Genomic DNA, 68,962 nt, shown 5'->3' with positions numbered 1-68,962 from the left:
GCCCACAAGTCAGAAGCTCCAACGGTCAGAATCCAACGGCAGTGATGACGTGGCAGGGGGCACCGGACTGTCCGGTGTGCACCGGACTGTCCGGTGCGCCATCGAACAGACAGCCTTCCAACGGCCACTTTTGGTGGTTGGGGCTATAAATACCCCAACCACCCCACCATTCATTGATCCAAGTTTTCCACTTCTCAACCACTACAAGAGCTCTAGCATTCAATTCTAGACACACCAAAAGAGATCAAATCCTCTCCAATTCCACAAAAGGCTTTAGTGATTAGAGAGAGAGATTTGCCGTGTTTCTTTTGAGCTCTTGCGCTTGGATTGCTTCTTTTCTTTCTCACTTGTTCTTGTGATCAAAACTCCATTGTAATCAAGGCAAGAGGCACCAATTGTGTGGTGGTCCTTGCGGGGAAGTTTTGTTCCCGGCTTTGATTTGAGAAGAGAAGCTCACTCGGTCCGAGGGACCGTTTGAGAGAGGGAAGGGTTGAAAGAGACCCGGCCTTTGTGGCCTCCTCAACGGGGAGTAGGTTTGAGAGAACCGAACCTCGGTAAAACAAATCCGTGTGTCACACTTCATTATTTGCTCGCGATTTGTTTTGCGCCCTCTCTCGCGGACTTGTTTATATTTCTAACGCTAACCCGGCTTGAAGTTGTGTTTATATTTGTAAATTTCAGTTTCGCCCTATTCACCCCCCCTCTAGGCGACTATCACTTGCCATCTCTTAAAGTGCATACCATTAAACTTTTCTGGCTTCAACGCGTCGGCAAAAGCAGCCATAGAAAAACCAGGAAATTGTCTACAATAAGGTTTTTGGATTGTTGAACGATTAGACAAATTCCAGTTTAAATTCCGAATATAAATCATGACAAAATCACAAGCACTGAAATAACAAGCCAAATCAGATGATGCGTACTGATTAGACTTACTGATAGATGGCATGCGCCGGAATCAGCAGGGTCGACGATGTCAATCAGATCACGAGCAGTCGCGTGAAGACGCTTCCCAAAAACCTTATTCGGCCTCTCCTGGTGCAGGATCTAGAAGGCGAAGGGTTCCGGAGACCTGCTCTTCTAATCGCAGATGCACCTCTACGATCGGGATGAAGAGAACTGGAAGGCGGCTCAGCTGTGAAGAGAGGCGAAAGCGAATTGGAATGATTTGGAGGCTGGCTGCCGGGCTCCTTTTATAGGGCCGAGTCCGCGACCCCCCGTGCTTATCCGCCCACGAAAATCTCGCAATCAGTTGAGATTTTATAGCGATCGGTTAGGATAAGCGTAACAGCCAAGAAACCAATTAAGAAGTTAAGCTCGTTGCTTTTTTTTATTTTACCAGAATTAGAGCCAGGCTCTATCCATTTATTCACTAGACCCAGAAAATCAAAATTTTTTTATTAAAAAAAGAAATTGATTTTATTACGACATGCTATTTTTTCCATTCATTACCTTTGAGGATCAGTCGTGGTCTTCTAGACTCTACCAAGAGTCTGGACGAATTAGTTGCTTCCAACTATAGAACTATGACACAATCAAACCCGAATGAACAAAATGTTGAATTGAATCGTACCAGTCTATACTGGGGTTTATTACTCATTTTTGTACTTGCTGTTTTATTTTCCAATTACTTCTTCAATTGAGAGAAAGAAAGAGAGTAGTAAGAATTCTCTTATCCCATTTGGAAGGATACCATCTTTATAACTATCCATGACTGTTTTTGTCTCTAGCATGACCACTTGAGAAAATGTGGAGGAAAGTAGGGGAAATGGCCGACCCCGCAAGGCGAGGGCATTTTTGTACTTGCTGTTTTATTTTCCAATTACTTCTTCAATTGAGAGAAAGAAAGAGAGTAGTAAGAATTCTCTTATCCCATTTGGAAGGATACCATCTTTATAACTATCCATGACTGTTTTTGTCTCTAGCATGACCACTTGAGAAAATGTGGAGGAAAGTAGGGGAAATGGCCGACCCCGCAAGGCGAGGGGCCGGATTTCGGCGGACCATTCACGCGCATGTCGTGCGCCCGCGCCCTTCGCCCCGGCCCGGCCAGGCGAGCGAGCGCGCGCGCGTGTGGCTCTCCACACTCTCTCCTCTCATCCATGACTTGGTGAGTGAGTGTGACTTCCATATTTAAGCTAGCTCTACTCCACTAGAGCTAGCAATATGGTGCTAATGGTTCCACCTATCCTCTAGCCATCCTCTTGTATGGGCTTTTGAGATTTTCTAGGATTTATTTGAATATCTTAATTGGGCCAAGCCCATAAATCCTAACAGGATAATCCATTTCTCTTACTCACTTAAATCCAATAAACATTATTATTTAGATCACCTCTCAATCCTCGTCCTCTTCCTTCCCCGTGTCCCCGTCGTCCCTAGTCTCCCTCTCCCCGGACGCCTTGTCCACTCACTCGCGCCACCGCTGTTGACCCTGGCTGGGATAGTAACGTTAACACGGACTGTTAACACGGACTATATGCTAGTTATATTAAATAACACATGCACTCAGACGAGTTCATAGCTCCATCAGTTTGACACAGGCCTCATTGAGCGGTTGGGTAGGGAAAATGCATGGTTGATACTACTATAACACTATCCAATCCGACATCTGACGGTCTCCAAATTGCAATGTGAAAGGAACAGCTCACTGGCGGTGTAGCTAGTTTTGAGACGCCACAACTTGCGTCCAAGAAGACGATGCAGTACTATCTATGTCATCGTCTGGACTGGACATAAGATTCCAGTCACGCGCCTTGGATGCCGCGGAGATGAGGAATTTTACTGCGTTCGTGCCAATTTGTCACAGAAATGGCACTGCGAAATGACAGGATCCTGCACATGTTTGTCGTTGTCGCAGACAATACAAAGCGCGGAACTAAAAAAAACCAACTTTGGCGTGTGCTTAAGTACAAAACTAATTATCTTTTTAACAGCCACTCATCACAATTAAATATCGTGTGTACATAATAACCACCTATTCGGGCTGCTGTATCCTTGTTTGTCTTCAGAAACGACACTGCAAAATGACAGGATGTCAGGAATCTGCTATATGCTTGTCTTCAGTTTCTATGTGCATGCGCTGTGCTATCGATCTCCCGACTCCCAGTGATATCGCATCTGGAGAGCCTGTGCCTCAGCGGCTGCAAATCTGCAATGCAGGGACCAACAAAACCACGAGCAACAGTATCATGCACGGCTGCTCTGAAACATTTTTTTTCTTCTGAATCCCTGGTCTGCTTGTTCATTCCTCATTCCTCTACACGCATATTCCTACATGCCATGCCCACACGCAAATATGTCAGATGCTCAGCGCTCGACTTAGCCCTCGATCACGGGCGCACAACAACACAGCGACGCTATCTGACCGAGTGTTCAAATAAATACCCACACGGGCACGCCACGAGACGATGAGACCCCTCTGCTCCAATCCGCCGCTCCACTCCAAGTCACACGGAGGCAGCCATCGTAGCCTCGCCCGACTCCGCTTCCCCTGTTCTTTGGGTGAGTTCTCTGCTGATCCATCCTCCCCCTGAAAATCTTCGCCGTCGCATCTGAATGTTCAATCCGTATTCGTTCCCCCGTCCGGCTGGTCTTTGTAATCAATTCGTATTCGTATTCGGTTAGTTCTCTACTGATCCTCTTCCCTCCGAATCTTCTGCCGCGCGATTAATTCCGAGCAAGGATGGGGGTAATCGTTTCATCTCGGTAGCTGGAACGAACTGGATCGTTTCGCGCCTTTGTAGCGCTGGTGTATGCGATGCCGGATGCCCGCTACGCTATCAAAGAACGCCCCTAAAACTCTCTGAATCCGCGAGTCATTCTATCGCTGAGGTCTTGTTGCTTCGCCAAGCTTTGATTTTTTTAGACAAGAGGGGGAAAATATCTCCGCTTTTATTAAAAGCACCGCCCTTATTTTCATTTTTCTTCTTAATCTTCCTTGATTTCTCTGTGTTCAACTATACGGCAATCCCCACATGTTCTTTGTTATTCTTCACCATCAGTCTCTAGAGAACATTGTTACGTTGCTCTGAACTCTTATGACGGGAAGGTATTAGCAGATCAGAGGTAGTCTGAACTCTGAACTGCCGATGAACTGGGAACTGACTGCGAGGGCTGTTTGGCCACAGGCATGGAGCTGATCACAAATGTCACCGAGTACGAGAAGCTCGCGAAGGAGAGGCTGCCGAAGATGGTGTACGACTACTACGCCTCCGGCGCAGAAGATCAGTGGACGCTCAAGGAGAACCGGGAGGCCTTCTCCAGAATTCTGTAAGCCAAGCTAGCTAGCTACCTTCCAAAACATTAGGTTTTAGCCGTGTTCGCTTGGTTGCACACTGCTGATTCAACTCTTCTTGTTTTTATTCACGTCACCAGCCAATAATTCACTGGAAGTCACGAGCTTTATGCCTATATTTCGATATCCACAATCCCTGTGGAAAATGTATAGCTTCATGATAACAATCAGTTTTTTTTTAGATAATGGGATAGAGTGTTCCCAGCCTACATCACGAAGATGACGGCCTGGTTAATAAAATCAGTACGTGGTCACTTTGTTCAGTTGTTTAGTTTAAGCGGATAAAATCACCTCTGATTAATAAAAGTAAATGGTAGCAAAGTGGACCAATCACATGGGGTAGAGCAGAGGGCAAGAGATGAGATGTGTCTCGTGACTTGTGGCCTGGACGGTCAGAATAAGATGGCAAGTCCATTAGGAACTCTCAGACACGACACATGACATTAGAAATGCATGGACGTGTGCCGAATTATTGTCCTTACATGTTTCAGCTCTTCGGTCATGCATCTCGACTCTGAATTTTCATACAGATGATGTTGCGTATGGCATTTGGCAATGTTGGTAGTAGACCTTAAACATTATTATCTCCAAGACCTTTTGCTCATTAATAACTCTATAACCATCCCCATATCCATATCTCCATGTGTGACAAGAGTAAGCTAGAATTAATCCATCCACAACACAAACACTGACATCGACGACTCATGTTTGAGAAAATTAGAGGAGACGTTGCATGTGATAACCGGGGCACACGAAGTGTAGCAATCCCTCTTTGCCTCCTTTGCTAGATATCTGAAAACCACATTTTGTGCTTCCTTGTGGAAATGATTACAGGTTTAGGCCACGGGTACTGATCGACGTCTCCCGTATCGACATGGCCACAAACATTCTGGGCTTCAGCATTTCCATGCCTATCATGATCGCTCCTTCAGCCATGCAGAAAATGGCTCATCCTGATGGTTCGGACGAATGTTCAGTCATCAGAGTTTTCTACTCATTTTCCAAAGAGAAGTTCTCATGGAGAAATTTATCTGGAATGCAGGAGAGCTTGCCACGGCAAGAGCTGCAGCTTCCGCAGGAACAATAATGGTTTGAAAGATCACACTGCCTGTGGTACCTCAAGTCATGACCCAAACACTAATCCATTGTGCTGATCTTATGGTTTTTCCAGACATTGTCCTCATGGTCTACTTCCAGCGTTGAAGAGGTCAACTCAGTTGGGCCGGGCATACGTTTCTTCCAGCTCTATGTATGCATTATTATCTTCCTTCATGAACTCACAAGAAACGTTGCTTATCTTCTGTTCATCACACTCTGACCTTATACCGTGTATCGTCATCTCCATCAGGTCTACAAGGACAGGAATATCGTACGGCAACTCGTGAAAAGGGCTGAGATGGCTGGCTTCAAGGCCATTGCACTCACGGTAGACACTCCAATACTTGGCCGCAGGGAAGCTGACATTAAGAACAGGTGCTAATCTAAGAACTGAACCCAGAGTGCTGCACGGACGAACGTTTCATTTTTTTTTCACTATAAGGAGTCCTATACACACTGCATATGTACTCTGAAACCATGCAGGTTCGCCTTACCTCCACATCTGGTGTTGAAAAACTTCCAAGCGCTGGATCTTGGCACGATGGACAAGGTTATCTGGAAGCTGAGCTTGCTATAAAGATGCACCTATTTCTTCAGATTTTCTTACCAAACATCTCTTGACGTATCAGACAAATGATTCCGGCCTTGCTTCCTACGTTGCTGGTCAAGTTGACCGCACCCTTTCCTGGAAGGTATTATTCGTACACCCTTCCTTCCTAGCTTCATTATTTTTCTTCTTCTTCTTGCGAATACCTTCCTAGTTGCAGATAACAGCTAATCTGAAGTTTGAAATAAACAGAAGATGCACTCAAAAAAAAAAACAAATGCAATAGTGTCTCACTTCTGCTTGCATCCAAGTGTTCCATGTGGCAATAGAATGCTGACAAGTAGCAATGCAACAAACAGGACGTCAAGTGGCTGCAGACAATTACCTCGTTGCCGATCCTAGTCAAAGGGATCGTGACTGCAGAAGACAGTAAGTGCTCGGTTTCAGACTTTGAGGCGCAACCTTCAGTTTCGCGTCAGCTTTTGTTATGGCTGTAACATTTCACGCGAAACATACACCCGATGCAGCTAGGCTTGCGATCGAATATGGCGCTGCTGGGATCATCGTGTCCAACCACGGCGCGCGCCAGCTAGATTATGTTCCTGCGACTATCAGCTGCCTGGAAGAGGTACGCCGACCAAATCCTTCTGTGATTCAGAGCTTCAGAGTCTTCAGGGGGGTAAAGGCGAAAAGCTTGCTTGTGCTTCCTGGCTTTCCATGTTCCTGTCTGCTGAGGTTTTCACTATAAAGTGCGACGTGAATTCAGGTCGTCAGGGAAGCGAAAGGCCGGCTACCGGTGTTCCTCGACGGCGGCGTCCGCCGTGGCACGGACGTCTTCAAGGCCCTGGCGTTGGGAGCTTCAGGAGTGTTCGTAAGGACGACGACGACGACGCGCCCACTGCCTGCTAAAAACGCTGCTATTTCGTTCGAGCCCGGCACCTGACGCTGTTGCTTGGTGCGTGCTGCAGATCGGCCGGCCCGTGCTGTTCTCGCTGGCGGTGGACGGCGAGGCCGGCGTGCGGAAGGTGCTGCAGATGCTGAGGGACGAGCTGGAGCTCACCATGGCGCTCAGCGGCTGCACGTCGCTGAGGGAGATAACCCGCGCACACGTCATCACCGACAGCGACCGGATCGGCCGCTCGCGGCTGTAGAATCATTGTGCAGTTCACCTCAGGAATGATGTTGGTCTCGACTGAACTGTCCTGATTCGGGATCTATTTGTAGCTCTTGTGCTCTCATTTTACGTTAGGCAAATAAGGAAGCTGCGTGCGTATGTGTGACTGCTGCTGACGTTTGTTTGCGCCGCTGTCGTGGTTGCCTGGTTGGCACTTGGCAGTGTTGATTGGCGTTAGTGGTTGGTTTGGGTGAAAGGAGTTTATGAGATCTGGTGCCGGTTTCTAAGATACTAGCCCATCAACGTTTGTTCGTGTGTTGCCCGTGCTAATGCTTCGGGAAAATATAAAATAAAATAATATTTATTTTAAAAATAAAACGAAATAAAAGTTTCCTAGTGTTAGCATCCCTAGTATAAATTATATAAAAAAGATAGTGAAATTTAATATATCTTGCTGGTATTGGTACAATACTCGTGCGTTGCGACGACAGATAAATATTAGATAAAATATATTATCGCATAATAACGGCATAAAAATAAGTAATATATATTATTATTGATCTTAATATCTCATAAATTATTTGACAACAAGTGATACAAAACTAAGCTCGTGATCCGGCCTCGCCATGTGCGATCTCCACACCACCCGACATGGTCCCCTTCGCCCATCTACTGTTGTGGCCGATCCTCCTCTACCCTAGTTGTCCTCTTCCTCGGCTATTCTTGCTCTTGCCGAAGGTGAAGGCCTATGTGCTCTATGGTAGTACGGAAGAATCTAGATAGGGAGACAGACAAGAAAGAAATGGAAAGTTAGAAGTTAACATATGAAGACAACAACAGATAGGAGGAGGAAGCACTCTTACTAATTGCATGGTTGCTTTCGCATGCAAAAGATAAGTATTATCGGGTGTAGTTGTTAGGCAAGACGTGGAGGAGAAAACAGATATACATGTTTAGCGCGACGCACGAGGTCGTTTCCAACAGAGCAGTAGAGTGTATTAAAACGATGTTTTGTACTATAATCTACACTATTTAGAGTGAAGATTGAAATAAGCAATAAGATAGTGCTGGGATAGGAAAGCTGACTCCAAACTGTCGTGGCGCAGCGGTTCTCGAGAATGTGTTTGACATCAGCACTCAAATAACAAATGTTTTAAAAATTTTCAGTGCAAATTTCCTACTTTATAGGATCGCCCGTGGACAGCCTTCCGCATATCTTGATCGCCTTACTGACTACTACTGCGGGAGCCGCCGAGCCGGGAAGGGATGGCGAACTCGTCCCCGATGGGCGATAGTCTACAGCTACAGAGCGTCGAATTCCACAGCCGAACAGCAGGGCGAACAGTTTTGCTACAAATTTACTTCGAGCACAGGTGCTTTTGTCTGATACTAAGTCTGAACACGCATTATTGCAGGAGATATTTTAGAAAGCCTACTGCACTGTCACTGTAGGCCACTGCTGATAGATCAGATATTCAGATACCAATCACACTATCCTCGATTTTTCATATGCACGCAGAAGACGAAATTGGTTGAGTGGTTACAAAAAAACCAAACACTTTCCAGCATATGCATGCAAGGGACGAAATTAGTTACCAGTTACCAACACTTTCAGCATATGCACGCAAGGGACGAGATTGATTACCCATTACCAAACCAACAGTTTCCAGTTCAGCGGTAGGAACAGGCCGTCACGGCGTCATCCGCCAAAGGACAATCCATTTGCTCACACAGGCACAAACGCTGAGCGCCTGAGCCTGCTCTCGCGGTCTAGTAAGTCCCCTTGTTGATCCCTCCTGCAAAGAACTCGAAAACTGCTGTTTTGTTAGTGCTATTTCTCCTCTCCTCAGTTTGATGGGTCTGTGTCGATTTGTTGAAACGATGCGTGATGTTTAACTTCCATTTGAGTTCATCTTCATCACCATGTGGTCATGTGGAGCTCATAAGCTGTTTTGATTTGTTGCTTAGTACCGATATTTCGTATTTTATATATCGTTTGATCTTACATATTCCCTCAGTTCGCCTCAGTGCAGTTTATGAATTGCCTTCATCCATTGCTCGTGTTGTTTTTGCCCTTCTTACTAACAGATATATATCAACTATTAGACAATCTTTATTTTTCTGACCTTCTGAATTTCCCCCAAATTTGGGCAGGGAGATGGCGTTGATCACGAATGTCTCTGACTATGAGGAGCTTGCAAAGCAGAAGCTGCCTAAGATGGTTTATGACTTCTATGCCGGGGGTGCAGAAGACCAGTGGACACTCAAGGAGAATAAGGAGGCATTCTCCAAGATTCTGTAAGCTATCTTCCTTCCAGATTATTGTTAGGTCTTAGCTGTGTTTATAAGTTCAACTGGATGACCTACATCATTTCATCCGCTTGTGATATTTTTGGGTTTTGTTTTAGGTTTTCAAAAGACTTTTTTTGTAGCCATAATATATGAGTTCTGAACCACAGACAAAAAAGCAAAGAAACTGGCAATATTGTTGCCTAGTTTGAAGAACTAAAAGCATGCAAGTTTATCTTTAGTGACAAAAAAGCTTATGTTTACTTCTTCTACAGAAATATATGAATCGTGAAATGGCACTTAAATCTGTTTATCTTCTTTATTCAGTACAATCCAATGGAATTGTTCAAGTTTTGCTATTTTGCGTTCGATCCAAATTAGAAACAAGAAAAGAAAAGAGATACTGAGAACCTCACCGTGTCCATCTAATGAACGTTATTAGGTTTCGACCACGGGTGCTGATTGATGTGTCTCATATTGACATGTCTACAAGTATATTGGGTTACAAAATTTCCATGCCTATTATGGTGGCTCCCACTGCTTTGCACAAACTAGCCCACCAAGAAGGTTCTATCTTGTTGCTATAATTCATCCTTTTTTTCATCTTTTGGCAACATTAAAAGGAATGTTGTTTTACGGAGGTACATCTGAAATGCAGGAGAGGTTGCTTCTGCCCAGGCAGCAGCTGCTGCAGGAACTATAATGGTTTGCAAGATTGCACCTTTATATCGGCTAAGTGGTCGCTCGCATATGAATTCCTTTACTGGTTGCATTTTCAGACGTTGTCTTCATGGTCATCTTGCAGCATTGAGGAAGTTAGCTCAATTGCACCAGGACTCCGTTTCTTCCAACTTTCAGTATGAAGTCCATGCTCATCGTTACATTCTTACCTATTTCCCTGCTCGATTGTATCTCTCCCCTGCTTACTGTCATTGCCATATTTTAGGTATTCAAGGATAGGGATATCGTGCAACAGCTTGTCAGAAGGGCTGAAAATGCTGGCTATAAGGCAATCGCCGTCACTGTCGACGCTCCACGCCTTGGTCGCAGGGAAGCCGATGTCAGGAACAGGTTTGCGTCTTGAATATATGCAATGCAGTTTCAGCAGCAGTCCTGTATCTGAATTCTGAACAGGACATATAGTAGTACTTCAAAGCGGATTATTTGTTGTTCCGTGTGTCCCTAGATTCAGGCTGCCTGAAAATGTGGTGTTGAAGTGCTTTGAAGGACTGGATCTCAGCAAGATGGACAAGGTTTATCTGAAAACTGAGCTGTGGTCCAGCTACACGGCATCGAAACTGAGATGAATATATTTCATTTCATTTTTATTTTGTTCTGTTTTGTTTTTATTTTCACAGCAACTGTTTTGTGATATTTGATTTTCCAGACTAAGGGTTCAGGCCTTGCTGCTTACGCCACTAGCCAGATTGACAGCTCTCTTTCTTGGAAGGTAAGGATCTATGTTGTGCGACATGCTAGTGTTAGTTGCATGAATGATTTCAACCATTAGAGGACAGTGACATATCTCATGCATAAACCTCGGTGAAAATGAACTATCAACATGACATACAACAGGATATCAAGTGGCTACAGACGATTACCGGGCTGCCTATCTTAGTGAAAGGAGTCATAACAGCAGAAGATGGTCAGTATTTGGTTTCAGCTTTTTTTTTGTTCAATGCGACACCACTCAACCTGATTTATGATCCCATAAAACATTTGCAAATCCGCAGCTCGAATTGCTATCGAATGCGGTGTCGCCGGCATTATCGTGTCCAACCACGGGGGCCGCCAGCTAGACTATCTTCCTGCAACCATCAGCTGCCTGGAAGAGGTATGCAAATCAATCACAGCACAGCTGCCTAGGACACCTCTGGTCCATGGCCTGATGCTAACTTACCTTGGAAAGGGGAAACTTCAGGTTGTGAGAGAAGCGAAGGGCCGCCGTGTGCCTGTGTTCCTCGACGGCGGCATCCGCCGTGGCACTGACGTGTTCAAGGCCTTGGCGCTGGGAGCCTCAGGAGTGTTTGTAAGTCTGCAGGAGCATTTGTTTGTTGTACATGTGCTGCGTCATGCATATTCATGCTTGTCCTCTGTCAGATTGGAAGGCCCGTACTGTTCGCCCTCGCCGTGGACGGCAGGGCAGGGGTGAGGAATGCGCTGCGGATGCTGAGGGATGAGCTCGAGATCACCATGGCGCTGAGCGGCTGCGCGTCGCTGAAAGATATCACCCGCGATCGCGTTATCACTGAGCGCGACATGATCCGTCGCTCTCGGATATAGGCTTCGATTCGTTTGCTGTTGTGTTGTGCGGGGCTGAAAGTCTGTTGTTGCCCTGGCATGACTGTCATATTCGAAACTGACCGGACCATCAGATTGGTTTTGACTTTTGACCTATTGGCTAACGATGTGCTAGGTTTTCTCATTTGTCTGCGTCTCAGCCTAATTTTGCCCAGCTGTGATTGATAATATATGCTTCAATAAGTCATAAAATAGCATATCAAACAGGTCTTACTTGAGTGTTGACACCGGCCATGGTATAACCGGAATGACTGATATATAGCTATGCATTTAGATAAATAACTAAAACAATACGTTTAGAAAAAACAAACCATCTTACAATTATAAAATGGAGGGGGTATCAAAGTAGCCCATGTCGTCAATAAGAGATGTACCGGCCATTTCAGTTGATACTCGAAGAGTGGATAAACCTTGTTCACTGTCAACATAAATATTTGAAACATAAAAAGTCGTAGTTCCTGAACAACGCATCCAAAATGAAATTATGCTTGTACCATCATATTTCTTATAAAATCTTTAAAACAAGACCCCACTTGATACATTTGGACGCATTTCCTTTTTTTACCGAACCAAACAATGACCTTGCTTTACAGACATAGAAAAATTGATCCAGTATTTAGAAAAAGAAGTGTTTCAGGTTTAGATTCAAGATTTTTCAAGTTCCATTAGAAAAAAAGTTCCACCGTAATAAAATTAAGGTAAATTTAGATCTGTACCATTAAAAGATTATAACTTCAAATATATATCATTGCTATCTCACATGTAGAGTCCACATGAGTCCATGTGAAACAGTGGTATGTATATCTAAAATTGTAATCTTTTAATGGTATATATCCAATTATTTCTAAAATTAAAGATATTCACTTTGCTGAATTGTAATGTTCCAATCAATATTACTATGTATCACCAAGCTCCACTAATTTAAAACAAAAAATATTCACCCATTCATTGGTTCCATGAAAAGAGTAAATACAAATCATAGAAAGAATACAAACTAAAAAGCATGAAAGAGATAATAAAAAAAATTTGTAACGAATTGTTTGAAACAGTGAACGGGCCCATATGCAGGAGAAGAAGGCCCGGTTGTGGTGCGCTCCCTCGACCGAACAGCCCCGACTGGGCTATATTCGTTCTCCCGGCGTGCTCCGTCTCTCCTCTCAGCGCGACGATTACGGTAACGCCGTCGCCGCCCTACGGCTCAGATCTTCGTCGTCATCTTCTCCGGCAACGAGCACCCAAAGATGGTATGCACGCCCCCTCTCTTCTCTTCCTGATGTGCGAAACCGAGCAGCACCCAAAGCCTGACCTAAGCTATTCGGCTATCTGTAATCGGACCTGATCTAATCGCAGTGTAGACATGAATTATGCCTATTAACTTCGATTATTTTGCGAAGAAGTTATCGGGCATAGATGCGTGCACCCGTGCCCTTTATTGGGTCTGCCCCTGATCTGTGTGGCTTTGTTCAGGTGGTCCTTCAACCAGATCGGTTCCTGAGCGAGCTGACGAGCATGTACGAGCGGAGCACGGAGAAGGGCTCCGTCTGGGTCACCATGAAGCGATGTGAGTGCTCTGTCTGGTGTTTGTTGATTTGCAGATTGGAGTGGTTGAGGACTGAGGAATCGAGGCCTGATCTGATGCACTTTTTTTTGGTGGGCAGCAACTCTCAAGGGCAAGGCACAGTTGCGGAAGATGGAGAATAAGGGGCAGGAGGTAGAGCACAGGTGCCTCGTCCGCGCCTCCAATGGCAAGAAGAACATCTCCACCTCGGTACTGTGACCATCCTTGTGCTGCTGTGATTAGTTTTGGATAAGATTGCTGATTTTGTGCATACTGTGTAGTGGTGATTGGTCAGCTGTTTGCTAGCAAATTAGTTGATGATTATGTGGATTCAGTTGCTATGAGTATGAATTAGGATCAGATATTTTCATATATATTTGTGAATGTGCTAAAACATCTGTTTATCGATTATGGACACATAGTGGTAGGGTGTGCCATTTTGTGTTCTCTTTCTCTCATAGAGAATGGCTGGAAGGGTAGGCCTGGTGCAATGGTGAGAGCTGTCTCAGCCTCTCTACATTTGTGGGTGGAAGGCTTGCCTCTTTATACCTTCCCCAGACCCACTCATGTTGCAGCCCCTGGCACTAGGTCATAGCGAATGTATGGATGTAGAAAGGTAGATGGAAACCCTACATGCTTAGTAAATCAAGACAGTGTCCTCAATCTTTAGAAATCATGTGACAACTAGTGGAGTAAGGGCCATGGCCACATGAGGTAGATCATATATCTTTGGCAATGTGTGGAGCTGCTCTTCTATAGCATATTATCATGATGGAAAGTAGAGAGAAACTATAGAATCAGCTTCTTAGTACTGGGATCCCTATGATATCGTTCCTACTAATGTATATCATTTATAAATTTGTGTTTTCTAATTTGTACTTTCTTAACGATGAAAGAGCATAAACATTGTTTGGTTTCTGTTGTTGTAATTCTTGCAAACTTTGGTGCATGACACGAGCAAGCAATATGCTAACATTCAGCTAGTTGATCTAAAGGCAATGTTTAAGGTTACCACATATGCTTAACAGTTGTATCTGTTGTTAGTTCCTAGGTTTGTGAATCCCTAAGTATTGCATCTTTTCATGCCCCCACCACTTTCTTTCATCAAGTATGGAGAACTTGAGATATCTCACTTAGAAGCGTCAAATGTGTAAAGAGTGAGAGCCATTTACTTGCTCCATTTAATTTGTAATTGCATTTAACAGTGATGATGCTCATTGTTTTCTACATTTTAGCTGTTGGCGAAATCCTTTATCAAGGTTATATGCTAATTTTTTGCCTCAAAACAGTGAGGCGTGCAGCTTTTTTTATGTGTGTATAATAATATTCATATAAACAGTCAGTGTGGACGCCTTTCCAGTTGTTACATGGACATGCATGCGTGTTTAGAGTTCTTATTCCTCTTCTAAATAAGTAATTTCCTTGAACTTGTATTTAATGATGTGATGTGATGATATGAACTATTCCATATTTAAGGATAAAAATATTGGTACTTGGATCCAGAATATTTGTGAACTCCATGTTCACATAAGAACGTAATCACAAACAATATTAGTAACTTAGCCATTTCTTCATCATGGAACTGTGACTGCAAGGCAAATTGTATTATGGTAACACAGATTAAGTATGTGATTAGTTTTGTTCACATTTACTTGAACTTGTATCAAAATTATGCACAGCCAAAAAGGCATCTTCTTGACCAAATGCTTCACTAGAGATCAATAAGCCTGTTAGTGTTATATTCACCTAGATGTTGACAATTGACATCGGTATTTTCCATGCAATGTATTCCAAGGTGAGCACACTCATTTGTATAAATGTCCAAACAGGCCAGGTTCATGGTGCGGCTTGAGGCGTTTCACGGGTTTAGACTTGCATGAACACAACCTGGCATGGTGGACATCGGGCCCATGCTGGCCCAGCTTGCTTGTTGTGCCATGCTTGGACCGAAGGTGTGGCACGGTGGGCTGGTGTAGGCACGGCCTGTTTAATTTTCTAGAGAATTTAATTTATAGTTGTGAATATATATGTCAACTATATCCCAATAAACACGTGTAAGGCTATGGCCATAGCATATGGCCATACAAAACACAGTTTTGCCCTATAGAATACACTATTCACAGAGTAGAGTTGGAAATGAGAGATGTGGATGTGTAAGTTGTTGGAGATAGCCTAAGCTTGGTATACTTGTTATTATGTGCTGCAGAAGCTCTTATGAGAGGCCTGGTGGGCCTGTCGTGCCTTGGGCTGAGCCACAACCCGAATAGGCTGCCGCGTGCCGATCTTGGGCTGGCACAACACGACCCGTTGACATAGGTGCTCCTAAACTTGCTGGGCCTAAACAGGTAAGGCCATGGCCAGGCCAGGCCTGTGCCAGCCCAGCCCAGCCCGGGAGGCCCATTTGGATGTCTATACTCATTCGCAATTTCTTTTGTTGTCCTGATGCTTAATGTTAATGCATGAGAAATCCATGTATCCATCCTGCTCCGTAAACACTATCCCAACTTGTTGGAACTCTGTTTATTCTCAAGTCATTTGCATGGTTCGTGGAATGAGTTCACGAAACCTACTGTAATTCAACTTCTGGTGTCCTCCAGGTTTCTCTAAAGGAGTACACAAAGTTTCAAGCTTCATACGCAACAGTTCTTAAGGCCCATATGCATGCTCTGAAGAAAAGGGAGAGGAAAGACAAGAAGAAGACTGCAGATGCTGAGAAGGCAATTGAGACCGCACCCAAGAAGCAGAAGAAAGCATCTTCAAAGAAATCTTCAGGGTCCAAGTCATAAGGCGCTCACAGAACTCAGTGTGTCTTCTCCTTTATGTTGTTTACCGCCAGACTAATTAGAGTGTCGTGAAGTTTTACTTATCTGGTTTTTATTCGAATTCGTGTCTGGAAGATGAAAGCCTGTGAATACACCTTTATAGAGCCGTGTCATCGATGCTAACATTTTTTGAAGCAGAGTTTTGAGGTGAATGTGAGGCGCTGTGCTGCCCTGATTGGCATTAACGAAAATGCACAAGTTTGAACTTTTATTGCATAAAGGTAATGGAGTTTGTTAGGGAACATCTTCGTCGCTGGAATGGGAATAGAATGGATTACTATGTGATTTGTTTGGTTCACCCGTGGTAGCAGGGTGGACGGTAGTGCAAATGCGCAATCGTTTGCAGCTCAAATCGGGCGTAATCGGAGTGCTTGATGATCTGGATGATCAACATCCCAAGCAAGATATTAGAAGCCTTGATGAATACCTACAAGCACGTGCAAAAGTCCAAGGCATAAGATAAAACTAAGGTACCGTTTGGTTCAAATTTTGTAACGTAATGGATAATTAATAACGTTAAATCATGTTTGTTTTAGTCAAACCGTAATCAGATACCATACTAAAAATTAATACCGGACTATTTAAACTTGTTACCGCCCGTAATCGAGTGTAAACCATTATCATTACCCTTTACGTTACATTTCGTGAACCAAACAGCACCTAAGTTGAATGCAAAGATCACGAACAAACAAGTTGAAGGGTTATCATTAGAATATAATTTATATAGTTTCAAGAGGGTTGGTGGTTGAACAGTGAGGATATGGCATCTGGCCAGACACTCTGTTTGGTTCCACCAACCCGAGAAAACTCGCAAGCATATGAGTCTGTCTATGGTTTCCTTTCTTGATCTTGTTCACTGGTTCTGCTGCCACCACCATTTCTTATTTTCTCAAGTGCCTGAAATCTCAAATTCTATAACAAAAAAATAAAAAAATAAACATCCTTATATATGTGCTACCAACCAAACCAGCAATGTTGTGCTGAAGAATCTTTCATTTGTTTTTACAGGACCACAACTCAACTGAACAATGGCTCCAATCAAACTTTTTTATCCCGATCCGAGAGCTCCACAGCTTGGATGGAACCGAGTGGGTGAGGTTTGGTTAGTCGAGGATCCGTCACGATCCACCACCAAACGCGACAAAAGACTTGGCAAAAAAATTGGGACCCACAAACAGCAAAGCCGAGCACTGATAACTCGCTGATCCGTCAGCACCCCACCAAACCTGCTGCTCGAGCTCGACCTACGAGCGCGCGCACCACCACCACCATCCACCACCCACACCCCCACGGCCCCACCCCCACCCCCACCCGATCCCGATCTCACCGTCTCCACCCCGACCCCCTCCCACCAGTCTCCAACAGACCAACAGCATCTAATCAATCAAGACAGCCCCGTGCTAGCTCACCCGCCGGGGCTCGCCACGATGAGAGGCCTCCTCGCGTGCGCCACCCTCGCCCGCCGCGCCGCCGCCTCCTCCGCGCCCGCGCGCGTCCGCCACCTGGCGGGCGCCGCGGAGGCGGCGGAGGCCGAGCTCAAGAGGACGGCGCTCTACGACTTCCACGTCGCCCACGGCGGCAAGATGGTGCCGTTCGCCGGCTGGAGCATGCCCATCCAGTACAGGGACTCCATCATGGACTCCACCGTCAACTGCCGCGCCAACGGCAGCCTCTTCGACGTCGCCCACATGTGCGGCCTCAGCCTCAAGGGCCGCGGGGCCATCCCCTTCCTCGAGTCCCTCGTCGTCGCCGACGTCGCCGCGCTCAGGGACGGCACCGGCACCCTCACCGTCTTCACCAACGAGCAGGGCGGCGCCATCGACGACTCCGTCATCGCCAAGGTCACCGACCACCACATCTACCTCGTCGTCAACGCCGGATGCAGGGACAAGGACCTCGCCCACATCGAGGCGCACATGGAGGCCTTCAACAAGAAGGGCGGGGACGTCAAGTGGCACATCCACGACGACCGATCGCTGCTCGCATTGCAGGTCACTGCCCGTTTCTTTCTTGCCCTCTTGGCTTGCAACCTGCGGCCGTCTATGCTCCGATTCAATTCATGACTGACTGCGATGGGTAAATACTAGAGTATATTATATCCCTGAACGGTATCTGTGCTTATTTATACGATTGCTTTGCTTTGGGGGATGAAATTTTTAGGATACTGAGATATGCTGACGATAGAATGACGACAGGCCAAGTAATTGTTGTGCTGTGTTTGAAGGGGGAAAAAGATACGATTGATTTCAATCGTGCAGCAGGATCGCTTGATAGATGGAGAGGCTTGTTTGTTTGATACAATGCAGTTTTAATCTAATATATCAATGGCTGCAATTGGAATTTATGACTGAATGTAGATTGTTCCCAGAAATACGGTTTTCTGCTTTGTTGTTTCAGCTATTGGCATATGTAGGATTTTTATTTTCATTATGTGCCCAGTGATGCTATGAACTTGAGTGCTAGGATAGTGAATTGTGTTTGCACTGTGATGGTCTGTCGTGTTTGAATTTTGTGTCAATATTAAGTGTCATGACTCTTTTTAGCAACACACAAGACTGTTGTGTTTGGTCAATAGCCTACCTAAGCGGTGGCGTGACAGTAGTTCAGTATGAAGACCAGAAGTTTGATCTTGATATATATATTGATGGTAAAGCATTATCCTTTGTGATGTTATGTATCTGGTGGTCTTCTTTTACAATCATCTATGGTGATTTTCAGGTTGATGAATCATAAGAGACTTAAGAGAGACTTCAATGCTGTTTAGTTGTATCACTAGTTGATTTAGGTATCAAACATTGGTGCTTGCTTGATAGTAGCTAAATCAAATCTTGATTACTTCAGAGTGCCTTCTTTGCTTCACTTGATTGGTTTATCTTAGGTAACAGTTGAGCAGGTCTGACTGTCCTTTTCTTGGTCGGTGGAAGTAAAGCTTCCTCCATGGTCTTGCTTTTGTGGTTAAGAAATGCCTGGTGTTCACTGTAAAAACATTCAATTCCAATGTCCTGTGAAATTGTTAATGCAACACATGGAACTGGGTTCCTGGTGAACTTTTTTTTTAAAAAAAAATTTAAACCTGATTCATGGTTCACAAATCGTAGTTTCTTCATGGGGTAGGTAGCTAGTTGTTGACACTGCTAATCATGGGTGGACTCAATCTGCATGATCCGTATATGTTTTTTTACCTTCAAATCTATACTCTCCCTAAGCATATCATGTAACAGAAGCATCCAACTTTCACTTTAATGGCAAGTTGAAAGTTCATTTCTAGAGTCCTGATGTGTACCAGGTTCCAAGTACATAAAAGGGCAGCATTATAACTTGTTTATTGATGCAAATGTAAGCAGGGTCCTCTTGCTGCACCTACTCTGCAGTTGCTGACGAAAGAAGATTTGAGCAAAATGTACTTCAGTGACTTCAAGATGATTGACATCAATGGATATGCATGCTTTCTGACGAGAACTGGGTATCACTTCGATTCTTTATCGCCATTATTTGAGCAGTATTGTAAGGATTGTCTTATTTCTTATTTCAGCTACACCGGCGAAGATGGTTTTGAGATCTCTGTTCCGTCAGAGAATGCAGTGGATCTTGCAGAGGCCATCCTAGAGAGATCGGAAGGCAAGGTGCGGCTGACCGGCTTGGGCGCCCGTGACAGTCTCCGACTGGAGGCAGGCCTGTGCCTGTACGGCAACGACATGGAGCAGCACATCACGCCGGTGGAAGCCGGCCTCTCATGGGCGATCGGCAAGAGGAGGAGGGCAGAGGGCGGTTTCCTGGGCGCAGACGTGATCCTGAAGCAGCTCCAGGAAGGGCCAAAGATCAGGCGCGTGGGCATGGTCACGCAGGGGCCGCCCGCGCGGAGCCACAGCGAGCTGGTGAGCGGCTCGGGGGAGAGGATCGGCGAGGTGACCAGCGGAGGGTTCAGCCCGTGCCTGAAGAAGAACATCGCTATGGGCTACGTGAAGTCGGGAATGCACAAGGCTGGGACGGAGTTGAAGGTGGTCGTTCGCGGGAAGTCCTACGACGCCGTGGTCACCAAGATGCCGTTCGTGCCCACCAAGTACTACAAGCCCTCGTAGATTATATTCTTGTACAGAGGGACGCCTTGCGTTTCTCTTTTGTCGTTGCGGCTTGTTCTTGGCAGATTGGTTAAGCATTGCAACTGTAACTTCTGTGAGATTGTCTTACGGTTCACATTTCATGTATGCCTGCCTAATAAGCCTTCTTTTCCCAAATACAAAGCATGCATGTGCCTATGTGAAGAATCGAATCTTGCTGGTTGGACAATTCATTTTTGTGCTCGTATAGTAGAGGAGAGGACATGTATAGATATATAGATGTTCTTGGCCGGGGGACGATGGCAATCATGGACGACGACCGTATGAATCTCAAACTAGCTAGATTGCGACCATATATATGTCAGGGATACAAAATTTACAACTAGCAGGTTAATTGCGACCGTACATATGACGACCCCAGCATTGCATCTATCATCGTCTGTCAGGACTGAAACGTCTCAAATATATATGTAGCACAGTACTACGTCGTCCATCCAGGGCATATATTAACCAACTTAGGGATTGCAGATGCCAATACACAATCAATATAATCATAATCTGCGTCCTAATTAATCCTCTCTACGTCGTCCATGATTTATTAGGAAAGCGATAACACGACCGATAAAAGGAGACAGGGGGGAGCACGAAATTTTATCACCCAAATATATATATGTACACAATGCAGTGCGTGGGGTCCTCTCCAAACAAACAAAACAATAATGCAGAGACAGATAAACAAGAGGTTTCCATGTTTTCTTGTTACACTGGGGTGTATTTCGATCTGCTGATCGATAATCAAGCATGTCAGTGAAAGTCTAGCAACATAGTACGTACTGTCAGGAAAAGGCTAGGGTGCACATCCTCGCAGAACGAACACAGTGTAGCTAGCAACAAACAATGGCAATAATACGCATGTATCCTAGCTAGCCTTTCTGTCTCTCTACATACTATACATAAACATCGCGCGCTTTTGCTCCTCTAACTGATACACATTATTAGGTCTCTCCAAGAGAGAACTGCATTTCTGTGCTGTTCTTCGAAAACAGCATGCATGCATGCTAGCTATACACTGGGCATGAACTGTCGTTGATGTATGTACTAGCTAGCTAGCTATATCTAGCATTTCCACCCCTGCACACTGTTAGCTATATATGTGCAAAGAAAAACAAGGGAATAGTTTCGAAAAATTGTGCTTGCTACAAACACACAATTTCGAAAAATTGTGGTAGTAAATTCTGAACTGTCATCGTCTATCTTCATATTAAGAATCTAGTAGTCAAGAGTACATTCTCTTGACTCCCAGCAGCCCCTATAGTGCTAGCTACAAACACACATGATATATATCTGCAAAATTGCTGGACGCAGCTTAACAAATTAAAGAATCATGCTAATAAATACACGACAGTACTTGTCTTCGCCTTTTCGAGAGGAATGCTACATACGTACATACAATCGTGTAAACCATCTTATTAATTTCACAGACAATTTGTTACAGTTATTACCCATTAAAAATAAGAGAGCAAAAGAACTCCGCCACACGATGAATTAAAGTACCCACAACAGAAAACTTGTAGATACGAGAGAGCTAGGATGTAGCTCGCAAGCATGAAATGATGAAGAACAACATTATTAACACATGATTTCTCACACAGAAGCGAAAGGTTGCGCGCGGCATGTTGTTAAGAACACGCACACACACACAAAAAAAAAAACACCGCAGTCATCATCGCGAGAAGAGATCTAAACTCAGGTAGTCAGGTACATGCATGGAGTAATTGGCGAAAGATTGAGAAGGAATGAGGATGCATGGGCAAGCAAAGCGAGGACGTGATATTGGCACGGCTCAGTCAAAGAGTGGAGCCCCTGGGCTTTGGAGCGCAAGCTTTCTGATTGAACCGCACCAATATCCCGTAGGTTTTCGATTCCCCAGAGATCTATTATATTGGGTCAGCCACAGCATTCTTACCGCGCGCGTACATACGTACTCGTCGGAGGAGATCGATATGGCAGCAGAACCGAATGAAGGGCGCGAGAGCGAGGAAAAAAGCTAACTGCGAACGAGAATTGAAGAACACACCAATAAGAGACTGATTAAGCTAAGTTGCTCAACGAGCTAGAACACAGTTGTTGAGGGAAGGAACAGCGCACAGTGCGATGGCACTCATCATTTTGTTTCATGCGGCGGTCAGAGGAATTGAAGGTGAAAGAAGAGCGAGAGAGCAGGACGAGGGCAAGTCACGGGGTTCTTTAATAGGCCTCGTCGGAGGCGATGCAAAGGAGTGTTGTGTGAGTGTAGGACTGTAGAAGGGGAAGGGAAGGTGGGGGTGGGGGTCTAATTAGTGTTCCTTATTGTTTTTTTTAGATAATGGATACCAGGTTCTGGCTTTGTCCCCCAAATGGAGGGTACAGCCTAAGGTTCCTTATTGTTGGTATGAAACTTGTCTATTTGCGAACATGTTGTTGATACGTGCTCATGGTGTTTAAGTATGACAAACGATTGTAAACGGGATAATCGGTTTTGGTTGAGTTTATAGACTAACTATAGAATAAGTGTATTGTTGTGTGATATGTCTCTTATTTTATGATGCGCAAGTGTGGGCATAGAGACGATGGTGGACAACGAAGATGGAGGTCACATGATGGTTTGTGCCGATGGATTGGAAGCGGTTGAACTTGGACTGAGGGACCGAAGAAGCTGAAAGAGCGACTATAGATGACTCACACCGGCAGCCCAGCTGAGATCATTGACAAGTACAAGAGGACATGGATGAGTAGATTGTGTTCATCGAATCAAGACAACAACGATTGATCTAAGTCAAGTGGAGAAGCTAGAGGAGCGAACGATTTCTAGGTTTGGGCCTCAAAATCTAGGTGGATTTCTAGTAGGAACTTGAGACGGTGTCAGCTCAAAGCTTAAGGCGATACAAAGCAAAGCTGTGAAGTACTCGTGACTGTCATATCTATATAGATCTTGTGTTGGACTATAACGTCCTTGAGGTTAAGTGGTTCGGCTCTAATTATCTAGAACTAAATTGAAAATATATAATAGCTCTATAAATAAGGGGATATTGATCCCACCGACCATATCTCTCAAACACTTTATTTATTTTCATCCTTGCTAGATTTTTCCTCCCTCTAGTCTATTGAAATCCGCATATGATTTAGACACTAGTATTCGTTCATCTATATATGCAATATGATCTAGTAGATGGTTAAATGCATAAATCACATGCACCTCCCATCCAACTCAATTAGATAATTATACGAACTAGGTAAAGCTCACCGTATACCTCCTTGTCCCATGTTTTGACTGAAACAATTAGTAAAACATAAGCGTGCGAGGCCGGGGGGCATGCATGCATGCATGCAAAGCACGGTAGTACGTAGTGTGGCTGGCTTTGATACTATATGCATGGATGGAAGGACAGGGGACGGACAGCAACGCTGAATTGAAGCACCCACAGTGCCTGAGCTAGCCTAAACCTAGGTGTGCGTGGTAGCGGCGAGGCGAGGCGACGAGCGAGCTCGAGTGTTGAATGCTGCAACAACCCAACAAAGAGGAGGTTGGAGAATTGAAGTGCCACATTGAATTGAACAGACGGCGCGCGCGCGGGGGCGGAGGCCGGAGGGCCGGGGGGCCGGATCGGAGCTCGGAGGCGGGCGAGTCTCGTCTCGTCACAGGTCACACTCCCTCGAGCGCAACGAGATGCCTCGAGCGCCAGAGCTAGAGATGGATATGCCGGACCGGACGAGAGCATTCAAGAAGAATTCCAATAAGCGGCAGCGCGTCACCGCAGGAAGCACTAACTGCTGTATGCTGGGGCCGGGGAGGCCGCGGTGAATGCGATGCAGTTATGTGTGGTAAAACGTACTTGCCATCACGCCCTAGCCCTACTACGTACTACAGTCTAGATGGATCTGTTGATCGATACAAAGCTCGGTTATTAGTTGCAAAGGAATTTAAGTAACATTAAGGTATTTTGATTATGAAAGGATGGAGTATTCATCAAATTGGTGTCTAGAATGCATTTTTGCATGGTACTCATGATGAAGATTGGTGTCAAGCTTACACAAAAACTGCGGATGCGTAGGATATCCACAAAACCATGTGGTTGCTTCATATGTCTATCCGCATTTTTTGTGTAAGCTTGACAAATCTTTATACGATTTCAAACAAGCTCTATGTGCCTGGTTTTCTTTCTAACCTTGTTGATCTTGGTTTTGCGCCCCCTCCAAGGCAGAGATGCTTCTCTCCGCGTTCCTATTCGGATACGAACTTCATGCTTGTAACTAACCATCACTGTAATCTTCAATGCCTATATAAACATGGCATATGCCCGATCCTATATTTGGGTGTGCGGCAGTCCTAATTAAGTCCTAACTAACACAAATGTTAAGAATGGAGGCAGCACTAATTAGTCGCACGCAGATCACACGTGGAACCTACGTGCTTCAATTGGTAGCTGACACTCTGACAACATATGTGAGAAAGCTAGGGGACGGAAGATACGTACAATTACTGCGTACGTACGATACGAGGCATGGATCGGAGCAGCATGCATGCGCACCACGGATGTACCCCGCTTGCAGTGGCACTGGCACCACGATGACCAGTTGACCACACGAGAGAAATAAGCAGGTACGTACAGAGCCTGGTCTCTGCATGCATGCGGCTCTAGTAGCTTAGGATTCAGAGGAAGATGTGGATCCGTCACTGCTCACTGCGTACCGTACCGCCGGTCGATGATGGAGTAAGGCATAACTAACTGGCTGCACAAAAAGATTCCAACTTAACATGGGCTATACTAGTACGTATGCTGTGACATATACTATCAACTGCCGATTATCTATCAACTGTTGCTGCAATTTCAGCTAACCTGAGGTCAAATGCCGGACCATCCGAGCGATCTCGGTCTTGGTCCCATCCACTCTAGCTTAGCTAACCTGAGGTCAAATGCCTACTTCTGTGCCTAGGTGTCAATTATCTATCAACTGTTGCTGCAATTTCAGCTGAGGCCATCGAGAGGGTTCAAACTTGCCATCCGCAACTGTCGTAGGGACACGCCTTCCAGTGAAAACGAATAATTACTCTAGTTATATGGTTATATGCACACAACATGAACTGATCTAATCCTCCTATAGGGGTTAGAAATGCTCAAAAACATGAATAAAGATCTAGCCTATAGGGGAGGGCCAGCTTTCATAACCTTTTTGGGCCAAGAATCCAATTATATTTCTTCTTAATTTAATATTATGGGGATTAATTTTCTTCTTAATTTAATACTGTGGGGCCGATCTTTCTCCTTCCAGCCAATAATTCACTCAACCATTGGCAATCAGCCAACAAACCATACGGCCAAAATCAAAATTCCAGAACAATAACAACAGCCGAAACTAAATGCTAGTAGCAGACTAGCAGCAACAGACCAGCCCATATAGCGCCAACGCAAGAACCAGGATTCCATGCATTCATCCTGACACGCCCATCACCATCCAGACTCTGCCGCCATCAGCAACAGAGCCCAAACGCAGTAATGGCACCGGCGACATAAGGCCCTCGTGCCTGACGGTGAGCCGTTCCACTAGCTGCTGCTGTCGGCAGCAGACACCAAGCAGCAGGCTGCAGGCACCAGTCAAGCAATAAAACGGCAACAGCAATCGGATTCAATAGCATACTGCGAATCCAATTGACCTCGTTACAGCATTTACAAGGACCAGTAACCGTAAACGACATAGGTCATAGGACCCCCCAGATTCAGGTCCAGTCAATTACTTAATTTAAACGGTGTCCATGATAAGGTAGGTTTTAGACTTCCAGCAGTTGAGCGAGGAAACCAGAATATACACAATTGCTTGGCAGGTCTTATTTACACGAGGCAGGGCATCAGTAGGGAAGCAAGGGCAAGGCAGACCCGATTGTGGTGAGCCATCTAGAGGAGCCCGAAGGTGTTCTCACCACTGTAGGTCATGTAGAGGAATCCATCCTCATCCTTGTTCTCTTCATAGATTGAAGACATCAGAGCAGCTGCACAGGTTCAGGGAAGCAAGTAAAATCAAGTGAGAATGCAAGTAAGATCAAGTGAGGATGGGGGATCATGTCCCCAAATGCTCAACGAATGCCATCAATTCTTATAGGAAGCAAAATCAGAGTCAGAAGTATGTTGTCTCTGTATTTATTTTCCAGACCTGTTGGTGGAAGGGTGTTCTTCACAAAGATGAAGATAGCTTTCTCAGCACTGAGCTTGATTCTCTTCCTAACAACATACACGAATTGTCCAACCGTAAGATCAGCAGGGACGAGGTACCTGCAAAGTTATGACAATCAGAACAGCTTATTGCTTACTATGGTTGACACAACACATAACACTTTGATGTGTGCAATGGTGCTTTAATGAAGTATTTTTGATACAGAATGGTAAGACCTTTTTAAAATCCAAAAAAGTGAAACTAAAACCACCAGCATTTTCTGGACCACAAAAACATGGAAACCATAGTAAATATTCAACTCAACAAGTCTGTTAATTAGGAATAGTGTCAATTTGTTGCAATTATCAAACAATTTCTATTGTGCAATAAATCATGATGTAGTAATTGACTGAAATAATATATGTGCATAAACAGCCACAATGCAATACTGTTGCGCAGTTATATAAGGGCAGCCCAATATAATGCAAAATGGATGGCACCAACTACCATGTCCATCAGTTATCAGGAAAACGTAGAAATCTCACTGGCATTAACTCATAAACATTTGAAGATGAACATATCTGTATAGCAGTTATGAACTTATGATTAACTTAGAAAAGTTGAGAACTGACTTTTTCTTGTCGATGTCAGGAATGTCACTCCTCTCAGCCTTCTCAACAATCACCTGCATTATACAACTAGTCATAAATTGGATAAAAGCAAATGAAGAAAGAAACAGTGCATACAGAAGAAGGGTACAAGCTTACTGGAATTCTGTCAGGGTACTTCTCTCTGATCCGATTAGCCTCAGACTGCCTCTTCTCTGTAAGAAAAGGCATCACACAGATTAAGGGTTCAGTTATGTAACCTGAATAAAGAAGCTAAATTGTATTGCAGGGAAATGATGGAACAAGGCCGTAGCAACTGGGAACTTCACAGCTGGGACATAGAAATGTCTTTGTGCAAGGGGAACTCCAACTAATAGAGTCATCGAATATTGTCAAGCACAAATTTATTTAACCTTATCTGCTCCTTATGGAAAATAAGAAAAACTGTTATTATCCAGGTCAAGTAGGCTGCACATGTCAATCAATTGAGGTAACCAGCTCAGCCGACTCATGACAATTCAACCATAAAATATAGGAAAAAAACGTAAAAGTTCAGCTAGAAAATAGTAAACAATCTACTTGTCAAGGGCATGACCACATTGTTAACCGTCAGCAACCTTTTAATACCAAATACAGTTTTAAAAGGACAATTGCAGCTTCCCGTTAAAGAGCATTTTACAGCTGCCCAAAGTATTGTGGAAGTACAAAATTATTCTAAGTCAAAAGTATTATGTGATACATAGTAGTAATTAAATCTAAACTATGATCGTCAAGATAAGGAACCACTTCAGAAAACTCTTACCCAATGATCAGTTTGGATTTACAGATTGACTAGCCACTTGTATCATGTACAACTACTGAATATCACTGTCTAACATAAACTTGTGGAAGAACACTCAGTCGAAGCACATAATTGCAGCCACGCATTACTATCCAATCAACAACAGCACCATACTTCCATTATAATCACAACCTGCTCACCATGATCGCACCATAATCACACCTAGCTCAAAAATTTTGGCACGAGATATGTATAATTTAACCTGCAGTTGTTAGTTTTTGAAGACAGGTGAACTTGGCCGTAAATCAAAGTAAATCACATAAGGAAACTCCACCGATCACGATTGATCACAAATTTATTGAACTACAACTAGATAGTTGTTCAGTTCCTTAGAGTATTACCAATCCGCAAAGTTACCCTCTTAAATCTGTACTATGGTTACCCCCCCCCCCCCCCCCCCAAAAAAAAAACAGATATCAACGGTTTTCTGCAGAATCACCAAAACTAAAGGGGGATTGGGGAACATTATACGAACCAAGGGGGTGCTCCAGCTTGAACGAGCTCGTCTTGGCCATCACGTTCCTTCCTGCCTACAGGCACCAACCAATCCCAAAAATAAATCACCGAGAAAACCGCACATCAATCGAGCCGATCGAGCAGCAAAAACTAAGAGCCAATCGAGTGAAACCTTACCAGTTGGATCGAACCGCGTAGGTGATGCGAACGAAGGCGGCGAACTGCTCCTGGCCCTGGAGTTCACCCAGACTAAAACCACAAAACAGGCACCAGATCGATCAGAGAAAGCCCTCGATCGGCGGAAGGCAATCGGAGGAAAACCTGGGCCGATTGATGGAAGAGCATAGAAGAGACGCACGGGACTCACCGGATGTAGCTGGATTGGGTTGGTGGAGGAGGGTTTCTTCGTTTTCCAAGCAAGCGGCGGAGAGACGGGAGCTGTAGCCTGTAGGTAACGAAAGAGAGGGTAGGGAAAAGAGGTCGGGGGGGTTGCTTATGTAAAAGGCCACAAGCGCATGAGACGTAACGCCCAGGAAACTTGTTGATTAGAGAAAACACAAAACAGGCACGGCTGCTTTCGCGCAAGAAAACCCGAGTCATGATGATCCAATAATGCAAGGCAGCGTATAATACTACTTGACCAAAGAAAGAAGATAGGTGTTCGAACCCAAAAATGACCGTGCGGACGGTCCGGTCCGGAGGCCGGACGGTCCGTGGTCCGGACCGTCCGCGGTGGTGGCGCGGACGGTCCGCGCGTGCGCAGAGTCAGTTAGGGTTCCTAGTTTCTCGCGAGATTTGTTACCTAAAACCGCGGGATTAACTCGGAAATCAGTTGGAAGCGGATCCAGACCTCCCCCTTTATATAGATGAAGGGCTACGGCCGATTGAACCCCCAACAATCGAACAAATCAAGTCTATTACTCGTTTTTACCTTATGCATTAGGAGTAGTTCTAGTCTAGTTCTAGTTTAGCCCTAGTTTAGTATTCCAATCCCCAAATTCTCCGCCTCTCCTCGACTCTACGTCGATTAGAGGAGTCTAGGTCGGCCTGCCCGAGCCTAGACAACTCCTAGGATCTCTCCTCCCCGACGGGGTCCCTCCCGGGAGCGAGATCCAGGCGCCGTCGGCGATCTACCGCCGCCCCTGCGCACGCGCGGACCGTCCGGCCCTAGGGCGCGGACCGTCCGGCCGTCAGGCAGGGAACTCGAGCTCCTGCACCAGGTCGCGGACCGTCCGGCCCTGTGCCACGGACCGTCCGCGTCTGACCAGAGAGCGCCGCCGCCTCGCACCAGGCCGCGGACCGTCCGGACCCTACGCGCGGACCGTCCGCCCCTGTGCAGAGGGCACCGCCGCCAGTTCTTCTTGAGTGATTGGCGCTCCGAAAAAGCGTCAACATACTTTTGGCGACTCCGCTGGGGACTAGGTGTCTAGATCTGCTAAAAATCGGCCCATAAATGGCCGGTTCTAAGGATCCCACCAAGATCTCCACTACCAACATCATCAAGCCGGCCATGGAGGCGCTCTCGGTTGATGACCAAAGGCCCTTTGAAGACCTCGTAATGCGCGATGAGAAGGAGGTGATGCGGCAATGGAACGAACAACGCGACAAGGAAGAGGCGGAACTGCTGCATAAACTCTCCGAAAGGCGCAAGGAGGCGGCGGACAAGTACTTGTCACACTTCACGGTGGATCGCCACCAGAAGATCGTCCGTCAAGGGGAGATCGATATGGAGTCTCTCCTACCTCCACTGCAGGGTCCCGCTGTAAGTACTCCAGATCTATCTCTTACGACTTTCATGGATCAACGAGGAGATCAGTTAAAGCGATATGTAGATGAATCTATTAAAATGCATTTACGTGCATACGAGAAATCAGCTGCTCCTAATTTTCCATCGCGAGAGTCTAATACAGTGCCACCCACGTCAAACACATCGGCTATAAACGGGTCACCTTTGACCCAGCCATCATATGGTATGCCGATGCACGCTTTCGTGTCACCATCACAGCCGCAACCACTAGGCACGCGGCAGGTACTGGACGCGACCGGACCGTCCGAGCATCATCTCAGACAGTCCGGTTATACCGCGGACCGTCCGTCGTATTTCGCCGGACCGTCCGACCAGATGCAGGCCCGCACACAAAACACTCAGGTCGCACCATACATGGCCGGACCATCAGGGTACAACCCTGAACACTTCGGCCCCATCACGGACCGTCCGGTGCATCACGCCGGACCGTCCGGATATGTTGCGGACCGTCCGCCATCTTACGTCGGACCGTCCGGATATGGCATGAACCGGCCGACGTATTACGCTGGACCATCCGACTCTACACGAGTCCATGCGCAGATTGCCCAAGTCACGCCATATATGGCCGATCCATCCGGGCACAGCCCTGGACCATTCGGCCCGATCGCAGACCGTCCAGTTCTTTACGACAGACGGTCTGGGTACGAGACTACCCACGTAGCACCATATACGGCTGGACAATCCGGATATACCTTTAGACCATTTGGCCAGGTCGCGGACCATTCGGCCTCTTACGCCGGACCGTCCGGATATGCATACGCAGAGCCGAGAGCTGCGCAATACGCACAGTTCCCACATTCATCGCAGCAACATTATGGTGCCCCACCAGCAACACATTATAATCATGCCATACCACCTCATGGACATAGGGCTGAATACTATTCGGCCACAAGAGAGCCTGAGGGGTATAGGGCAGGAGCTGGTGACATTAATAGGACACCTAACACACACCTCAAACATACCTGGGAGGAAAGCCGACAGAGTAATGTCAGGCAACCTGAAATCTCCACCCACAAACTCAATGGATGGTCGCCAGACATGGCAGAGAGGGTCAGAGACGAGGTAGCCGGGATGTTCAGGGACAAACTCGGTGTTAGTGTGTCAGGTACAGGGCAATCATATCGGAAGCCTTATAGCCACCGATTCGACACCGTGCCATACCCACAGGAAACTAGAATACCAGACTTCTCTAAGTTTTCTGGTGAAAGTGGGAAAAGCACACACGAACATATAAGCCAATTCATAGCACACTTGGGAGAATTGGCTGATGGGGAAGCCTACCGCGTTCGTTTATTCTCGTTGTCCCTTACTGATACTGCATTTGCATGGTACGCAGCTTTGCCACCAAACTCTATTAACTCTTGGGAAGAATTAGAGCAGAAATTTCATGAACACTTCTTCTCAGGAGAACATGAGTTAGAATTGGCTGACTTAGCTTCAGTCCGACAGGGGCCTGAAGAATCGGTTAATGACTATATCCGGAGATTCCGGGACACTAGAAACCGATGCTTTCAGATTCATGTCGCAGAAAAACAACTGACAGGGCTAGCTTTCAATGGGTTGCGACCCTACTTAAAAGAAAAATTAGATGGCACCCAATTCTTTTCACTAGTGCACTTACACCAGCGGGCTATGACCTGTGAAAGCCGAAGTAAGGAAACATCAAAATCGGCTAGCCATCAGATGCATCTAGTGGGATACGATAATTCGGACGATGAATTCACGGATGTATACACCGCCGAACTGGTTTGGCCAGGACAGGCTAAACCTTCAGCGTGTTCTGCTTTACAGTCGATTCGAAAGAATCGACAAGAGGAAGTTAAGTTTACTTTTAATGTTGCCAAATGCGATAAAATATTTGACGAGTTACTGAAAAACGGCAACATTAAATTAACTCATATTATTCCTCCTCCTGATGAATTAAAGAGGCGTGCTTATTGTAAGTGGCATAATTCCTTTTCTCATGCCACCAATGATTGTAATGTTTTTCGTCGACAGATACAATCGGCCATAAATGAGGGTCGATTGGCTTTTCAGGAGATGCAAGTAGACACACAACCCTTTCCTGTTAATACAATAGAACTCACATGCAAAAAGGTCTTGGTTCGGCCCGAAATGGCCGATAAAGGCAAAGGCAAGGGTATCGTCATTGACAATCCCCGCATGTCAGATATATCACAAAAGGAGATTGCTCGAAAGGCTTCGGACGAGAAGGCTAAAAAGTCCGAAGACACTGGGGGGCAGACACAGTTAATGAACCAAACGCATCAGCCTAGCCCGAACATCGTAGATGGTCCGGCACCTACGTGCGGACGATCCGGTGCTCAGACAAACGGTCCGGCTAACTCAGCCGGACAGTCCCCCTATGACCAAAGACGTCAACCTCTAGATAAAGCAAGAAAAAAGACGCAAGGTCAAAGCACATATAATCGGCTGATCAAAGCCGATCCTACTTTTGATCAGTTGCTCTCCAAAAATGCTAGCAAAAAGACTGTTCCACGTGATCGGTCAACAAAGAGACCCTGGCCACCTGCTAAAACAAAACGGTTAAACAAAACGGCCCAAAAGGCGACACAACAAGCATCGCCTATTCATTCTATGAGACCAGGGTACTTTCCACCTATTTACTCATCGTCGGTATATTATCCTGTTCAAACATGGAATGGCACGATGATGAATCCATGGTACATGTATAACCCCTTCGTCTATCCAGACTGGGGGGCACCTCCATTCTATTCCTTTTGATCCATTGATCAAATGGTCATGGCCGAGAAAGATACAATCCGAAACGGCCTTTATATTGGTGCTTTATTGAATAATCTCCATATCGAAAAGCCGGTGACTTACATCAGGTTTAGTTCATATGCTTTTGGTTCGTCAACCTTCACCAAAAGGCAGGGGGGCATATGTTCGAACCCAAAAATGACCGTGCGGATGGTCCGGCCCGGAGGCCGGACGGTCCGCGGTCCGGACCGTCCGCGGTGGTGGCGCGGACGGTCCGCTCGTGCGCAGAGTCAGTTAGGGTTCCTAGTTTCTCGCGGGATTTGTTACCTAAAACCGCGGGATTAACTCGGAAATCAGTTGGAAGCGGATCCAGACCTCCCCCTTTATATAGATGAAGGGCTACGGCCGATTGAACCCCCAACAATCGAACAAATCAAGTCTATTACTCGTTTTTACCTTAGCATTAGGAGTAGTTCTAGTCTAGTTCTAGTTTAGCCCTAGTTTAGTATTCCAATCCCCAAATTCTCCGCCTCTCCTCGACTCTACGTCGATTAGAGGAGTCTAGGTCGGCCTGCCCGAGCCTAGACAACTCCTAGGATCTCTCCTCCCCGACGGGGTCCCTCCCGGGAGCGAGATCCAGGCGCCGTCGGCGATCTACCGCCGCCCCTGCGCACGCGCGGACCGTCCGGCCCTAGGGCGCGGACCGTCCGGCCGTCAGGCAGGGAACTCGAGCTCCTGCACCAGGTCGCGGACCGTCCGGCCCTGTGCCACGGACCGTCCGCGTCTGACCAGAGAGCGCCGCCGCCTCGCACCAGGCCGCGGACCGTCCGGACCCTGCGCGCGGACCGTCCGCCCCTGTGCAGAGGGCACCGCCGCCAGTTCTTCTTGAGTGATTGGCGCTCCGAAAAAGCGTCAACAATAGGCAATAGTAACCTCATTGATAAATTTCCTCATCAGATAGTACAGCGATATATACAATAAGGATGTGTTTGGTAGATTAGCTAGAGGGCCTGTTCTACTAACTAGATAGGCTGCTTCTGGCTTGCATCCACTTAGGCAGGCCTTGTTTGGTTGCCTACGCAAACTTTCCTGCATAGAACGAGTCCCTGCTTTCCTTGCATAACAGAAGGTGGTCAGCTATTATTTCTATTTGGTTGCCTGCACAAGTAGTTGGTCGCGTCACCCCTTATATACCTATGGTGAGTTTACCAACCATGGTTGTTTCCTCAAATAGTGAAAACTCAGTCAATTCAATAGTCCTCACATAATTGTTCATAACAAAGACATTATTGTTCTGCAACAAAAAGTACTCATTACTAGTTAATAGTCCTCACATAAGTGTTCATACCCCATCACTTAATTCAATAGGGACATGAACAATGAGGACTTTGTTACATCAGTAAATAAAGGAGCACAAGAATTACAATACTCTAAACAATGATAACTACATCCTTCCAACTACACAAACCATACTTGTCTTGATTACTAATGGGTGCAGCAACATGCTTATAGAACTGTTTTTCCAACTTCTTCACCTTGACTATGCATATATGAATTGAATGCATTGTTTGCTTCATGCATACTACCATATTTTAGGTAAGAGGCATGACTGTACTCACAAACTTGGTCATTACAAGTGGCCCAATCAAATTAAACCCCCTGATTTTCTTCCTCAAAATACCACATAGCATGCCAACCCTGAATATATAAGATGGCAATTGTAACACATGAAAGTACGAATTGATTTTTTTGGCCTCGGATTAGAAGAATCATCGACAGTCAGAAAAACGAACCAAAAGAAGTAGCATCGATTTGATCAGTTTAATCAAGTAGCTCCCAAGTTGTTATCAATTTCATCTAATTTCATCATCAGCCATAAAATACTCAAAATAACAGTTCAATATCTTCATAGTAACCGATTGCAAGTAACAGATGCAGAGGGACATATTCAGAGTTACAGATTCACGACGCTTAAACCTAGCGAACAACCAAGAAGTGATAACTAACACAAGATGACAAGAGCAACTCCCCCCATAATCAGACGACGACGACGAGGAGCAGACTGGTACATGATAGTGTATTTTAGGATTGATAAGCCATGGGCCAACGGGTAAATAGTGTAGGATACATTTAGCACGACTGCAACAACGATTGTGCCTCCAAGTGCTTTTAGGTGGACCAACTAATGTTCACATTCAAGTATACCTAGATCCATCATTGACCAGCTCATACATTGCTCAGAAATATAGAAATATGGAAAGATCTACCATCGAACATGAGTAAAAACATAACAGCCCATCTGCCCATGTGAACAAATCATCAAGAATATACACCATCATATACCAGATCCATGTGAACAAAGCAAGTTTAAACATCATCTAGGCTACATACCACAAAATCCAAGGATATGGCTACGGATCCAAACAACCACTCAACCAGCAAGATCAATGACAATCACAGTGTAAAAAGAACATAAATCATGCATGTGACAGTATCGAGAAATAAGGGAACATAAATCTAAATTTACGGCAACAACAATCATTGCTACAACATGGAGCCAACAACCACCGAGAGGAGAAAGGGTACCCGAGGGCCACGACATCTGTTACTCTGAGTCTGGTACAACCGACATACCATCAACCACCGGGGATAGAACGGGGGGGGGGGGGGGGGGGGGGGGGGGGGGGAGGAGGAGCGGTGAAGGAAGATCATGGTTGCCTCCACTACTTTGACATAAAAAGACTATGTAATAATTAATTAATGGTACATGCTTTGCATAAGCCTATAGCCTATATACGCCCTCAGGCATGGTAGACGGCCGGGATACGTCGTACTGTTGTTTTGCAAGCTACATGAGGTGTATACACAAAACACATGCATGAAACGTACGACGAGTAGCATTCTCTAACTATACACGGTGTGTGTTGCATCCTTAGACGGCGGGCATGCTCAAGGCCAGTCGGTACTCTTTTCTTCCCAGTGCACAAATGAATTTGCACAAGGCCTGAGGCTGAGATGCTTCTAACCTGGGCAAAACGAGCCTGATTTCCCTAGTGGTAAAAGCTATCAGCTTTTGCGAGCAGAATGGTACAACTCCATGTAGTCTAGGGCAGGTCTGTTCCATGACCAATCTTGCTCCATTACCCTCTTGCAAAGGGAATTGAACCAGTCGCGTGCATCATAAAATGTGGTTATGGCTCTGAAATAAAATGACGACAGGTGGAATAAGCGATACAGCATTTTAGTTTACGCAACTTCAGATGGATTTATACTTGCCTGTCGAGAGCATAATCCACACCACTGCTATCAGCTCCTTCGAAACTGAATCCATTTGGCTCGAGACCTTGTGCTTGAGCCCGATCCTTATCATTGTCGACATCAAAAACGGTGTCGTACAGGCCTGCAGCATTCATGGAAGAACTTTTAGTTGCCAAATTGAAATGCAATACTAAGGAAGGTATAGAAAGGATAAATCAAGACAAGCCTTCTCCCCGCGATGCGGAGAGGCTGCTTGGAACCCACGACCTGATGACTCAGTGAGAGTTCTCACCACTGCACCAGATCTGTCCTCCTGGAAATGCAATGCTAAGGGAATATCATTATTAAGTTCATATACAAACCTCCAGTTTTCCGAACAACTGGGATGGATCCATAGCGCATAGCAATAAGCTGTGTTAGACCACAAGGTTCGAAGATGGAAGGAACGAGAATGAAGTCTGCGCCAGCATATATCTACAACATGATCATAACTTCAGCACCCATCAATTTTTTAATTCTAATACACGGGGTTATTGGCAGATCTGAAACTAACCAAATGTGACAGTGGCTCGTCATAGGTTAGACATAGCTTCACTCGGCCATGGTATTCACCATGCAGCTTACTGGCCAAATTTGTAAAGTCACTTTGTATGCGAGGATCTGGTGCAGAACCCAGTAAAACCACCTACCATAGAAACACATGCATCAGTTCTGAGAAATCTGAACATAGTGTAAATGAAACATAACAAACTTGCAATTCCTGAGCAAGAAAAAGATAAGACCTGTCCATTGCGTTCAAGAGCTCGATGCATTGCATGTTTGATAAGGTGGATTCCCTTCTGAACTGTTAGACGAGTGATGATTCCAACAACAGGGGTATCAGTTTGCTGTAATCCAAGCATCTGCTGCAATGCCTTTTTTGCAGCACTCTTGCCCTCAACAACATTCTCTGATGTATAATGGACCTGAAATAGAACGCAGCAAAAAAGAATTGAGCCAGAACTGTTCATAATGGTACTGAAACAGAAGTTGCATCATTGATCTACATTCGATGTAAATGAAGTATGCAAGTGGTAGTGGTACAACAAACATCTAATTAAATTAATTGCAATAGAATTCTCTAGCCTCGCATAACCCAAGATATTTTTGAAAAATTAGCAAATGTGTAAGCTGTTCCATATGATACAATAAAAGGTAAGTTTATCTAGAGCTGCACCCTTGACGCAAGCTTACAAGTCCAACGAGGTAGTAAAAGGTCAAATGTATATAAATATGTTGGAATATAAGTGAATTGTCCACCATTTCTAATCAGCTTAACCGTTTTGGTTGAATTGGTTGGTACATGCAACTTAATATGGTATCAAAACTAGAGGTCTCGAATTCGAATTCAAGTTAGCGCAATTAAATAAAATAACTGTTGCTTACTCATATTCCATATCTAAGACCTAAGAGAGCCTCGACATGAGGAGGAATGTAGGAATACAAGTGAATTTATCCACATTTTTCTATCAACTTAAGCTTTTAACTTAATACAATTAATAAAATTGTATATGAAAACAGCCCGTGATCATTAGTGTACCGGAATAAATTTGTCAGTATATGGATCCCAAATATCAGGATCAATTCCATTTCGAATTCCATGGAATTTATAGTAGTGAGGTGCAATAGCTCCATGTCCGGCCACTTCCTTCGAGTATGTATCGGATACCTGGAAGAGATGGCCAAAACAGTTTAAAATTTTAGATCAGACAAACAGGAGCACAACTGAGAAATTTGAAGAATTTGTACAACACAACTGTACAAACACAACAATAAAGAAAACAATGTACGCACAGTTGTAGCTTTGTCACAATGTGCCATTGCCTTGCCAATGTGATGCGCTCCAAACTCAAGATTGTGGATGGTAAATACAATCCGACCATTTCCGATCCCATTAAGAGCATAATGTTCCTTGTACAGCCAAGCAACGGGAGCACTTGACCAATCATGACAATGTATGATATCCTGCAAGAATAAGAATATAGCACCCCCATGAGAAGTTTTTTTGGGGGAAAAGGAGCAGTCAACAAGATTACAATATGCAACACATGTTGTAATGTTCCACATCTTAGAGAAAGACAGCTGCTGTTAGAAATAATTTGGCAACTAGAAACTGAAAGAAAAAAATGCTCTGTTATTACAATAATAACAAATCACATGATAAATTAACTGTTATTATGCCCCAGCAGCAGGAAAAAAGAGCAAATGTGATGGAAATGGTAAGCAACAATAATTAAAGTGAAATTTTGCTGAACAATCATGTACTTACAGGAGAAGATCCTTTTTGGAGCAAAAACTCCAGAGCAGAATGACAGAAGAAGCCAAATCTACTCTCATCATTCTTCCCGTAGACACATCCAACCCAAAACATCCTGCAGAAAGAAATATCAAATAAAGCCTAGAGTTAAATCCACTCTAAAATTTGTTGGAGCAACAAACAAAAAAAAAGAACCTACTTAGAACAGAAAATTTGGATCTTACATAAAATAGTAGTACAATGTAGCATTTTTTTTGGCAAAATATAATACGACAATATTCAGAATTTACTGATGCTACCATCAACACCTTGTACTTGAGCATGAGCTGGTCTAACAATGTGACAGCTAATCTAAATACATACTGAAACGCAAGACAAGGAACCAGTAATGATAACTAAAAAGTGAAAAGTAATTAAAACAAAGTATAAGACCATTTATAAAGACAATGCAGCCAATGACAACTGAGAAATCAAGTATCCCTGTAAAATAGAGAATGAAGTAATGCATACCCATTTTGTGGTTCCAAGAAATAAACAGGGAGATCTTCAACCTTTCCAAACCATACTTTTATCTCTGTGCCACCCCAAGTAAAACTTTGTTGGTAGCGTAAATCCTTCACCTGCAACCGAAGGACGCCAACATAATGAAGAAAATTGGTATCCACCAACTACCATTGGTCATCCATCCATACACATGAAACTCTCCACAAATAACATAAAAAGGTACTGCAGATTAAATATGAAAGAGCACACATTAAGAATATTCTCCCTCCATAAATTCATGTGCTTTTAAAACTAAATGAACTCAACTTCATTGAAGTGAAAAAGACGCTGAAATTGGAAATTGGAAATGAAAGAAAGGTGAGGAGACAGATAAAAAAGGGAAAGAAAAGAAGACGCAGGACATTTTACACCAGTAGACAAACTTACACTGTTAAGGTTTAAACAATCATATTTCGGCAGAATAACCTCAACTTTATGGCCTAAATCTTGAACAGCTCGTGAAAGGCTTGTAACAACATCACCAAGGCCTCCGACCTGTCTCCATATTGGTAATTGTCAAGTACCATCATCATTTGTGTCACAAAATATGAAATGTAAATCTACCTTCGCGATAGGAGCCATTTCCACTGCAATGTGTACAATATGCATTGGAGGTTCCCTTGCAACAGAATCAGACACAGGAATATGATAGTCCATCCCATTCCTATTGTCATATATTCCACCTTCTGACTCAGAGAAGACAAAGTCCATCATATATGCATCCAAGGGAACCCTGACTGGGAAAAAAACAAACAGATAAATTAGAGAGAACTCAGAGAGAAATCAGTAAAGATTGATCAATATTGGCAACAACAATTCAACAATGTGTGAACATGAATTCGATAGGTTTGAGGAAAATAAAAGTCTGTTTTAGTTTTAGCTATATAACATATTCACATGCTTATCATATCTTGTCATGGGCATCATAGGGAGCGGTCACTCATGTGGGGCCGCACCTATGCGCGCCAAAAGCGAGAGGCCGCAGGGGGCGCTGGCAGCAGCGCGCGCAAGGAAGGCACGAGCGCTGGAAGCAGCGCGTGCAAAGAAGGCATGGCAAAGAAAAGTGACTGATTTGGTGGCTAAATTGATAGACCTAAATTGTAGGGGAGATAATTCCAATTAGTCACTTGCCTAATTAGTGGTTGCCTAGTTGGTCAACCGGTGGCCTATATATAGGCCTGTACGCAGGAGACAAAGGAAGAAGGAATATATTATCAAACCAAACTCCTTCTCTTGCAATGACTCTCAAGCGCCTAGGGTTGCTACCCTAGAACCAAGCCTACGGCAGAGGGGTATAACCTCGCCGGAGAAGACAACTATCCCCATGGACACCTGGTATCAGCTCCAGGCAAGGTTATATTAAGCGCTAGGCGTTAGGCGGGCGTTAGGCCACTGCTTAGCGCCTATAAAGCTTAAGCATAGATTAATCGTGCTTAAGCGTTTGTAGGAATATTACAATATAATATATATATTTGCACAGAAAAACAGTTGTACCTAGGAATTAGGGGTACTTACCTGGATTAATGGACATGTTTTTGCAGCCTTGCTGCACGTTCCCAGCTTCTTACCTTCAGCCCTTCACCAAACATAACAGAAGAGGTGGAGGAGCAGCAGAAAAATAGCAAAGGAGGGAGAGGGAAGAACGCCTGGAATACTGGATTATTGGGGGAAGAGGAGAAGGGTTGTGCTGACCTGGACGATTGGGGAAGAGCCTAAGAGGACAATCCGGCAGGCGGCAACAGCAGACTTGGATAAAGTGGAAATGCAGCAGCTCCCGCTTTTTTCCCTCCTCTGTCCTCTCCACAACAGCTCCCACCACTTTTCCCTACTCTCAAATGCAGCAGCAGCTCCCGAGCAGATAAAGTGGAAATCCCGCCACTTTATTTCCCGCCACCCTTCTTTTTCCCGCCACACTTCTTTTCCCTGCGCAGAAACTACATGCGCTTTCTGCATGCACTTTTACTGCATGCGCTTTTCTCTGCGCCCAGGACCGCTTTAGCGCGCGTAGCTCAAATTAGGCGTCGCCTAAGCGCGCCCGACGCTGAAAGCAACGCCTTTGGCCTAAGCGCAGCGCTAAGGCACCGCTTAGCATCTAATCGTGACTAAGCGGACGCTTAAGCGCGCTTTTTTGAACATTGGCTCCAGGTTATCCTCACCACCACCAGCCGGCCATCCCTCACCACCACCGGCCGCCGCGCCATCAGCCGCCGCAACGCCCTCCCACCCGCCATCTCTAACTCCAGATGCATTCACTCGGCTCGAAGAGAGTTTTGGCCGTTTCGCAGAGCAGTGGGATCAGTTCGTTGTGATGTTCCACCGCTACAAGGAGAAGACAGAGAAGGAACTCCAAGCAGCGGTGCGGCTTCAGACGGCAGCGCGAGGGTTCCTGGCACGCCGCCAGGTACAGTCCCTTCGTGGGGAGAAGCACCTTGCTGTGGCTTCCAGGGCCACCCCATGGCCGTCATCACATGAGCAGGCCGTGGTGCGCCTGCAAGCCGCAGTGTGCGGCTTCCTTGTTAGGCGGGCAGTGCGGAAGCTGCACTTGCTGATCAGCTCATCGCTGCACCAACTCGCAACCTGCGTGCTCAACCACCAGGTCTCGTCTATACTTTTTGAACCCCCTGCAGAAGTCGAGATCTGGGTATGCAGCCCCCCTGCACGGCCAAAGAGGATCGTCTCCTTCATTCGGGCACTTGCTTTGGTGCTGGACAGACCCAACATAAGAACGGGCTGGTTCCTCCACCTTTCATCCAACGTGAAGGCCGCAGTTCAGCTCTTTCCTTGGGATCCAGGAGGGCAGGAGGACATAGCTGCAGTTCAAATTTATATTTTAATTTCACAATTATTTTGTATTTTCGTCTTAAATAATAAAGGTAAGCCGAGATGTAAAAGACTTAACCTTAAGTCGTGTCAGGTAAGTCTATGGCAGCTCGAGGACGAGCTGGTCCTCAAGGGAGGGGGAGATGTCATGGACATCATAGGGAGCGGTCACTCATGTGGAGCCGCACCTATGCGCGCCAAAAGCGAGAGGCCGCAGGGGGCGCTGGCAGCAACGCGCGCAAGGAAGGCACGGGCGCTAGAAGCAGCGCGCGCAAAGAAGGCATGGCAAAGGAAAACGCGCGCAAGGAAGGCATGGCAAAGGAAAGTGACTGATTTGGTGGCTAAATTGATAGACCTAAATTGTAGGGGAGATAATTCCAATTAGTCACTTGCCTAATTAGTGGTTGCCTAGTTGGTCAACCGGTGGCCTATATATAGGCCTGTACGCAGGAGACAAAGGAAGAAGGAATATATTATCAAATCAATCTCCTTCTCTTGCAATGACTCTCAAGCGCCTAGGGCTGCTACCCTAGAACCAAGCCTACGACAGAGGGGTATAACCTCGCCGAAGAAGACAACTATCCCCATGGACCGAAGGTCCATGACATATCTCTTCTGATAACCAGGGAACAAGTGAGTACTAGAGAACATATTTACTTGTTTCCATTTCTTCATAGTTCAGGACTGCAAGGGTTTCCATGCATGTGTATACATAGATCGCTTGTATATTTGGCCTTTACTGTTATTAAAAATATATATATTTGGCCCCAAGGGCTACAGTTAACAGTTAGGAGTTTGGATGCTGAAGAGTTTTTAAACCCTAGATTTATAGAAACATATCCAATACCAAAATATACCAACTAGTTCACCATACAAGATAGATTACACAAGTAGCTTAGGGTAAAGTTACTTTTGAAGGCCACCTAGTACTTGATATAAAAAATTGTCCATTGAAAAGTTGCAATGCACTGTATGTTTTGCACACCTGTTGTTCGTAAGTGTGAACCATTCTCAGCCTTTACCATCTTCTGTGGTGGTAAGGGACCACTTGGATGAGTCCAACGGTTAAAGGAACCTCTGAACCAAACCTCCGTCTTTCCATTCAGCACTGTGTTAGAAGGGTTATAAAGAATGTCCACAGTGGTTCCTGCATGTACTTCGAGCGGCTCAGTATACACAATATGTTTTTGTGAAAGCAGAAACGCTCTCATAGTCTTTTCCTTCATCTCAGCCTTCATTTTTGCAGATCTCTCAGCCTATTTGGAGAAAGAAAGCAACAATAAATTCATCTTTTTGACAATTATGTAGCTGAAAGAGTATCAAAAGAATTGCATTTTGTTTGGTAACTATCTAGGTTACTAGATACAAGCATTGCTCCTACTATATACAGAGCCTATTCTAAGCTAACCTTTATTCTTTCAGCGCCCTCCCTTTCTCTTCTCTCTTGTTGAAGCCTTGTAAAGATCCTATGTTCTTCTTCCACCCAAAAGATATCATCCGATATGTTATTCGGAACGATAGCATGGAAATCCTGTCTTCCATTGTTATCATAATTCCTTGCATTCCCAGGTGGCCCATCAGCAAAAACCCAATCAAACAGCAATGCCCTTTCAGGTAATGTAACTATATGCATAACAGACAAAAGTAAGATTTATGCATAACAGACAAAAGAGAAGCTAAACACCAAAGATCAAGCACATAACAGATCTTCAGATTCATTCATGAGATAAGCATGTACTTGAAAATACAACCTTCAGTAGGTAACTTATAGCCATAAGGGTTGCAGGCAACCATACCTATTTATCCATTGAACAATTTTAACTTGTTGCAGTACAACCTACGCCATGATATAGTGTTTTTTCTCGAACAGAACAATGCAGGAGAACTGCATGTCATTTCATTAAGAACAAATAGAAGTTCCGAGATACAAGAGTCTACTCCTACAAGGGAGAGAAGCTCCCAAAGCCACACTCACACCTCAGTACACTAAAACTAAAACACTACTCCCTGTTTAGTTAAAGAAGCATCTGCTTTAGAGCAGATGCTCCCGCCATGCGCCAAAGGACACCCTCATTAGTTACAGCTTGAAGCACCAACTGGACATCAGGAAGAGCTCCTTCATCGATATAATGGTTTGGTTTCCATTACATTTTACAACCTTTTGGTCAAACTTTCTAAAATATGACCATCCACATTTTAGAGCTACATAGGTTGGCCACATGAAAGCTGTATCATTAGGTTCTATTTTTGTTAGAACAGGTTTCTAATAGATTTTAAGGGCTTTCTAGTACATACATTATCAATATCTACTAATATAACATGTAGTAATATGTCAAAGTAATGTCTCAGGTTGGAGATCATGAAAGGAAAAAAAAGAGTAGCATCATCTGAAATTGAACAGAATGGCCCAATGGGTAATATAAATCCTAAGGGATGAAAAAAGTAACTACACATACCTTCTGCATACCACCAATCACCTTCCTTTTCATGAGATTTGACAAGTCTTTCAGCTATTGAGAGTCCATCAATCCAGTTGTTGTAACCTCCATGCATCCAAATCTCAGTGTCATGCATTAGTGGTCTTGAGCTTCTGTGATAGTACAATCTAACCCTGTCCCCTCCTCTGTAGGTGTTCGGTTCTATGTACCATAAGTTATCAGCATATCTACTGGCTGAACTCAACAACTGGCGCAATTTCTCTTTCTTCATCTCAACCTCGGATCTTGCCTGTGCTCTGTCAGCCTCCATCGCGGCCCTTTCTTCCCCTCGCTTCCGCTCCTCCTCAGCTTGTATTTTCCTTTCAGCTTCTTCTGCAGCTAGCCTCTCGAGTTCCTTTCGTTTTTCTTCAACCAAGAAATCCTCAAATGAGTGTTCATCTATGCCACTTTCTATTTCCAGGAAAAAATCATTGTGATTGTTGTTTTCATAGACAGTGTCACCATTAAAGAATACAAAGTCTAATCTGTATGCCTGCTTGGGAATGTAGAGCTTGCAGCACCACCAATCCCCTCTTAATTCACTTTTATGCATTGTTTCAGTGAAAGCGTTCCATCTCCAACCATTGAATGCTCCTTTTACAAAAACATTGGACTCGCTAGCTAAGGCCGACATGCTGCGGTTTAAGTAAAGATCAATCATCGAATCAGCCATCACTACTTCAGGGAAAGAAAAACAGTTGTTCCCAATCAAATAATTCTCATCAGCAAGCTCTTGAAGCCTCCTCAGTAGCACTTCTGGATCAACATCATCCTCAACCGGTGCTTCTATATCTGCATCTGTACTTATCCCCACCACATCTTCTAACGAGACAAGTTGTTCTTCCTCATTCTTGCTGGCTGCCATTCCTGCTACTGATTCAGTAAAATCCTTATATCCCACAACAGCCTCAGCAAATGGCCTGCCTCTTATGGGCGCATCAACAATTGAACTGTCATGTTCCTTGGAACCAGTTACTGGTTCCTCTTGCCCGCCAACTGGTTCGTTTTGTCCAGCAACACTTGCAAGTGATGAAGATTTAGGTTTCGAACTTGCTAGTGCACTTATTTTACCACGGTACTCATCAAGTTTCCTGTCGATTGAGTCATCATCCACAGATACAGAAAACAACGCTGAAGATTGATTTTGGTCAGCCTCTTCTTCGGTCCCAGCTTCGCCCCTTTCTGCGCTGCTTGAAATGTCTCCTGTCGAGTAAACCTGAGACGACTCTTCTGCAGTACTTGCCTGCTCCGCTGCCTCACCATAGAGTGACCCATTGGTTCTGCTAAAATCACCTTCATCGTCGCTGCTCTGTTCTATCTTCTTCGTGCTGGATTCAGCAGTAGGTCTTGAAGCATACCCTCCGGAAGGGACACCCTTGCTCTTAGAAGTCGACGTCCTTCTCGGACTACTCTTATGATAATCTGAGTAACACAGTGACAGAAGAAGAAAAAAAAGAAACATGAGCTAAGCAGTAGAAGCAGTGAGATTGCTGTAACCAAAAACGTTCCTCAAACCTGAACTTGACACCATGCATCGAACGAGCCCGCCTCTCGTAAATCGGCTGCGCCTTATGACAGACTGTGACAGCAAACAAAGGTACAACAAAAGTGTCAGCGTCACGAGCTCCACGACTGATCTTTCGGTATCACAACAAATTCTGTTACTCTGCGACCAATCTTTGTTTCCACGTAGCCTGTTAAACCCAGCCCAGCCACTTCGCTCCCCATTCCCAAATACAGACCAACGGCTTTTCCCGGACGCCCACACCCACCAATCAGCGCATCCAGCAACGAACAAACAGCACGGACCAGAAAGCGGAAGGGGGAAGGAAACAACGAGAAAAGGCCGTAACTCACCAGCGTGAGGCCAGTGGCGGCAGCGTCCGGGCGCACGGCGAGTGCGGGGCGGGTCCGGGAGCAGAGCGGGCTCTGAGCCCGGAGATTCGTCTCCATTGCCGGCGGCAAAACCTCCCCCTCGCTCACTCCCCCCTGATCCCCTCCTTGGACCTTGGGTCAAGAAAAGAAAAGACCCTCTCCTTCCTCTATCCTCTCTCTCACTTACTTAGTATTTTACTCCATCCTCCACGTATTTGCATCGAAATGCGCAGCCGGGCTTGTCTAGAGTCTAGACGAATCGCTCGCCACTCGCCATTCGCCAGAGAGGCTCTCCTCGGCCGCATATCGAAAGGGAAAAGTAGACTCGTGCTTTTCCCGTGCCCGCGCACATGTGTGAGTGACTGTGTGTGACTGCAGCCTCCATGGCTCCATTTTTATTTTTTGGTGGGAAAGGATTTTTCGCTGGGAAATGTGTGGACGGCGTTGGGGTGCTGCCGCCACGGGGGACGCGCAGGCCCCACGTGCAGAGAGATGGATCCAATGCGGCTACAGACTCGGGGACCCTGCTCGCTGCCGCGCGACCGCGATACAAAGGAGTGTGGGGCCATCGTTGCGCGACGGACGGGTGCTCTTGGTCGGGAAAGATATGGGAAGTTGGGAACGGGGCCACCGCCCACCGGATCGACGGAGCAAGGTGCAAGGAGCCAACCACGAGTCGTGTTGCTTTCGCCTGCCTGCTGATGCCTCTGCTCGGCTGGGTACAATTCCGGAACATTCTGCTTATATTTCACTGGTATTTAATTAAAAAAATGAATTTCACAATAACATAACACCTTGCCTAGGACAACACTGAGTCGGGTTATCAGGAACCATGCATGTGACCCCTACTGAGACACGAGCACGAGAGATCTGTTCTTGAGCGTATCCAAGCACATGATGCAGAAAATTAGACACGTGTCATCCTGTATAAAGAAAAACGTTTTTTTTAAAAAAAAACTAGTATTCTGTATACACCGTGCTAGTTATTTGCCAAGGTGAGTACTCCTAAAAGGTTTTAAAAAAAACTAGTATTCCATGAACAATGAAGAGTTAGTGCACTGTACATTGATCTCACCTTGGCAAATATTAGCAATGCTAATAAGTTAATCATTGCGTAACAGAGAAAAGAAGGTGACGTAAGTCGATAGTCGTATCGATCCTGAGCACAAGTGGGGGCAAGCAGTGGCGGACGCAGGACGAAAATTTAGGGGGGGCCAAAAAGATCACATGAGAGCCATGATTTTCTAGTTCGCCAAGTTCGCCGACTGCAGGGGACAAGTCATATCGTTGCGACGAGCGAGATCTAGCTTGTCGAGCGGATGGACGTCAAACAGGACAAAGGACGGAGGCGTCAGAAAGGGGCGAAGTCGGGTGGCGTCACATCGGGAATGGGTCGGCGGCGGAAACGAGGCAGCGAGCAGACTGGTTTAGGTGTTGTCGGGAAGATTAGAGTCAGACTGGTAGATGCAAGGACTTGATCGAGAGAATCCGGCAAGCAGGCTCATAACATGGTTGTTTTAGGCCATGTTCTAAACCTTTAGAGCTAATTGTTAACTGATTTAGCTGGGTTGGGGCATCTAACAACTAATACTTATCTGAGGGGTATAACTAACAATTAGTTGATCCATTCTAAACCTCTTGGGTAATTTTAGCAACTAGCTATTAGTTTTAGAGATCTAGAACAAGACTTTATACTATCTAAAACTTTGATTTTTTTCTACACTTAATACTAAATAATCATAGGTATAAAGGGGTGTATAAAATTGAGGGGGGGCCATGGCCTACTTTGCCCCCCCCTCTGGATCCGCCACTGCCTTGTTCTGCCCGTTCACATTCGTGCCTTTTCCCAAGAGATAGCAATAAGTGCTTTACAAATGTTTGCTCACGTGTTCTACAAATGTTTGTTTGTTGCTGCTCAGTGCTCACTATTACTCACTACCACGACCCAGTGCCCTAGTTTCAGTTTGCTTGCTGCCTCGTGCTTTATTTATGTTGTTGTTTATTCTTTATTGTTAATATGACTTATACTTGAGAGGGTTTTGTGAATATTTCATAATTATGTGTCAGGTCTAGTAAAGCACGACCCGAAGCAAGCACGCCGTGCTTTAGGGCCGTGCTGGACCTATACTTTAGGAGATAGGCCCAATAAAGTCCGGCCTGAATGAAATCAGTGCTGGCCCGATCTGACAATTTGAAGTCCGAAGCACGATGGGCTAGTGTCGGGCCAGCACGGTACGACCCATCCTAAAGGACTAGTTGGGACCTTGGCAGCGTGTGCTTGATCTCTCGGTCCTCTACTCTCTAGAGAAAATGAAAAAACACCGTGCGGACCGTCCATCGGTAGGGACCAAACTTGGGCGATCGATTCCAAATTTCCAATTATACGTTACGAGGTTGAGCTCTATACAAAACCGTGAATCAATTCTTCTCCTCTAGCGTCTACGCCAGTGGCGGACGCAGGACGAAAATTTAGGGGGGGCAAAAAGATCACATGAGAGCCATGATTTTCTAGTTCGCCAAGTTCGCCGACTGCAGGGGACAAGTCATATCGTTGCGACAAGCGAGATCTAGCTTGTCGAGCGGATGGACGTCAAACAGGACAAAGGACGGAGGCGTCAGAAAGGGGCGAAGTCGGGTGGCGTCACATCGGGAATGGGTCGGCGGCGGAAACGAGGCAGTGAGCAGACTGGTTTAGGTGTTGTCGGGAAGATTAGAGTCAGACTGGTAGATGCAAGGACTTGATCGAGAGAATCCGGCAAGCAGGCTCATAACATGGTTGTTTTAGGCCATGTTCTAAACCTTTAGAGCTAATTGTTAACTGATTTAGCTGGGTTGGGGCATCTAACAACTAATACTTATCTGAGGGGTATAACTAACAATTAGTTGATCCATTCTAAACCTCTTGGGTAATTTTAGCAACTAGCTATTAGTTTTAGAGATCTAGAACAAGACTTTATACTATCTAAAACTTTGATTTTTTTCTACACTTAATACTAAATAATCATAGGTATAAAGGGGTGTATAAAATTGAGGGGGGGCCATGGCCTACTTTGCCCCCCCCCTCTGGATCCGCCACTGCCTTGTTCTGCCCGTTCACATTCGTGCCTTTTCCCAAGAGATAGCAGTAAGTGCTTTACAAATGTTTGCTCGCGTGTTCTACAAATGTTTGTTTGTTGCTGCTCAGTGCTCACTATTACTCACTACCACGACCCAGTGCCCTAGTTTCAGTTTGCTTGCTGCCTCGTGCTTTATTTATGTTGTTGTTTATTCTTTATTGTTAATATGACTTATACTTGAGAGGGTTTTGTGAATATTTCATAATTATGTGTCAGGTCTAGTAAAGCACGACCCGAAGCAAGCACGCCGTGCTTTAGGGCCGTGCTGGACCTATACTTTAGGAGATAGGCCCAATAAAGTCCGGCCTGAATGAAATCAGTGCTGGCCCGATCTGACAATTTGAAGTCCGAAGCACGATGGGCTAGTGTCGGGCCAGCACGGTACGACCCATCCTAAAGGACTAGTTGGGACCTTGGCAGCGTGTGCTTGATCTCTCGGTCCTCTACTCTCTAGAGAAAATGAAAAAACACCGTGCGGACCGTCCATCGGTAGGGACCAAACTTGGGCGATCGATTCCAAATTTCCAATTATACGTTACGAGGTTGAGCTCTATACAAAACCGTGAATCAATTCTTCTCCTCTAGCGTCTACGCCAGTGGCGGACGCAGGACGAAAATTTAGGGGGGGCAAAAAGATCACATGAGAGCCATGATTTTCTAGTTCGCCAAGTTCGCCGACTGCAGGGGACAAGTCATATCGTTGCGACAAGCGAGATCTAGCTTGTCGAGCGGATGGACGTCAAACAGGACAAAGGACGGAGGCGTCAGAAAGGGGCGAAGTCGGGTGGCGTCACATCGGGAATGGGTCGGCGGCGGAAACGAGGCAGTGAGCAGACTGGTTTAGGTGTTGTCGGGAAGATTAGAGTCAGACTGGTAGATGCAAGGACTTGATCGAGAGAATCCGGCAAGCAGGCTCATAACATGGTTGTTTTAGGCCATGTTCTAAACCTTTAGAGCTAATTGTTAACTGATTTAGCTGGGTTGGGGCATCTAACAACTAATACTTATCTGAGGGGTATAACTAACAATTAGTTGATCCATTCTAAACCTCTTGGGTAATTTTAGCAACTAGCTATTAGTTTTAGAGATCTAGAACAAGACTTTATACTATCTAAAACTTTGATTTTTTTCTACACTTAATACTAAATAATCATAGGTATAAAGGGGTGTATAAAATTGAGGGGGGGCCATGGCCTACTTTGCCCCCCCCCTCTGGATCCGCCACTGCCTTGTTCTGCCCGTTCACATTCGTGCCTTTTCCCAAGAGATAGCAGTAAGTGCTTTACAAATGTTTGCTCGCGTGTTCTACAAATGTTTGTTTGTTGCTGCTCAGTGCTCACTATTACTCACTACCACGACCCAGTGCCCTAGTTTCAGTTTGCTTGCTGCCTCGTGCTTTATTTATGTTGTTGTTTATTCTTTATTGTTAATATGACTTATACTTGAGAGGGTTTTGTGAATATTTCATAATTATGTGTCAGGTCTAGTAAAGCACGACCCGAAGCAAGCACGCCGTGCTTTAGGGCCGTGCTGGACCTATACTTTAGGAGATAGGCCCAATAAAGTCCGGCCTGAATGAAATCAGTGCTGGCCCGATCTGACAATTTGAAGTCCGAAGCACGATGGGCTAGTGTCGGGCCAGCACGGTACGACCCATCCTAAAGGACTAGTTGGGACCTTGGCAGCGTGTGCTTGATCTCTCGGTCCTCTACTCTCTAGAGAAAATGAAAAAACACCGTGCGGACCGTCCATCGGTAGGGACCAAACTTGGGCGATCGATTCCAAATTTCCAATTATACGTTACGAGGTTGAGCTCTATACAAAACCGTGAATCAATTCTTCTCCTCTAGCGTCTACGCCAGTGGCGGACGCAGGACGAAAATTTAGGGGGGGCAAAAAGATCACATGAGAGCCATGATTTTCTAGTTCGCCAAGTTCGCCGACTGCAGGGGACAAGTCATATCGTTGCGACAAGCGAGATCTAGCTTGTCGAGCGGATGGACGTCAAACAGGACAAAGGACGGAGGCGTCAGAAAGGGGCGAAGTCGGGTGGCGTCACATCGGGAATGGGTCGGCGGCGGAAACGAGGCAGCGAGCAGACTGGTTTAGGTGTTGTCGGGAAGATTAGAGTCAGACTGGTAGATGCAAGGACTTGATCGAGAGAATCCGGCAAGCAGGCTCATAACATGGTTGTTTTAGGCCATGTTCTAAACCTTTAGAGCTAATTGTTAACTGATTTAGCTAGGTTGGGGCATCTAACAACTAATACTTATCTGAGGGGTATAACTAACAATTAGTTGATCCATTCTAAACCTCTTGGGTAATTTTAGCAACTAGCTATTAGTTTGAGATCTAGAACAAGACTTTATACTATCTAAAACTTTGATTTTTTTCTACACTTAATACTAAATAATCATAGGTATAAAGGGGTGTATAAAATTGAGGGGGGGCCATGGCCTACTTTGCCCCCCCCCCCCCCTCTGGATCCGCCACTGGGGGCAAGCACGCGGGCACATACGACTTTTTCTATGTGCAAGTTAGCCAGGTTGAGATCAGATATCAGATAATCCAAGAACATGAAAACATCAATGTTTACTGGATACTGCTAGTAACAGTGTCCTTTGGTCAGAAGACCGTTTGGCAAATTCAGCAAGCAGATCCTAAAGCAACCAGCACAGCATTATAGAAATGCACTTATGCACAAGGAGTATATAGGACAAAATAAACTGTGCAACATAGCAAACATAGAATGACTAAATCAAGCCATCTAACTATTTATGAAGTGGATGTAAGATGAGAAGTGGAGAAAAAGAATAGTATGGTATTACTCTATAGATTTTAGAGATTATGGAGTCACCTTTTATTGCTGTACAGAGTTGACGACCATCAAAGCATAATAAAAAGGTGTGAGATCATCCCCATCAGTATAACTCAGGGCATAGCAACAAAGGTGGTTCACAATAAGATAATAACAAATATTCCATCCTGTACAAGACACAGCTCAAGTAGAAAACATAGTTCTCAAATCAGGTTCATGTCTTCTAACATTATTAACAAAGCTATACTCAAACTCGAACTTGAGATTTGCTGCAACGGTTATTGGAGAATGCAATAACTATAAGCATCCTTTTCATAGCACAGCTAGTTCCCCACTTGTGGATTCGACTGCCAGGAGAGAATGGATTGTTTAGACAAAAAGAAAGGCAATAGGCATGAAACAGTTACTAATATGAAACAGTTACATTCAGTTGGCGAGGGACTTCTGAGTGTCAACTTCAGACGGAAAGTACAACAGCAATGAACAGCAAACAAAATAACTCAAGATAGTGCTATGTTCAGCTGGAGTAACATGTGAGGGTTTTTTCGGACAATAAGGGCTAGTTTGGCAACCCCACTTTTTCAAGGGGTTTCCATTTTCCCAAAAAAAATTAGTTTATTTTCCCTTGAGATAATGAAAATCTCATGGAAAAATAAAGTTGCTAAACTAGCCTTAAAAATCAAATAATATGTTAGTTGGTAGGATATTCAGACCCCACAGTTCGCTATGCAATTGTTTTTTATAAAATAAACAAGATGTGCAAGACAGGGAAAGTGGTAACACTCACATTTGGCTTCTTTCCCAACATACTCTCCTGGAGAACTGGTAAAAACTTCGCCACAAAGAACGGTTGTGACAAGAACCGCTCGATTTTTCGTGCTCTTGCTACAGTTAAACGATCCTCCTCCGATAATTCATCCAATCCAAGAATTGTGATAATGTCCTGAAGTTCTTTGTAGCGTTGTAAAGTTTCCTTAACTCTGTGTGGTTTCATAATGTTCGTTGCCAACAATGACGCAGTCCATCAGAAACTGAAAGCAGCTAGTATGAAATTAAAACAGTGGTGAAAGAATGTTAATGATATCGATATGAGCCATTAATTGTATAATTCAACACTAATAATATGAGATATACATTCACCTCTGCTCAGGAGTGGACATGTTAGCTTCAGATGAGGATGATGGTTACAATTGAATAAGGTAAAAGTAATTGAGTAAGCCACTAAGCCTAGGACCCTAGGTTACACGATCATAATAAAACAAGAAACGGTAATATCCAGAATTATACCATAAATTATCATATCAACGAAAAAAAGGAAACTAAAATGGTGATCATACATCAAATCGCCTGACAGGTGGCAAGAACTAGAATAGCATCTTGACGTAGGCAAAAAGCCACCTTAAGTAGCGATAGATGTGAAGGAAGTGCTAATTAAATAGTTCGTGCATATCAACAAATGGAATGGTCAAATATAAAATAGATGTACAATGTTCAACTAAAGGCCACTCTGACTAATCACTGATGCCACTTAACATAATTTCTGAAGTACAATCTGGTAGACAAACTAAATTCGATCAACGAGATCAAATTCACGAGTAACCAGCACTTGAATGAGCCTAGTTGACTAGTTCTATATCCTTAGATCATCCAACATATCATAATACGAAGTGAACATAATAGTGAGTCTTCCTTCCAGGTAGTGGGCAAATGGCCTTGTTAACTATAGATGGGGAAGGTGATTGCAGTTGAGATAAAAGTCAATGAGTAAGCCTTGTTGACACTTCATGGAACATATCATAATGAAGCTACAGAAATGGTAACATCAAGAATTATACCAGAAGTTATCATCGAACAAACAAGGCAACTAAAATGTTGAGCATATGTCAAACACCTGACAGGTGGCAAGCACTAGAATAGCATCTTGAGGTAGGAGGAAAAAAACACCTTAAGTAGAGATAATAAGATGTGAAGGAACTGTTAATTAAAGAGTTCATACAAAAGAGACATTGAATTGGCATATCAACAAATCATGTGGACAAATATAAAAGAGAGGATGAGCAACGGTCAACCAAAGGCAACTCAGACTAATCACTAATGCCACTTGGTCGCCATAATTTTTGAAGTGCCATCCGAGAAAACATAACAAATTCAGAGTGTAGGAATAATAAAAAATCGCCGACATCCGATCACATGATCGCATTCTCACGTAACAAGCAATTGAATGAGCCTAGTTTTATGAACATATGTGCCCATGTAAGGACCATAAGCTAAATGATCTCAGTCCACAAATTCATAACAGGAATTGGATATCATACTGGGAGTTTTCGTTACCCAATTTTGTAGTATTCTGTATTACTACATATCAAGCATGCGCTTCCTTGTATATGTCTCTATTTTCACATCCAGATCAGTACAAACAAACGACGAAAATTTCATACCACCCTAAGGCACTAAGCTAACAAGATAAGCGACGAATAGATCTACAAGGCTAACACAAAAGTACGGCGAGACACTCTAGTGGGCGGCAACCACCATGTCAGGCGCGCTGAGGAACTCAATAACCGCCTCGATGGGCAGATCGGTGCTGGGAGGCGGCGGAGCGAAGAGCACCACAGACTTGGCCGCCGCGAGCTTCTTCCGCTGCGGGCACCGGGGCGCGAGCAGCCTCGAGGCGGGCGTGAAGTACGGCACGGCCACGATGCCCTCGCCGTCTCCAGCCGCAGGAGGAGGCGATGAGGGGGACGCCGGCGCCGGAGCCGGCGATGAGGGAGGGGGCAGGCGGGCGGCGCGACTCCCACGGCGGAGCCTGGCGTCGCGGAGGCGGGCGAGGGCCCCTGGGCGGAGGAAGCGGAGGTGGTCGCCGCTGGTGGCGGCGGACGAGGCGTGGAGCTTGCGGGTGGCTGCCATGTGGGCCCCGGATATTGGTGAGGGATGAATAGGCGGGCGGAATGGATTTGCCGATTTCGTGTTTTGTGGTGGAGGCGGGGAGAGCAGTGGGGTTTTGAAGGGGGCTAGGGCGAGCGGGAGGCGCGATGTTTGGAACTTGGGAGGGAGAAGTTTTGCGGGAACTGCTAGGACTACGCTGTTGTTTGCCGCGTTGGCCCGATGTCGAGTGGGTCCAGTCCAAACGTGCGTGGGATCCACATGGTGGTGAGATGGTCTTCACACGGTTTGGGAGGACCGGACCGGAGGAAGTTTGGTGGTGTTGGAGATGGGCGGCCGCTGCTCGACAGTGACAAGGAATCGAACTAAATTAATTGAAACCAAAATTTAAATTAAATTAAACTAAATTAACCATTAATAGATTCGGTTCCATGTTTTAGAAAAGCGAGGTGCCGAAGTAATTTTAGTTATAGACCTGGAAAAAAGAAATAATCAAAAAAATATCGTATAAGCTTAATAGATCAATAGAATTGTAGGCTTCACCTAATATAGTTAGAGGTAGACAATCGGTTTTTTGGGTATATTCGGTTCGGTTTTTCGGGTGTTAGAAAACTTCGGTTCTGAGAAACAGAGAATCGATTGGTGCTTAGTCAAACGAAAAACTGATTTCTTCGGTTTTTCGGTTCGGTGTTCGGTTTATACCGAAATGCACTGAACTTCAGTGCACCAATGTCCTGGCATCTAGAGATGGTCAAACGGGCCGTCCGGCCCGGCTCGCCAGGCACGGTTAGAAAACCGGGTCGGACCGTCTAAGCACGCGGGCTCAATTTCCTGTCCGAGTCCGGCCCGCAGCGGGCCTAAACGGGCTGGGTCGGCCCGTTTAGCACGAAAAAACGGGCCGAAAAGCGGGCTATGCGGGCCAATAAACACGTTTTAGTGTAAAAAACGGGTTTAACGGGCTTAGAGGTAAACGAGCCGTGCCGGACTAGTCCACCATGCCTAGTTTCCTGTCTGAGTCTGGCCCACTTATTCGTGTCGTGTCGGTTCGGACCCGCATAGAACCGGATCGTGCCAGGATCGGACCAGGCCCAAACAACGGATTTTGTGTCGGGCTCGCGGGCCTCATGCTTGTTGGCCATCTATACTGGCATCTCAAGTTACCACTAGCACTATGCTTGGCTGCTCTCCACCGTGGCCCATGCGTGAACACTACTGTCCACTACCTTGACGTGTATGGGAAGGTTGATGGGCCAAGGTGGGCCGTGGGATTATCATCAAATAATTTCAAATTGGAGCAAAACAACTGCACTATCCCTGCTCTGACAGTAGTCCTTCGGGTGTTTGGTTCTTGCAAGCTATGAAACCGACAGCGCCACTGAAAACCGATTTGCACACAAATAACAACCACACCGAACCAATCAATCGAAAAAACCAAAAATTCGGTTCAGTTCGGTGCTCGGTTTACGGTTTAAAAGTGTCCAACCCTAAATATAGTCTTCTTAAATCCTAAATATATAAGCATACAGCTCCTCCAAAACAGTCTATCTCAAACATCAATCCTCCATTCGATTATATACACGCTTTTGCTATGCTAAAAGTCTTTGGTTAATCGATAGTGATTGCACACACTATATGATCGATGATCCTAGTATGTTTACCTCATTGAATGAGGAGGTAGATGACAATGAAAAAATATATCTAGAAATAGTTCAAATGGCAAAGTCAAAGAGTTGCACAAAAGGTACAACCTCGCCGCGAAGAACGACACGTGGTCAATCATATAAAAAAATTTGTTATACACTTCTTTAAAACAAAAGATTAGACATATGAAATTTCTTCGGATTATCATGGGATGTATGCAAATATATAATTTTTGGAAGAAAACTAATTGAGGTTGGACTTATTTGTGTCTATCTCTATTATGATTCCGATATTTTTATACGTTCCATCCAAAGACCACATTGGAATTTTCAATCATTATATATTTATGTTTAATTACAAGTTTTGTGCAACTTTAATCCTGTTTTTTTATTCTCGTGGTTTGAGAATCCTGCATTATTGTTTTAGTGTTTGCATCAGTTCTTCAAGTTTTCCATATGCCATAACTCATTTACCTTATCCATAAAAGCGTGCAAACACACATCATATACATGATTAAATGAATCTTTGCATAAATAGAATATTTTTCCATCATCTTTTTCAATCAAACTTATGGGACTATTTTGTGTCTGTATTGTGTTTGTGCTCATTATACAATCTGTAATGAATCAAATCTAAGTGACAACGTGTATCTTCATTATTTTCACTATGATGCTCACGTTTAGAAGTAGATATTGCCTTCGTTTTAGGTTATAGTTACTTTTGACTTTGTCACAAGTCAGATCTCATTAAAAGTGGACCAATATCTTTATAATCATTTTTATACATCAATTTTTTTATGTTATTAAAGATTTATTTGAACTTGTAAATGATACTATATTTTCCTATAAATTTGTTCAAAGTAAGAAAAATGTCTAGCTTGAAACAAAGCCATGGTTCACAAAACGTCGTTAAAACGTTCTTATTCTCTTTAACTTTTACAAAGTATATGTTTTTGTGTATATACTAGGATAATACTCGTGCATTGCAACGGTGTCTGAAAAGAAAATATCACCATCTAACAATATTAACTTCTTCACAGTCCGGTATCAGGAGAAATTGTAGATCAAATGTCATTGCAACAAATAACATATATCTATTCAATTGACTATAAAACAATGTTAAGTAGAAGTCTGCAATGCAAGGGAGACAAAACCACACCATCATCAAACATGTCAACATTATACCATGGATAGACATGTATAACTCTAAAGAACACACGCCGTCATACAAAAGAGTTGCAGGTTATTTCTGCCTCAGGCTAGATAACAGTGCCACAACAGGACAAACTTTTGCAACTTATCATCAGTTAGAGCTCTCTCAAACAGGCTATGTATTTTATTATCAGATCAGGCTTTACCCCATTCAAAGGACAAAGCAAAGAGCAAGGTAATTACATGTGGATTGTGGTACAAGTGAAATGAACTCAGTCATGAACATGGATTACCCACAATGTACACAAAATTTCATAGCACAACAAAAATAGTTCATTACATTTTAAAAATACACTGACAATGCACATAATGAATGACAAGCTGCACAATGAGTGTTGAAACCCATAACGTTTTAGAATACAGAGAGAACTCACTACAAGGCTTCACCAGACATTCATTTGTGAACTTCTTTTACAATTGTGTCTTCACCAACAGAAGACGTCCGAACAAGGATACAAACATCAAACAAGATGGTGTATGTGATGCAGCAATTTGTTTGCAGACTTTGTGCTGGGGTATGTTTTGTCGTACTAACTTTAATACTTACATAGATATATACCATGCATTGCTACAAAATTAATATGATAAATTATATTAATATGCAAAAACATTAATTGTTATTCTATACTTTTGTTAGCATAACTAAATGTATATGTTTACATACCTTAAAAGATATAGTAAGGTACTCGTGTGTTGCTAGAATTTAGATTTCTTCGTGCATGCGACACAATCAATGCCTACCGGTTTCTACGATTTTTTTGCCAACAAGGTTTTAAAGTCGACTCTAGTCAACTGAGCACCGATAAGGTGACTAATCATGATTAGTCATCGATTTGCTCGATTAGTCGAGCCTAGTCGGCTCCTAGTCGTCCACCTATAACAAGACCATATGTGTTGGTGTGTATGTGTAGTTGTAGCTGTCTAGCTAGACTGCATGAATTGTGCTAGTGCCACTGCCATCGTTCTAGGGCTGGGGCAACACAAATTCTGGGAAAATGGCTTCAACATTATTACAATGCCTTTTATTCTCATCTACAGCGGCACAACAATCCAGTGAAGCGCAACTCAAGAGGCCAAGGCGGGCACAATACTGCTCAGTAAGTGAACATAGAACATTGAACAACCAAAACATTAGAACAATTACAGTTTGAAGAGGTGCTCATCTCGGTCTCTGAATTCTAAACAGGTGAGGAGTGGTCGCCTACTCGCCTGTTCAACCATTGAACAGACAACAGAGGAGAACATAAGCGCGCTGGAGGGGGGTCTCTGCAGACTACAGTTGTCGCACGATGCAAGGGCGCAGTTGTTGCTCAAGGAGTGGGCCACCAGAGCACAACAGACGACGGGAGAGGAGGGCGCGATTGAAAGTTGCCTAGAGGGGGGTGAATGGTAGAATCTGAAAATTGTAAACTTAAGCACACACTACAAGCCGGGGTTAGCGTTAGAATTAAAATCGAGTCCGAAAGAGAGGGCGAAAACAAATCACAGGCAAATGAAGAGAGTGTCGCGGTGATTTGTTTTACCGAGGTTCGGTTCTTGCAAACCTACTCCCCGTTGAGGTGGTCACAAAGACCGGGTCTCTTTCAACCCTTTCCCTCTTTCAAATGGTCACCTAGACCGAGTGAGCTTTTCTCTTTAATCAAACAGGTCACTTAGACCCCTACAAGGACCACCACAACTTGGTGTCTCTTGCTTTGATTACAAGTGTCTTGAGAACAAGAAAAAGGAAGAAGAAAAGCGATCCAAGCGCAAAAGCTCAAAGAACACAAGCAAAACTCTCTCTCTAGTCACTAATTGCTTTGAGTGGAATTGGGACTTAGAGAGGCTTTGATTCAATCTAATTGTGTCTTGAATTGAGTGCAATAGCTCTTGTATTGAGTGAGATGTCTGAAAAACTTGGATGCCTTGAAGTGTGGTGGTTAGGGGGTATTTATAGCCCCACCCACCAAAATGGTCGTTGGGGAGACTGTATATCGATGGGTGCACCGGAGAGTCCGGTGCGCCACCGGACACTGTCCGGTGCGCCAGCCACATGTAACGCCCTGAATTTGGGGGGTAGATTTTTTCTTCTTTTTACTCACCAAATTCAGGCGTTACTCTCTTTTCTCTTCCTGTTTCGCTCCTTCTTCCCAATTTCAAACCAGTATAGTGACAGGTGTCCTTGTCATGTATAAACAAAACCTAAGTGTCATGGGTGGTGCATCATACCGAAGCGCATTTCTTTGTCTGATGTCACGTGTTCGTCTTGTCCCGTTTCGGATTTCGGTTCGCGATTGGATTCCGTTTAGTGGTCGTGCGTGTCGTGGGTTTCGATTCGCGTTGTGGCCTAGCCCGGCCCAGTCCCGCCCGGTCCGGCTCGCGCGCCCCTGGCGCCCCCTGCCCTCCCCATGCGCGTGCCCCCTCCCTCCCCCTGATCCATTTGTCTCATTTGATTTCTCCCGCGCAGTAACCTCCCTCTCCCTCTTCCACCTCTCTCTCTCCCCGTGGTGCCCTAGGGTTTGGAGTCGAGATCACCGGAATTTGGATCCCCGGAGGTGAGTTTTCCCCCTACCCTTCCCTCTCCCTCTCTCTCCTCTCCCTCCCCTTCTTCTCCCCCGCGCGGCCTCCCTGCCCGTGCGCCCGCGCTGCCTCGGCCCCCGCGCGCCCGCGCCGCCCCCTCGCCCCCCGCGCCCGCACCGTCCCGCGGCCGCGCCCGCGTCGCCCTCGGTCCACGCCCAGCGCGCCCCCCTCGGTCGCGTCCCGCGCCGCTCCCGGCCCCGTGCCCCGCGCCGCCCCGGCGGGCCGCACCCCCGACGAGCCCTCCCCGCTCCCCGGCGAGCCGCGCCCCCGGTAGCCCCGTGCCCGGCGAGCCCCTCCCCGCGCACCCTCCCCGGCCCCGCGCCCTTCGTGTCCTCCCTGCGCCCGGCGACAGCCCGCGCCGCGCCCTCCCCTCCCCGTCTCGTGCCCCGGCGAGCTCGGCCGCGCCCCTCCCCTCCCCCGCGCGCCTCGCGCCCCACGCCCTGGTCCCGCGCGCTGGTGGCCGCGCCCCGGTCCCCGCGCCGCACCCTCGGCCGTGCCCTCGGCACGCGCAGCGTGCTCTTGCGCGTGCGACCATAGTCGCGCTTCGTTTAACCCTCGTTTAATCTATTTTAATTTTGTTTAGTCAATATGCTGCGTCGCGCGCTTCGCCGTGCGACAGTTCATTCTAATTTCATCTTTATTAATGTGATGCGTCGCGCGCTTCATCGCGCGATGGTCCTTTTAAATTTATATTTATTAATGTGTTGCGTCGCGCGCTTCGTCGCGCGACGATTCGTTTAATTTATCTTTATTACAGTGCTGCGTCGCGCGCTTCGTCGCGCGAAGATTCGTTTTAAATGCAGTTCTGTTGACGTAAGCTGTCGTGCGTTTCATCGCGCAACGCGTAACATTTGTCTTTAATTAATGCAAGAATCTCATTGTGCGCTCTGTCGCGCAGCGAATCATTTATTTCTTAATTCAATTTAAATGTTGTGTCGTACGTCTCGCTGTGCGACCACCCCTTTCATTCATCTTTATCTATTTATAATGATTAAACATGGAACATGACCTTACTTTATGCTAAACGCAGTGTCCAAATTGATACCCTTCTGTTTAAACGAGTGGTTTAATTTATAATTATGTAACGTGATCGCTTCTCGACCGTAGACTCGACTGTCAGCTCCTCTTTCTCTTTTAACCGTAATTGCGAGCCCTCCGTTGAACGTCTGTTTGATTATTGCGTTCTATTGTATGGTGTACTGTTTTTTATTAAATGTATGGAATGTATGTTTGAACTCGTATAGAGAACGACCTGGTTGAAGAGCCCGAGGAACTCACAGGAGAAGCCCCTGAGCAACAGCTGGTTGGTGGAGGCAAGTGTCTGATCTATCTATGTCCTATACAATTCTATAATTCACTTTCCGCATTTACACAGTTATACCTAAGGATTGACTAGCTTCTGTTATCCATGTCCTTGTTTACCTATTTTGGTCGGATTATTATTGTTTAGCTTATTGCTATTGCTCAACACTAATCAATGAACATGATGAGATTTATCAATGATACACTGTTTTCCCTCTTTATTATGATGTTATACTTGTGGCATTCAAGGGGGCTCGAGCGGTTTCTCGAGTGTCTCTCCGTAAGGACCTATTCGTTGGATGACCGCCTAGTAAAACAGTGCAACTATGAGGGTGGAGTGGGACGCCCTTAGCTGAATAATTAGAGGAACCGGGGTGTAGTTCGCTTAGCCGTCGTGCCGTCAATGGGGCTCGGTGTATGCGGCTCGCTCTGCCAAGGTTGATTTGTCCCTTGGGGAGGAGTGCGGTACATTTAGGAAACCTAACGGGCGGCTACAGCCCCAGGGAATCTTTGTAAAGGCTACGTAGTGATACCCTGCTGGGTCACCTTGGTAGTGATCAATGGAGAGTCATGACCTCCGTGCAGAAAGGGAAATCACGGCTTGTGGGTAAAGTGCGCAACCTCTGCAGAGTGTTACGAAAACTGATATATCAGTCGTGCTCGCGGTTATGAGCGGTCAAGGGAGCTCCAGTGATTATTGGTACTTGATCAGAGATGTTTGGATTACAGGTGGCAATGAGATTGATGGTTTTTGGTATTGGTTATGGTAATGGTAAATGGTATTCTTTCCGTTTGGAAAGAGTACGTTTGGGTTAATAACGTGGGTTAGTTCTAAAACCTTGGCTTTCTCTACTAGTAATAATAATCTGACCAACTAAAAGCAACTGCTTGACTTACCCCCACATAAAGCTAGTCCACTACAGCCAAACAGGACACTTGTTGAGTATGTTGATGTGTACTCACCTTTGCTCTACACACCAAACCCCCCTTCCCCAGGTTGTCCGCATTGCAACCACTACTCAGGAGAAGATGAAGCCGTGGAAAGAGACTTCCAGGAATTCCAAGATTACGACGAGTTCTAGGCGTGGGTTAGCGGCAACCCCCAGTCGGCTGCCTGTGAAGGCCGCGTGTATCTACGTTTCTTTTCCGCACTTTGATTATTGTAAAGACTATGTGGATGTCTCAGACATATGATGTAATCGACTATTATTCCCCTTTTATGTTATTATTTGAACACTGTGTGATGATGTCCAGTTATGTAACTGTTGTGTACGTGAATTGCTGATCCTGACACGTACATGGTTCGCATTCGGTTTGCCTTCTAAAACCGGGTGTGACATAGGTGGTATCAAAGCCGTGCTAACTGTAGGACCGCTAACCTAGAGTAGAATGGCCGTTCTAAGGAATATAGACCCCTATTCTTGCCTTGACTTTTGTATCCTTCAAAAGTTGGTCATATCGACCAAACCTATGTTCTACTATTGTTGGGGACTTGTTCTCAAATGCTATAAGTTAAGAACAAGGCAACACAGAAAATGTTAAACGTTACAATCCTTCGTCCCTCGAAGCATTATTTCCTTTGGGATATAATGATCTTCGGACGAAGGTTGTGAAGGGCATACCTTCATCGATGCAACATATAATGATGAAGAAAGAATCATATAAAACATAAAAGATAATATAAACGATCATATGTTATTATTAGCCTATTTCTATTTTATCACTATGGGAAAATAGAAATGATAACAAATTACAAGTGTACCTTCGGCTTGAAAGAAGGTAAAAATACAAGCATGGCGAGAAAGCAAATACCCAGTCAGCGTGAACTGTACGGGAGCACTGTTCATCTATTTATAGGCACGGGATGCAGCCCATGTAAAATTACACCCATGTCCTTTATATTTGCTAATAACTCTATATTAATCTGTTGAGGTCTAAATAGCCTTTTCATCTTTAAGTCGGTTTCCTTTTCCGTTATCATGCCGAAGCTCTTCTGCGCACAGCTTCGGCTCTGCGCCATCCTTCGTATTCCTTTAGTGCTTCTTCACACTGTGGCTTTAACTTAAGTCTGAAGATACATGTTCATGCATTATACTTCCAGAAACATTGTTAAATCATGTTTTTGAGGACCTCTGGAAGCTGAAGGCCCCCAACAGTAGCCCCTCGTAATATTAATTTGTTAGAATGATAAATTCAGATTGCGATATGGACGAAGGCCCTAAGTCGAAGGTCCGAAAAAACACCTTCCTTTGCTAGAATAGCAACAGTCACTGACAAGCGGGTCCTTCCAGTTTTCAATGCACTAGGCGTATAAATAAGAGCGCACCACTGAAAGGGAAATGTGCCCTTGGGCCATTTCTAAGTATTTTGGTGATTGAGTGCCAACACAAGTGCTTAAGTGTTAATCTATGCCAATTGTTGGACAAAGTGTAAATCAAGAGTAAAGGTATGTTTATAAGACTTAGTACATTGTTTTGGAGACTAATGTATTATGTCTAAGTGCTAGAAACAGGAAAAGACCAATTTGGAAATGTCTTGGCTAAGCAGCCAAGACTCTGCGCAGTCTGGGTGCACCGGACTGTCCGGTGGTGCACCGGACAGTGTCCGGTGCGCCAGGCTGGCGACTGTCAACGGGCTGCTCTCGAGAAGCGATCAACGGCGTACGGCTATAAATCACCGGACTGTCCGGTGAGCCATTCACAGGCGAAGTCGTCGCTCTCAGGAAGCGATTAACGGCGTACGACTATAATTCACTGGACTGTCCGGTGAGCCAACGATCAGCCGGGCCAACGGTCGCCCGCGTAATCCACGCGCGACGCGTGGCCGAGCCAACGGTCAGAAGGGGGCACCGGACTGTCCGGTGTGCACGGGACAGTGTCTGGTGCGCCAACGGCTCTGGATCTTCAACGATCGGCTGCGCCACAGAAGGAAAGAAATCCGCACCGGACAGTGTCCGGTGGTGCACTGGACTGTCCGGTGCGCCAGTCGACAGAAGGCAAGAATTGCCTTCCTGGAATGCTCTCAACGGCTCCTAGCTGCCTTGGGGCTATAAAAGGGACCCCTAGGCGCATGGAGGAAGACACCAAGCTTTCTCAAAGCATTCCTAAGCACCAAGACTTCAATTCCGCGCATTCGATTCTTTGTGATAGCAACTAGAGCTCCATTTGAGTAGTGTACTCTTCGAGTTGTGTTGAGAGCTCGTGTTGTGACTTGTGTGCGTGTTGTTGCTCTGATTTTGTGTCTTGTGTGCGTTGCTCATCCCAACCTTACTTCCGTGATTCTTTGTGAACATCTTTGTAAGGGCGAGAGGCTCCAAGTTGTGGAGATTCCTCGCAAGCGGGATATAGTAAAGCAAAGCAAAACAGCGTGGTATTCAAGTGGGTCGTTGGACCGCTTGAGAGGGGTTGATTGCAACCCTCGTCCGTTAGGACGCCACAACGTGGAGTAGGCAAGTATTGGACTTGGTCGAACCACGAGATAAACCACTGTGCCATCTCTGTGTTGATCTCTTTGTGGTTATTGTGTTTTGCAAGAACTCCTCTCTAGCCACTTGGCCTTATTGTACTAACTCCTAATCAAGTTTTTGTGGCACTAAGTTTCAAGTTTTACAGGATCACCTATTCACTCCCCTCTAGGTGCTCTCAATTGGTATCAGAGCCGTTCTCTTCAAGAAAGGGACTAATCGCCCGAAGAGATGGATCCTAAGGGCAAGGGGATGGTGGTCAATGATAAGGAGAAGGAGTCCTTCGTCAATGATCCAAAGGATGACAAGCCTACTGACTCGGGGTCGAGCCACAAAAGAAAAGACGGGAAGAAGAAGAAAATGAGGCGCATCAAGGAGATCATCTACTACGACGACAGCGACGAGTCCTCTTCTTCCCAAAAGGACAACGATGACAACGACTACGAGAAAAAGAAAACGGTCAATTCGAACTTTTCTTTTGATTACTCTCGTATTCCGCAAAGTACCAATGCTCATTTACTCTCCATTCCACTTGGTAAACCTCCTCACTTTGATGGAGAGGACTACGGATTTTGGAGTCACAAAATGCGTAGTCACTTGTTCTCTCTCCATCCAAGCATATGGGAGAAAGTAGAGAGTGGAATGAAATTTGATAGTACTGATAGTCCCATGTTCATTAATGAGCAGATTCACAAAAATGCACAAGCTACTACTGTTCTTCTAGCTTCATTGTGCAGGGACGAATACCATAAGGTGAGCGACTTGGATAACGCCAAGCAGATTTGGGACACCCTCAAGATCTCACATGAGGGGAACAACGTCACCATGCTCACCAAGATGGAGTTGGTGGAGGGCGAACTTGGGAGATTCGCAATGATCAGGGGCGAGGAGCCAACCCAAACGTACAACCGGCTCAAGACCCTCGTCAACAAAATAAGGAGCTATGGAAGCACGCGATGGACGGACCACGACATCGTCCGCCTAATGCTAAGGTCTTTTACCGTCCTTGATCCACATCTCGTGAACAATATTCGTGAGAATCCTAGGTACACCAAGATGACGCACGAGGAGATACTTGGAAAGTTTGTAAGCGGGCGAATGATGATCAAGGAGGCAAGATACGTTGACGATGCGTTGAACGGCCCTATCCACGAGCCTCAAACTGTTGCTCTCAAAGCAACGAGGAGCAAGGAAGTACTACATAGCAAAGTGGCACAAGTTGAGGCGGCAGGACTCAATGAGGAAGAGATGGCCCTCATCATCAAGCGTTTCAAGACGGCGCTAAAGGGTCGCAAGGGGCATCCCAACAAGAACAAGACAAAGGGGAAGCGCTCATGCTTCAAATGTGGTAAGATTGGTCATTTTATCGCTAATTGTCCCGATAATGATAGTGACCAGGAACAAGGGAACAAGAGGGAAAAGAAGAAGACTTACAAGAAGGCTAAAGGCGAGGCACACCTTGGCAAGGAGTGGGACTCGGATTGTTCGTCGTCCGACTCCGACAACAAAGGACTCGCCGCCACCGCCTTCAACAAATCGTTCCTCTTCCCCAACGAGCATCACACCTGCCTCATGGCAAGGGAAAAGAAGGTAAGCACTCGTGATACTAGTACTTACGCTTCCTCAAGTGATGAAGAATCTAGCGATGATGAAATAGACTATTCATGTTTATTCAAGGGCCTAGATAGAACTAAGGTTGATAAGATTAATGAATTAATTGATGCCTTGAATGATAAGAATAGGTTATTAGAAAAGCAAGAGGATTTTTTGTATGAAGAACATGATAAGTTTGTAGAGGCACAAAAATCCCTTGCTTTAGAAATTAAAAGGAATGAAATGCTCTCTTGTGAATTGTCTACATGCCATGACTCTATTTCTAGCTTAAATAGCATAAATGATGATTTGAATGCTAAGTTAGAAATAGCTAATAAATCAACATCTTGTGTAGAACATGTTGCAATTTGCAATAGGTGTAAAGATTTCAATATTGATGCTTGTAGCGAACACCTAGCTTCAATTTCTAAATTGAATGATGAAGTGGCTAGTCTTAATGCCCAACTTAAGACTAGCAAAATTGAAATTGATAAGCTAAAATTTGCAAGGGATGCCTACGCGATTGGTAGACACCCCTCAATTAAGGATGGTCTTGGCTTCAAGAGGGAAGTCAAGAACTTAACAAGCCATAAGGTTTCCATCTCCACCAAGGAGAAAGGGAAGGCCCACTATGGCTAGTAGTGCTCAAAAGAACCATGCTTTCATGTACCATGATAGGAGACATTCTAGGAATGCTTATAGAAGTTATGATAATTTTGATTCTCATGCCATGATTGCTTCTAGTTCTTCTATTATGCATGATAGAAATTTGGCTAGGAAAAATGCTATGCCTAGAAGAAATGTTGTTCATGTTCCTAGGAAAGTAAACAATGAACCTTCTACAATTTTTCATACTTGCAATGCTTCCTTTGCTATTTGTAGAAAGGATAAGAAGGTGATTGCTAGAAAGTTAGGGGCAAGATGCAAAGGAGATAAAACTTGCATTTGGGTCCCTAAGACCATTGTGACTAACCTTGTAGGACCCAACAAGAGTTGGGTACCTAAGACCCAAGCCTAAATTTGCCTTGCAGGTTTATGCATCCGGGGGATCAAGCTGGATTATCGACAGCGGATGCACAAACCACATGATGGGGGAGAAGAAGATGTTCACCTCCTACGTCAAGAACAAAGATTCCCAAGACTCAATCATATTCGGTGACGGGAATCAAGGCAAGGTGAAAGGGTTAGGAAAAATAGCTATTTCATCCGAGCACTCCATTTCCAATGTGTTTTTAGTTGAGTCACTTGGATATAACTTGTTGTCTGTGAGTCAGCTTTGTAATATGGGATATAACTGCTTATTCACAAATATAGATGTGTCTGTCTTTAGAAGGAGTGATGGTTCATTAGCTTTTAAGGGTGTATTAGACGGCAAACTCTATTTAGTTGATTTTACAAAAGAGGAGGCCGGTCTAGATGCATGCTTAATTGCTAAGACTAGCATGGGCTGGTTGTGGCATCGCTGCTTAGCACATGTGGGGATGAAGAACCTTCACAAACTTCTAAAGGGAGAACACATGATAGGTCTAACTAATGTAACTTTCGAAAAAGATAGACCTTATGCAGCTTGTCAAGCAGGTAAACAGGTGGGAAGCTCTCATCATACCAAAAATGTGATGACCACATCAAGACCTTTGGAGTTGCTTCATATGGACCTCTTCGGACTCGTCGCCTATCTAAGCATAGGAGGAAGTAAGTATGGTCTTGTTATAGTTGATGATTTTTCCCGCTTCACTTGGGTATTCTTTTTGCAGGATAAATCTGAAACCCAAGGGACCCTCAAGTGTTTCCTAAGGAGAGCTCAAAATGAGTTTGAGCTCAAGGTGAAGAAGATAAGGAGCAACAACGGGTCTGAGTTCAAGAACCTTCAAGTGGAGGAGTACCTTGAGGAGGAAGGGATCAAGCACGAGTTCTCCGCTACCTACACACCACAGCAAAATGGTGTGGTAGAGAGGAAGAACAGGACGCTCATTGACATGGCAAGGACAATGCTTGGAGAATTCAAGACGCCCGAGCGATTTTGGTCGGAAGCTGTGAACACGGCTTGTCACGCCATAAATCGGGTGTACCTTCATCGCCTCCTCAAGAAGACGTCATACGAGCTACTAACCGGTAACAAACCCAATGTTTCGTATTTCTGAGTTTTTGGGAGTAAATGCTACATTCTAGTGAAGAAGGGTAGGAATTCCAAATCTGCTCCCAAAGCGGTAGAAGGGTTTTTGTTAGGTTATGACTCAAATACAAAGGCGTATAGAGTCTTCAACAAATCATCGGGTTTGGTTGAAGTCTCTAGCGACGTTGTATTTGATGAGACTAATGGCTCTCCAAGAGAGCAAGTTGTTGATCTTGATGATGTAGATGAAGAAGACGTTCCAACGGCCGTAATACGCACCATGGCGATTGGAGA

General features: G+C 45.0%; 7 protein-coding genes, 1 long non-coding RNA gene, 1 other non-coding gene and 1 pseudogene across 21 annotated transcripts; 4 read left to right on the top strand and 6 right to left on the bottom strand.

The window, feature by feature from the left end:
- The first annotated feature begins 3,135 nt into the window (after positions 1-3,135).
- On the top strand, positions 3,136-7,428 carry LOC100192687 (uncharacterized). Of its 2 annotated transcripts, none has more exons than NM_001416310.1 (12): positions 3,136-3,498; positions 4,125-4,266; positions 5,126-5,250; positions 5,334-5,380; positions 5,463-5,540; positions 5,640-5,764; positions 5,873-5,939; positions 6,019-6,081; positions 6,296-6,365; positions 6,464-6,564; positions 6,703-6,807; positions 6,905-7,428. In NM_001416310.1, the coding sequence occupies exons 1-12, from the start codon at positions 3,405-3,407 to the stop codon at positions 7,085-7,087; spliced, it is 1,200 nt and encodes a 399-aa protein (NP_001403239.1). In that variant the 5' UTR covers positions 3,136-3,404; the 3' UTR covers positions 7,088-7,428. The 2 variants fall into 2 exon arrangements, with proteins under 2 accessions (NP_001403239.1, NP_001403240.1); NM_001416311.1 differs by having other exon boundaries at positions 6,464-6,615.
- A 652-nt stretch (positions 7,429-8,080) lies between these two features.
- On the top strand, positions 8,081-11,828 carry LOC100285987 (uncharacterized). Of its 11 annotated transcripts, none has more exons than XM_008669955.3 (12): positions 8,081-8,823; positions 9,205-9,348; positions 9,782-9,906; positions 9,998-10,044; positions 10,119-10,196; positions 10,286-10,410; positions 10,532-10,592; positions 10,727-10,789; positions 10,915-10,984; positions 11,073-11,173; positions 11,249-11,368; positions 11,440-11,766. In XM_008669955.3, exons 2-12 carry the CDS (start codon positions 9,209-9,211, stop codon positions 11,620-11,622), a joined length of 1,113 nt encoding a protein of 370 aa, XP_008668177.1. In that variant the 5' UTR covers positions 8,081-8,823; positions 9,205-9,208; the 3' UTR covers positions 11,623-11,766. The 11 variants fall into 11 exon arrangements, with proteins under 11 accessions (XP_008668177.1, XP_008668174.1, NP_001400955.1 ...); XM_008669952.3 differs by having other exon boundaries at positions 10,526-10,592; NM_001414026.1 differs by having other exon boundaries at positions 8,317-8,823; positions 11,261-11,368; positions 11,440-11,828.
- A 928-nt stretch (positions 11,829-12,756) lies between these two features.
- LOC100280752 (signal recognition particle 14 kDa protein) lies at positions 12,757-16,203 on the top strand. The gene is made up of 4 exons (NM_001176497.1): positions 12,757-12,884; positions 13,108-13,201; positions 13,299-13,408; positions 15,796-16,203. The coding sequence occupies exons 1-4, from the start codon at positions 12,882-12,884 to the stop codon at positions 15,982-15,984; spliced, it is 396 nt and encodes a 131-aa protein (NP_001169968.1). The 5' UTR covers positions 12,757-12,881; the 3' UTR covers positions 15,985-16,203.
- A 1,132-nt stretch (positions 16,204-17,335) lies between these two features.
- On the top strand, positions 17,336-20,252 carry LOC100279332 (uncharacterized). Its single transcript, NM_001152353.1, has 3 exons — positions 17,336-18,011; positions 19,365-19,483; positions 19,553-20,252. The coding sequence occupies exons 1-3, from the start codon at positions 17,448-17,450 to the stop codon at positions 20,097-20,099; spliced, it is 1,230 nt and encodes a 409-aa protein (NP_001145825.1). The 5' UTR covers positions 17,336-17,447; the 3' UTR covers positions 20,100-20,252.
- Positions 20,253-21,521: 1,269 nt separating this feature from the next.
- Positions 21,522-22,297, bottom strand: LOC115032957 (MIR171cHG). Its single transcript, NR_163725.1, has one exon. It is a non-coding gene; the product is annotated as an MIR171cHG (long non-coding RNA).
- On the bottom strand, positions 21,889-22,006 carry MIR171c (microRNA MIR171c). Its single transcript, NR_121093.1, has one exon. It is a non-coding gene; the product is annotated as a microRNA MIR171c (primary transcript).
- A 3,417-nt stretch (positions 22,298-25,714) lies between the features above and the next one.
- Positions 25,715-28,615, bottom strand: LOC100240696 (uncharacterized). The gene is made up of 7 exons (NM_001365468.1): positions 28,537-28,615; positions 28,347-28,418; positions 28,189-28,243; positions 27,032-27,087; positions 26,897-26,949; positions 26,265-26,383; positions 25,715-26,103 (listed from the first exon to the last, which is right to left on the bottom strand). Exons 3-7 carry the CDS (start codon positions 28,226-28,228, stop codon positions 26,009-26,011), a joined length of 363 nt encoding a protein of 120 aa, NP_001352397.1. The 5' UTR covers positions 28,229-28,243; positions 28,347-28,418; positions 28,537-28,615; the 3' UTR covers positions 25,715-26,008.
- Positions 28,616-35,435: 6,820 nt separating this feature from the next.
- Positions 35,436-46,087, bottom strand: LOC100101528 (starch synthase IIIb-2 precursor). Its single transcript, NM_001112546.1, is given in 16 exon segments — positions 35,436-35,899; positions 35,977-36,100; positions 36,321-36,432; positions 36,512-36,643; positions 36,741-36,923; positions 37,538-37,666; positions 37,792-37,962; positions 38,267-38,369; positions 38,765-38,874; positions 39,185-39,292; positions 39,362-39,534; positions 42,603-42,873; positions 43,026-43,240; positions 44,074-45,516; positions 45,610-45,673; positions 45,952-46,087. Coding segments are annotated over 16 exon segments (3,567 nt in total). The 5' UTR covers positions 46,048-46,087; the 3' UTR covers positions 35,436-35,766.
- Positions 46,088-52,036: 5,949 nt separating this feature from the next.
- Positions 52,037-53,865, bottom strand: LOC128202635 (ATP synthase subunit beta, chloroplastic pseudogene; annotated as a pseudogene). Its single transcript, NR_183227.1, has 2 exons — positions 52,691-53,865; positions 52,037-52,250 (listed from the first exon to the last, which is right to left on the bottom strand). The product of NR_183227.1 is annotated as an ATP synthase subunit beta, chloroplastic pseudogene (transcript).
- Positions 53,866-54,212: 347 nt separating this feature from the next.
- Positions 54,213-54,877, bottom strand: LOC100856971 (uncharacterized). The gene has a single exon (NM_001254855.2). It carries the CDS (start codon positions 54,808-54,810, stop codon positions 54,418-54,420), a length of 393 nt encoding a protein of 130 aa, NP_001241784.1. The 5' UTR covers positions 54,811-54,877; the 3' UTR covers positions 54,213-54,417.
- Between the last annotated feature and the right edge of the window lie 14,085 nt (positions 54,878-68,962).

Source organism: Zea mays, chromosome 2 (assembly GCF_902167145.1).
Source record: "Zea mays cultivar B73 chromosome 2, Zm-B73-REFERENCE-NAM-5.0, whole genome shotgun sequence".
Taxonomy (NCBI): Eukaryota; Viridiplantae; Streptophyta; class Magnoliopsida; order Poales; family Poaceae; genus Zea; species Zea mays.
This window is presented reverse-complemented; position numbering and strand designations above follow the sequence as displayed.

What these genes read in the sequence shown, in the direction of transcription:
- LOC100192687 (NM_001416311.1), top strand. Translation starts at nt 3,405, where the DNA reads ATGAGACCCCTCTGCTCCAATCCGCCGCTCCACTCCAAGTCACACGGA. An exon ending in CTTCCGCAGGAACAATAATG is followed by an intron (nt 5,381 to 5,462) that starts GTTTGAAAGATC and finishes TGGTTTTTCCAG; the next exon opens with ACATTGTCCTCATGGTCTAC. An exon ending in TACGTTTCTTCCAGCTCTAT is followed by an intron (nt 5,541 to 5,639) that starts GTATGCATTATT and finishes CATCTCCATCAG; the next exon opens with GTCTACAAGGACAGGAATAT.
- LOC100285987 (XM_008669952.3), top strand. Translation starts at nt 9,209, where the DNA reads ATGGCGTTGATCACGAATGTCTCTGACTATGAGGAGCTTGCAAAGCAG. An exon ending in TCCGTTTCTTCCAACTTTCA is followed by an intron (nt 10,197 to 10,285) that starts GTATGAAGTCCA and finishes GCCATATTTTAG; the next exon opens with GTATTCAAGGATAGGGATAT. An exon ending in TGGGAGCCTCAGGAGTGTTT is followed by an intron (nt 11,369 to 11,439) that starts GTAAGTCTGCAG and finishes GTCCTCTGTCAG; the next exon opens with ATTGGAAGGCCCGTACTGTT.
- LOC100280752 (NM_001176497.1), top strand. An exon ending in CTGGGTCACCATGAAGCGAT is followed by an intron (nt 13,202 to 13,298) that starts GTGAGTGCTCTG and finishes TTTGGTGGGCAG; the next exon opens with CAACTCTCAAGGGCAAGGCA. An exon ending in AGAAGAACATCTCCACCTCG is followed by an intron (nt 13,409 to 15,795) that starts GTACTGTGACCA and finishes GGTGTCCTCCAG; the next exon opens with GTTTCTCTAAAGGAGTACAC.
- LOC100279332 (NM_001152353.1), top strand. Translation starts at nt 17,448, where the DNA reads ATGAGAGGCCTCCTCGCGTGCGCCACCCTCGCCCGCCGCGCCGCCGCC. An exon ending in GATCGCTGCTCGCATTGCAG is followed by an intron (nt 18,012 to 19,364) that starts GTCACTGCCCGT and finishes AAATGTAAGCAG; the next exon opens with GGTCCTCTTGCTGCACCTAC. An exon ending in TGCTTTCTGACGAGAACTGG is followed by an intron (nt 19,484 to 19,552) that starts GTATCACTTCGA and finishes TTCTTATTTCAG; the next exon opens with CTACACCGGCGAAGATGGTT.
- LOC100240696 (NM_001365468.1), bottom strand. Translation starts at nt 28,228, where the DNA reads ATGGCCAAGACGAGCTCGTTCAAGCTGGAGCACCCCCTTG. An exon ending in AGTACCCTGACAGAATTCCA is followed by an intron (nt 26,950 to 27,031) that starts GTAAGCTTGTAC and finishes TGTATAATGCAG; the next exon opens with GTGATTGTTGAGAAGGCTGA. An exon ending in GAACACCCTTCCACCAACAG is followed by an intron (nt 26,104 to 26,264) that starts GTCTGGAAAATA and finishes GAACCTGTGCAG; the next exon opens with CTGCTCTGATGTCTTCAATC.
- LOC100856971 (NM_001254855.2), bottom strand. Translation starts at nt 54,810, where the DNA reads ATGGCAGCCACCCGCAAGCTCCACGCCTCGTCCGCCGCCACCAGCGGC.